General features: G+C 35.2%; 1 pseudogene; it reads left to right on the top strand.

Annotated features, from left to right (window-relative positions):
* The first annotated feature begins 30,867 nt into the window (after positions 1 to 30,867).
* Positions 30,868 to 47,837, top strand: LOC113625155 (AP-5 complex subunit mu-1 pseudogene; annotated as a pseudogene).
* The last annotated feature ends 24,252 nt before the right edge of the window (positions 47,838 to 72,089 follow it).

Raw genomic sequence — 72,089 nt, 5'->3', positions numbered from 1 at the left:
TGAAATTAGAACACTCCCTAGCACCATACACAAAAATAAGCTCAAAATGGGTCAAAGACCTAAATGTAAGGCCAGACACTGTAAAACTCTTAAAGGAAAACATAGGCAGAACACTCTATGACATAAATCACAGCAAGATCCTTTTTGACCCACCTCCTAGAGAAATGGAAATAAAAACAAAAATAAACAAATGGACCTAATGAAACTTAAAACCTTTTGCACATAAAAGGAAAGCATAAACAAGACCAAAAGACAGCCCTCAGAATGGGAGAAAATATTTGCAAACGAAGCAACTGACAAAGGATTAATCTCTGAAGTTTACAAGCAGCTCATGCAGCTCAGTATCAAAAAAACAAAAACCCCAATCCAAAAAAGGCAGAAGACCTAAATAGACATTTCTCCAAAGAAGATATGCAGATTGCCAACAAACACATGAAAGAATGATCAACATCACTAATCATTAGAGAAATGCAAATCATAACTACAAGGAGGTATCAACTCACACCAGTCAGAATGGCCATCATCAAAAAATCTACACACAATAAATGCTGGAGAGGGTGTGGAGAAAAGGGAACCCTCTTGCACTGCTGGTGGAATGTAAACTGATAAAGCCACTTTGTAAAACAATATGGAGTTTCCTTAAAAAACTGAAAATAGAACTACTGTACAACCCAGCAATCCCAGTACTGGGCATATACACTGAGAAAACCACAATTCAAAAGGAGTCATGTACCAAAGTGTTCATTGCAGCTCTATTTACAATAGCCAGAACATGGAAGCAATCTAAGTGTCCATCAGCAGATGAATGGATAAAGAAGATATGGCACATATATACAATTGAATATTACTTAGCCATAAAAAGAAATGAAATTGAGTTGTTTGTAGTGAGGTGGATGGACCTAGAGTCTGTCATACAGAGTGAAGTAAGTCAGAAGGAGAAAAACAAATACCTTATGCTAACTCATATATATGGAATCTAAAAAAAAAAAAAAAAAAAAAATTGTCCTGAAGAACATAAGGGCAAGATGGGAATAAAGACGCAGACCTACTAGAGAATGGACTTGTGGATACAGGGAGGGGGAAGGGTAAGCTGGGACAATGTGAGAGAGTGGCATGGACATATTTACACTACCAAACGTAAAATAGATTGCTAGTGGAAGCAGCCGCATAGCACAGGGAGATCAGCTCGGTGCTTTGTGACCACCTAGAGGGGTGGGATAGGGAGGGTGGGAGGGAGGGAGATGCAAGAGGGAAGAGATATGGGGACATATGTATAACTGATTCACTTTGTTAGAAAGCAGAAACCAACACACCATTGTAAGGCAATTATACTCCAATAAAGATGTTAAAAAATTTTTTAAATAATAAATTAATTTAAAAAAAAGACCAAAGTAATGCAACCACTATGGAGAGGAATTAAATAAATTTGCGTCAAAACCACATACACGTTTACCTTATGAAAATTTATTAGAATAATGCACTGCACTTATGAGAAATGATCGTGAAGCTATATGTCCACTGGTATGAGAAAATATATGCACAAATGTGTTCACATTGGGGTCAGTTGGAAAAGGAAAATATCCGAAATTACATGCATGTCACTCATAAGAGATTGGACTGAATAAACTATGGTACATTCACATAGTGCTGTACAGTGAAGCTTAATCGAAATGAGGAAGAACCTTTACAAACTGACATTAGTATTTTTTGGCATGAATTGTTAAATGAAAAATGGAAGGAATGAAAGAATGTCTATAGGCTACTTTTTGCCTGAGATAGAAAGGGAAATAAGTGTGTGTGTGTGTGTGTGTGTGTGTGTGTGTGTGTGTGTGTGTGGTGATGTTTGTTTATGTTTGCAAAAATAAATTATAGAAAGATAAACTAGAAAGTAAGGAAAAATGTGGCTTCTGGAGGGTAGATGACATATGATAAGGACGAGGGATGCGAGTGTGACATTTCTTGATTTAATTTTTAAAATGGTTTCAATTTTAAACCATGTCAATATTTTGCATATTCAAAATATAAAATATATAAACAAAATAGAAAGAAAAACCAAATCTTAAAATTGACTGCAAATAGAAATTACAACATTTAACTTCATATCAAGTTGAAATCGTGAGAACACATGATTTCACATAACTTTTGAACACTACTCTCCTCAAGGAATGTATTCTACGGGCAAAAAAAATCTTAAAAACAAAAAAACAGAAAAACAGAACTCAAGACTGAGTTATCGGTTTGTTCTTGATAAAAGCGTTGGAGGAATGATTCAAAATTGTTTTTAGTATATTGTAAATTATAGCATATGAGTATATATACTAATATTTTTGGAAACCAGCCTTCATTGCTTAAGAAGGTAAAAGTAATGTGAACTAGAGAAGGTGAGAAAGAATGCGGTGGAGTGTGATGATAATGGAAAATATTAATACAGGTTCATATTTTGTAAAAATATTTTTCTACAACTGTTCACTAAAAAGACTTAGAAATAATGACACTTCAGTATCATAAGCACGTTTAGGTCTTAAATATTGCTTCTGAAACACCATTCCCTAATGAAAGAAACCAGGCTGCTTGTAGAAATGAATGATTCCAGGTTTAGGCAGATAAAGTATAAAGTGAACTTAGAACACTTAATGCCTGAAAACAAGGACACAGGAGCTAGTGTGATGGTACTTCCACAAACTAAATGTGGGACAATTTGAGCAGTAAAATGAATAGTGAATAATAACAGAAACAGATCATAACACATGGAATTGAAAAATTCATAGACCTACATTGACACTAGAAAAAATGATGATGATAATAACCATATTAGAAAACAAGAGAGAGGAAAAGAAGGAGAACTTTCCTTTATAGAAAAATTCTGACTAATAATTGTAGAAGACATGATAGAATGGGAAAATGACCATTTTATTGATATAAGCCCCAAAGTAATGATTAATTCAGGTAAAGGTCATCAAAGGATGCTAAAACATTTTGATGAACCATTTTTGAGGAACTGAATATTTACATACCCTCTTGCAAAAAGGAAAAAAAGACTATCTTTTACAATTTCTATTGACCCTCTCCCCAACCAAGTATCAAATTAAGCATTACCAATTTTGTGAAACTGAATTTACATGCCTCCCGAATTGATGCAATAAAATATTCAAACAACAGCTTTGTAATATTCTTTCCAAAAGCATTTAATCTAAATCTGATAATGACAAAACAAATGGATAAATATAGAATGCAAGATATTCTGCAAGATAAGTGGCATAAACTCCATAAAAAATTATATACCTTGAAATTAAAAAAAAAGAAAAGGTAGAGGGGCTGTCTTAGATTTAAAACAACTAAGAAAGCATACAAATCAAATGCATCAACTTTTACTGGATCTTCGATTTTAAAAGCCCCACTATATCACTCCTTTACCTTTTCTATGGGTTTAAAACTTTCAGGAGAGGGCTCCCCTGGTGGCGCAGTGGTTGAGAGTCCGCCTGCCGATGCAGGGGATGCGGGTTCGTGCCCCGGTCCGGGAGGATCCCACATGCTGCGGAGCGGCTGGGCCCGTGAGCCATGGCCACTGAGCCTGCGTGTCCGGAGCCTGTGCTCCGCAGTGGGAGAAGCCACAACGGTGAGAGGCTCGCGTACCGCAAAAAAAAAAAAAAAAAAAATTCAGGAGAAAAAAATAAAAATGAAAAATAAATAAACTGAACTGAGATTAGGATGACCCTTAAGCACATGGCAGAGGGAAATAAACATGTGTCTGAATGAATGAAGGGATAAACATATGAAGTGCAAAATCACCTCATCTGTATTTTAGTTGCCACCATAACAATAGTGTTTGAGTGTATTCACATTGACAGCACTTTGACACTTCTGGTTCACTGTAATTTTAAAGATGAATTAATGTTTCCAAATTTGTGATGATATTCACTCATCTGACTAGCTGTCTTTAGAGGATGTGTTGTATTTGTGTACATAGAGTCCTTTTCACCTACCAATTCCTCTTTGGGATGCTTGCTCAATCTTGCACCTAAGAAGTTCGAGTTCATTGGAAATCATAGTTTTCAAACTCTGTGACTTAAGAGTGGACACTTTATTGAGGGTAGTAAAATTATTGTATTCACTCTCCCTGGAGTCCATAGTGGCCAGCCAAGAGACAGGCATACAAACTAAACAGATCAGAGTGCTTCTCTAGGAGTTTACGTGCAATCTCAGATCAAGGGAATCTTTTTTTTCCTTCAAACATTGCTAAATTGGAAGGATGCATGCTTCAACTTTCTGGGCTGATGATACCCACCACAAGTCCAAGATCTCCAAGGCATAAAAAATAAGCAGTGAGAAAGAAACAAAGAGGGGAAGGGAGGTCCAGCAACACAGGTAGACAGAGGGAGAGAGAGAGAGAGAGAGAGAGAGAGAGAGAGAGATAACATGGTTCTAATGACATTTTTTACTTTTCAGATGTCTTTAAGGCTAGTTCCACTCCTTGATGGTGCAGTTTTTGGAAAATCCCCTTCTTGGTTAAAGCTAGCTGAGTTAGCTTTTAGTTATAAACAACTGGAAAAAATCCTGATGCACAGTTGAAGACAGTGAATATTGTTCATGTAGTTTCAATATATCACCCCACATGCTAAACATTTATCCAGTAAACTAACATACTCTATTAAAATAAGAAAGTAATAATACTAACTCATTAATTTAGATGTCCTTAAGATTCTTTCTTAATTTTCACTGAAGTTAAGCAACACTATCAATTAATGAAAGTTCCAAATGTAGACGATATGAATCCACATATGAATACATTATTTATAATCTTATGTACTGTATGGTGCATATTTAATTTAGAGGCCAACAGAGTTATATGGATTTATTTGTAGCTGGTCTATTTTTGCCTTTGTTCTTTTGTGCTCTCTTGTGTACCAGAAAAACGAACAATTTGGTCTAAGTGGCTAGATGGTGGTTTAACTGCTATCATATTTACCTTTGCATTTCTTAAGAGGAACAGAGGTGGAGGAATGCCAAGTAAATTAAAAGCTGTATATTGAGTTTATAACAGAGTAATACTGTTTCAAACCCCCTGTACTGATGTACAGTACCATCTACAACTACAATAAGAAAATAGAATATAAACAGAGATTGTCAGAGTTTAAACTCTGTTTCTTTTCTGTATTGATGACTAATCTCTTTTGATCTGTCATTACCAATACATCCTCTGAGGTTGTGGTACATTAGGTACCCTCAAGTGAGTGAATTTAAAGCACTTGAAAACCCCACATTATTAAGTCAGTCAACACTTCTTTAGTGCCTATTGTGAGTCATGTGCTATGTTGGCAACTGGAAAATCAGAATAAAAAAAAGCCTCATACTATACTAGTGGTATAAACTGGTAAGCATAAGTAAATATGGACTGGAGAAGTATAAACAAGCAATATTTCAGATGGAAAATAAGGTCAAAACCAAAACCATTTAAATTCCTCATGGTTCTGCTCTTCTGTGACATTGAATCTTTTTTTTTCTCCTTTTGTTTGAAGAGAGAGAGAAAGTGGTATGAGCACCTGGAAGCAATTTGCAGATAAATTCAATCATTTGGGGATGTATTCTTGCATCGTTTGCCCTTTTATAAAGGACAAAGAAAGACAAAAAAGAAAAAGAAAACATGCAGGGAAGGATCTTTTGAAATACCTAGATGTCAAAATCATTATATGTTTTGGAAATATTAAACCATACAGAAATATCCCCATCTATAATTTGCTCTAACAGTTGCAATTTAGGAAATTGGAAGGAAATATGATCTAAAATTGAATACTAAAGGTAAAATTAAGACTTACTCTTAAGGAACTATTATGGGGTGAAATGTTCTCTCAAAAGTTCTCTAGAAGTCTTAATCCTCAGTACTTCAGAAGGACACGTGGTTACAAGAGGGTTTCCTAGACAGACCTATTTTCCCAAAACAATAGGTGAAACTGCCTTTTAATTGTGGCTTGTCAATATGCTTCAAACAGTCCTTGGAGAGAACAAAAATCCCATAAAGAATTTCTTCTCCAGATGAAAGTTAGGAATACTACTAAAACTAAATAATCAAAACAGTGAACATTTATTGAGCCTTTATTATTTGCTGGGCACCATATTGAGTGCTTAACCTTATTTATGATTTCACTAATTCCCAGAACTATTTTATGAAGTTGGTGCAATGGTTCTTGTTATACATAAAACAAACATAGATATAACACAGATAAAAACAAAGTTAGCAAGGTTAAGCAATTTGCTCCAAGGCACAGAGCTAAATTTGCTACAGCAGGTGTCTTTACCCATGTTCTTCTAACATCTATGAACTCTAGCTTCAGGGATGGGGTTTTGGCAAGAACTGATTAATTCCCCTGCCCTAAAATAGGTATCAGGTATTTTACTAGAGATGAGGAGTAATCCTTTAATTAAGACAAGTACAATAAGATTAAAAGGGAAGATGGTGGTTCACATACTTGGCAAATTTTACCACGCAAGCAGAGCTTTACAGGATTTTGTTTTAAAGTTAAGAATTCTGTGCAATAAAAATCTGTTTTTTCTTTTTTGTTTTGTTTTGTTTTTTGTTTTCTGTCATAGTCCACAGGGCTTATTGTGGGTTTTGGTTCCATTCTCTCTATTTAGGTTGCTGTCACTCATGCTATTGAGACTGTTTCCCAAAAAAGTAATTTAGGACACTGTCTATTTCATAATAAAAGTAGAACTTCAGCTGTTTGTATATAGTCCATACTTTCATTTGTAAGCAGAGGAAAAACAAAAAAGTGTAAGTGGGGGAGCAAAAACAGCCAAGAGTTTTAATGTGGTAAATATAAAATAATATGTAAGAACTATCATATTACTTACATGCCACAGTATTGAATATTGATTGTTAATAGGAAGGAAGTGGGATTAACTGAATGTCAAAAGTTTCAAATTAGTCTTTTAAGAGAACTTCCTCATTCAAGGGTGTAAGCAATTGGAATGGTTTGCCAAAGTTCACAGAATTTCACACTTTCAGTATGGTAAAGCAAACAAACAAAACACCAGCAAACACAAATCTTCAACATGTCCTTATTTTGAATTATTTTCTATTTTATTATAGCTTGCTAGAGAAATTCCATTGAAAAACTCCCAACTAGGATAACTGAAGAAATGGAGAAAATTGAAGTGACCAGACATTCGCCAGGATAGCTGGGGAGCTTATAGTGCAAACATAGGTCAGATGGGAAAAGAGAGCAACCAACAGTCACTCATACTCATGGAGATAAAAGAGAAGGCTGTGAAAGCAGGACTAACTCTCCTTAATTAGAAAAGAAACTTAAGTAAGCACAGGCTTTTATTTTTTTCTAAATGGGAAAGGGGATGCCAAAGATAATTGTTTTGTCATCAAGGCAAGATCAAATTGTTGACCCTCTAATTATATTGGGAAAAATAACAACGGATCTTACTGATGGCCTTCCTAATTCTGGAGCTCAGAAATCAAATTACAATGGGAGATATTATGCTTACAGTCTAATTTGCCCAGAGTTCATTATATTGGAGGCTTACAGAGAGCTTTGTGACTAATTACTTTGCATTGTCTACTTCCTCAACATTACAGCTGATATCATCTAAGTATAATCAAATCAGATCAATGTCAAATCAATGATCTGATAGAACCAAGAGTGAATTTAAAGCATAGCTGAGCCTGAACAAGTTTAAACATGCATACACTTACTTGTGATCTGTAACTTTAAATAAGATTTTGAGTTTTTCTGGAATTACAGCGTTGTGCATAGTATACTCAAGTTTGCAGAAAAATATAGTTCCTTATTCTCTGAAAATGACATATTATCTTCATGCGTACCTCTAGCCACTGTTGGGTAAGAAGAGTAAAAAGGAATCAAAGTTAATTTTTTTGAGAGGGGAGGGTCAAGTCTGGTTTAATTTTATAATTTGAGATATACTTTGAGGAGGTTAGTTTCTTGGAGTGTTTAGGCGATGAGTTTCCCTAGGATAAGAACCCAGTGCTTTAGATTATCTTTGCTCCTGCTACAGTTCCCTTTAGTGTCTGCTGGTATGAAGGGGTTGAATACACACATGCCGTCAAATGAAGAGAGTCTCAAAACTGACTGAAGTGTGTTCTGCTGTTCCCTGGACCAGACTCCTAAAGTGTGACTGGCCCATCCTGGGGCCTCTGCTGGTGTCAGTTTTTCATATTTATCTGCTTGGTCAGGGTGGGTCTTTGGCTGTTTGGCCTCCATCTCAACTCTTACTGCTGCTGTCCCTTGGCTCCAGGTCTGGCAGTGAGGTCCATAGACCCCATCCACATGGTCTACTCTTCAGCCCTTACCTATAAGATCCCCATTACCCCTCTGGAGAGCCCCCTCTTCTGCCAACCTCCTAAGCCAGATGTTGAACTAACTCCCATGCCACTATCCCTCCTAAAAGAAAATGGACACATTCACACTATATAGGAATAAAGGAAGCTACACTCAGGCTCTTTTCCATGTAACAATGTCATGTCATGCCACTGAGTTTACACTAATGGAAAACCCATATCACTAACCCCTTTGGTACATCAATATTGTCTCCCAGGGTTTCATATTGGTTAAAGGGAAAAGCTCCCTGCTTTCAGTGGTCCCTCCATTTAACAGATACATGTCACCCTCTCTGGGATGGCATTCTTATCCCTTGCTCTTTCACTCTATTCTAGGGTGTTAACCTCATGAACTAGTTGTAAGCATAGGTTTCTTATCTATACAATATGACATTATGATCTGGTTCCAGAATTGGTTCATGATATGCTGAGAGAATTTAGAAAATCTTCCATCTCTTTTTCAGTCCTGGATTACAAGCTTTTCTGTTTGTTGCAAGATGATTTGGGGGAATTCTAGTAGCTGAATAGCAATTCTTTATTACTCTTTACATGTCACCCATAACAATTCTGTACATGTCTCACCCAGTCCCTAATGGGGTTATCCGTGGTAGTAGGAGAGTGTCTCAAGATTACTAGGGAGAAGGTCTGTAGACAAAATGAAAAATAGAAAGACATATTAATAATTTCAAAAATATTAATTCTTTGTGTTGTCTAATTTCCATTTTCCCCCTTCCCCTCTCCAAGCAGATCTATTTTCTTCACTTTGCTGCCCTGACTGGGCCCATCAGGAGGCTAACTACACGCTACATCATTTATACTCTCTTGCTCTCCAATGTCCAATTCCTTTAGGCCAATGGATGGTACCAAAGGGAGATTAGAGAGGAAAGGGAGAGAGATGTCTATTTGTTCTCCCTTCACCTGCCTTGTTTCACTATGGCTGGCAAGGTCTCCAATCCCTATGGTCAGGGATCCATTAGGCTAACTCTCTTCCTTGACTCCAGTTACAGCTTTCCTTCCCTCTTTGATACTTCCAGTCTAGAAAGGGAGATGTTTTCCCCCTGTGGCTAGGTCCTTGGTGTCTCACCATCATCTGTTGGCTCCTTTAACTCTGCCTACCCCGTTCTAAATAGTCCCCCCACTAATCACAGTTCAGTTAAACCTTTCTGAATATTCCCATCTTACTGAAACCCTTACTGGTACCTTTAAATCTTTAAATTATCAATTGAAATAGTTCATTTATTATTTTGACAACTATGTATGCTGAGCATCAATCCCTGTGCTGAGAATAAAACCACCAGGTGGGGCTTCCCTGGTGGCGCAGTGGTTGAGAGTCCGCCTGCCGATGCAGGGGACACGGGTTCGTGCCCCGGTCTGGGAGGATCCCACATGCCGCGGAGCGGCTGGGTCCGTGGGCCATGGCTGCTGGACCTGCGCGTCCGGAGCCTGTGCTCCGCAACGGGAGAGGCCACAACAGTGAGAGGCCCGCGTACAACAACAACAAAAAACCAAAAAAAAAAAAAAAAAAAAAAACAGAAAACCACCAGGTGGGAACAAAAGGAAAAGTCCTTGATCTCATGGAGCTTATCACCTAATGAAGGACACAGACAATCAACAGTAAGTTTATTATGATGAAGTGGTAATAATTGCTATAAAGAAGAATAAAGAAGGAATGGGGTGGGTAAGAAGGTGATGGTGAGGGGAGTGAAATTTTTGAAGAGTAGTCAGAGAAACCTTCACTGCTCACTGATAGAGTGATGAATGAAGAGAATAAGGGAATAATACGGGCTGAATTGTGTCCTCCCAACATTCATGGAATCCTAACCTTAATGTGACTGTATTTGGAGATAGGTCCCTTAAGAAAGTAATTAAGGTTAAATGAGACCATAAATGTGGGGTCCTAATACAATAGGAGTGACATCCTTATAAGAAGAGACATCAGGAGTGCACTGAGAAAGGCCATGTGAAGACATAAAGAGAATGTAGCAGTCTACAAGCCAAGGAGAGAATCTTCAAGAGAAGCCAACTGTGTCAATATCTTGATCTTGGACTTCCAGCTGCCAGAATCATAAGAAAATAAATTTCTTTATTGTTGTTTAAACCACCCCATCTATGACATTTTGTTATGACAGCTCTAGAACACGAATACAAGGAACAAGCCACAGGATATATAAAATAAGACCATATCAGGCAAAAGGAATGGCAAGGGTAACAGCCCGGAGGCAGGAAGATCCTTGGCAGATTCAAAGGAAGAGTAAAGGGGTAATGTTCCTATAGCAGAGTAGATAAGGGAGAGGTTATCAGGAGATAAGGTAAGAGAAGTAATGGAGGTCCAGATCTTTAATAGCCAGATTCCGTACACAAGGAAGCTCTGATAGCTGAGATGGGAATAGAGGAGGAAGAATAGGAGGAACGTGATCAATGAGAGAGCAACTGCAATAGCTCAATGAGACACACGTGGCTTGGATAAGGATGTTAAGGGTGGAGATGGTAAGAAGTGGTTAAATTTTAGATTATGTTTGTTTATTTGATTAGATGTGTATTGTGATGGGAAGAAAGTTGTCAGGGATGAATGCCCAAGTCTTTGTCCTGAGCAACCAACACACAACATGTACACTTACTAAGATGACAAGACAACGGGAAGAATCTAGTGTTTGGATGTGGGCATGGTTAGCTTGAATTGTGTATCCAAGTGCAGATGCAAAGTAGACAGTTAGTTGGAAATATGAAGCTGAAATTCAGGGTAGTGCGTGGGGGGAGGTGAAGTAGAAAGTATTTATGTGAAGCACTACCCTGATATACAGTGAATGCAGCAAAGATAAATCAGACCTTGCACCTGTCTTCAAAAAAACATATGATTTTAGTAGAGAATACACATTTAGTAAAGTATTGACGATTCTATGAAAAAGTTGCCACGAGGGGGAAGAGTGTATTATGACCACAGAAATTTTCTTGGAATTGTTTGCATGTCTCATATATTCAGTTCCTGAATTGTTTTAACAAAATACAGTTGATAAAAATGTGCAATATTTGTACTTTTAATACCTATTCATTTGTTTTTCCATTATATACCTTGTCTGCTCATCCATTATTGGTTAAAAAAGAACATTTAAAATATAACATCAACTAAACTGTTCCATGCTGAAATTTTATATCACTTTTTTAAGACTTTTATAATGTCTATATATAGTAATTACACCTACTGCATGACAATAGCCAATTCAACTAAGCTAAGATGATATAATACTCTATACAGAAAATTGTCTACAAAGTATGGGAGGGGTCATAAAGCAGGAAGATTGGTGGTAAGAATGTGATGAACAGAATGTAAGAAATACTTTCAAACTCCTAAATGCTGGCTAAACTAAAACTATATTTACCTTTGAGTTACATAGAAGAACTCTAACTAGGTTTTCAATTAATTACATTTAAGGAGATTCAGATATCTGAGATCTAATTTTACTTCCAGTAGTGATCGTTACCTAAACTTTAGTTTTTTTGCCCCGGTTTTTATCCTACCCATGCCCATCCTCCTTCACCAGACAGGTGTGAAATTTGCAGACCTTAACAACAGTTAATCTACAACTGGTCAGTTTAACCAAGTAAAGTAAAAACTTTTCTAGTTTGAATATTTCTTATCATTTTGAAAATTATATAACTTAAATTTCTAAAATTATGATGCTGCATGTATTTGACAGTAGGTATATTAGTTGCAGCCTACCTAAGAGCAAAGCCTGATACAAGGACAGAGGTACAGGTAAATTATTTGGAAAGCTCTCTGCAAAATCAGGAGAGAAGGGTCAGAAAAACAAAGCCAGGGAAGGAGGATTTAGGATGTGTTTAGGGAACTGGTATGGGCACCAGGGTCTTGATTCTCCCAGTATCTCAGAGAATTTAGGATTGTTCTAAAATTGTCTTCAAGACAGCAAAGGGCTGAGACATCGTTCCAAGGGAATGTGACATGTGTCATCAAAAGCCTACACTAGCTGTCAAAATTCAACCCTTTGTTTCATGATTCTGCTGCAAAAATAAAACTATCCTCTAGAATCACAGGAATACAAAGGATTCACAGTGAACTAGAAAAAAATAAAATCCTCTCTAACATGGGTCTTCCAGCCTCTGGTCTTGCCCAACTAAAATTGAGTTTGAACAATTCCAAAGTTAACTCAGAAGATCATTAACATTCCTAGAGCTTTGCATATTTTCACTGTGCCACCCTAAACATGTCACTGATGACTGTCCTCCTGATCTAACTTCAGCATCTCAGGAATTGCAAGCAGATATTTCAAGACAGGGTTATTGGAGAAGTATGATAGCTAGCTCTCAGATAGGCAGTTGACATTGTCTGCCACGAAATAGGTCTCACCGTATTTGTCTGTTTAATATTTAATTTAAATATACAAATTTAGCAAGGTAGAATTAATAACAAAAAATATACTTGCATTTACAACAGATAAAATTTGATGCCAACACAAGAAGCATTTACTTCTTGACTTGAAGAGTCTACTCATATTTTAAGCCACTATCTTTTCCCTGTGTCATTTTCATGGATATTTTGATAGCTCTAAATCTAAATACAGATAATCCTATATGACAGATCCCAAATAAACTTAAAAGCCTCAATAGTTAAAGCTTCTCTTACCATTATAAATAGATGCATTCTCTGTTCATTATCCCTTCCAAGTCCCATATTAGCTTCCACCAGACATGTATATTTCAAATAAAGCTAAAGTAAAATTCTAGACAGTTATCTGCAGAAAGGATGAGCAAGCTTATTTATGATTCATTTGCCTTTTTAATCTAGGCTCTTCATTGGAAGCCTCTGATACTGACAGTTTGAAGAGATAAATAGGCCAACTATGGTCATTACACAGAGATCTACTCAAGCGCATCAGAATATTCTCGTCTCCTCTTTTAATTTACATAATTTCTAAATGTGCTAAGAATGGAAAGCATTGTTCATCGATGGCAGTTTTTACTACAGAAAAATCAGCAACATAAAACACATTGTGGCTTAACCAACGTTGAGAAAGTGATTGCTATAAGTGTTTTTTCATATCTCCCTTGTCAGAAACTTTTAGTTTGAATGCAGCTGTTTTCATCAAATGTTCTATCACAGGAACATTTACAAGTGGTCCTAGCAGACCACTCTCTGAGGTTCAGATTTTATATCAAAGTTTCAGGGGATGCATGTATCTTTTCAAATTAACGTTTTTGGGGTTTTTTTGGGTATATACCCAGGAGTGGAATTGCTGGGTCACATGGTAGTTTTATTTTTAGTTTTTTGAGGAACCTCCATACTGTTTTCCATAGTGGCTGCATCAATTTACATTCCCACCAACAATGTACAAGTGTTCCCTTTTCTCTATATCCTTGCCAATGTTTGTTACTTGTGTTCTTTTTGATGATAACCGTTCTGACAGGTATGAAATGATATCTCATTGTTATTTTTGATTTGCATTTCCCTGATGGTTAGTGTTGTCGAGCATCTTTTCATGTGACTGTTGACCATCGGCATGTCTTCCTTGGAAAACTGTCTATTCAGTTCCTCTGCCCATTTTTTAATTGGATTGTTTGGTTTTTTGATGGTGAGTTGTATGAGCTATTTACATATGTTGGCTATCAATCCCTTATCAGTCATATAATTTGCAAATATTTTCTCCCATTCACTAGGTTGTTTTTTCTTTTGTTCCATGGTTTCCTTTGTTGTGCAAAAGATTTACATTTGATTAGATCCCATTTATTTACTTTTGTTTTTATTTCCTTGGATTTAGGAGACAGATTCACAAAAATAGATTCATGCACCCTAATGTTCATAGCAGCATTATTTACAGTTTCCAAGATATGAAACAACTTAAATGTCCATCAATATATGAATGGAGAAAGAAGATGTGGTAATATATACACACAATGGAATACTACTCAGCCATAAAGAGAATGAAATTCTACCATTTTGCAGTAACATAAATGGACTTGGAGGGCATTATGCTAAGTGAAAAAAGTCAGACAGAGAAAGACAAATACTGTATGATATGACTTATATGTGGAATCTGAAAAATACAACAAACTAGTGAATATAACAAAAAAGAAGTAAACTCACTGATATAGAGAACAAACTAGTGGTGACCAGTGGGGAGAAGGAGTAGATGGGAAACAGAGGGGTGGGGGAGTGGAAAGTACAAACTATTGGCTGCAAGATAGGCTCAAGGATATATTGTACTACATGGGGAATGTAACCAATATTGAGTAATAACTGTAAATGGAATGTAACACTTAAAATTGAATAAAATTTTTAAAAATAAATAACAATTAATAAAAAAGATTGGAATGGTAGTTCCTAGGGAAGAGGAAATATTTTGGGCTGGTGCAACAACCAGTGGGTGAGTGTTCATTATAGAGATAAAAACCTAACTTGATTATTTCCCAGATAAAAAGTGATCCAAATGACAAATAGGAATAGCAGAGGAAAAACAGCTTGGGAAAGACAATGTTCTTTACTGTGCAGAATCAGGAAACAAGATGCTTTCACCTAAAAGGGATATAAGGTGAGGAGAAAGAAAGAGAGAAAAGAAAGGAGAGAGAGAGAATGGAGAAAAGGAGAGAGAAGGAGAGAGGATGAGATGGAAGTTATAAGGGAATGAAAGAATAAGAGAAAAATGAGGGAGTGAAAAAAAGAGTTAAAAAGGAAGGGAGAAAATGAAGAGATGGGTACAGGCAGGAAGGAGGGGAGGATGCCAGACCTGTGCCTACATTCAGACCCTTAGGGTGCCCCTTGATGCAGGAGATAGGCAACAGCAGCCAAGTTTCCTCCCTTTAATAATATTAATGCATAATAGCTGTATGTTATCAGATGCTACTTAAATATGTCATCAAGAGAAAATGCTAGCCTAACTCAGGTTACATCTAATCTCTTTGGAAAATGTTTTCTCCAAAGTGGCTTAGAAAAAAGGATTGGTCTCAAATAGGGAAAGCTCTCTAGGTTTTATATCTCCTCTTTTAACTATTTAAAAACCAGAGGGGTAATCTTAAATTCTCTCTCCTTAAGGGGTCCCTATTAAGGGCTATGAGGATAGGCTTTAAAGAGACATTAAGTATGGGTATTATCAGAGCTTCTAAAAAACAAGGAAATGACTCCTATACATTTAAATAAGAATGTTTGGTAACAACATTGAATGGTTCAGTGGAATGTGCATAAATGTTCAAGTCTAAATTATCTGGGTTCTTTGTGATATACAGTAGGTCCTTATTAGTTATCTATTTTATATATAGTAGTATGTATATGTCAATCCCAGTCTTCAAAGAACACTACTCAATACTCTGTAACGGCCTATATGGGAAAATAATCTAAAAAATAGTGGATATATGTATACGTATAACTGATTCACTTTGCTGTACACCTGAAACTAACACAACATTGTAAATCAACTGTACTCCAATAAAAATTTAAGAAAAAAAAAAGAAAGACTAAAGATATCTTGAAACAAATTGTCTGGGTTCTTTTTTTGGCTTGCTGTCTGGGGGAACTTGAAGAAACAAGGCTTTTTCACCTCTAATTTCTGCATCAATGAAATAGAGTTAATACCACTAATTTCAGAGATGCTGTGGGGACTTATGATGTAAGCCTATCACATGGCCCAGCCTCCAAGCTTCAGCCTCCGGGAGTGGTTTAGCTCCATCAATGTGCAAGTTGAATATTGCTCTATATTTATCTATTTGAGTTACAAGATATTTATCAAAAACTATCTAAGTTCAAATCACCATGCTAGGTGCTAGAAAGTGGTTTTGCAGACTTCACCTGGATAAATATAAAATCTTTTATGTTATTTTATGCTTTGGAGTGAGAGGTAGGACTTAATAAATGATGCTTTATACCTTAGAAATTTCTCTGCTCGTAGATTTTATTATCTCTTCTGTTCACTAGCCAAATTGTCATGACCTGAATTGTGAGAGAGCTGTAGTTTAATTCACACAGCTCTGTATATATTTAAACACCTGTCTTTTCCCATAAAGTATAAACTATTTTAGGGCTGGGCCTCTGTGTTACAGTTCTTTAAATTTCCTGCAATACCAAGAATATTATGCTACATGTAGAGAAATTTTTGATAAAGTACTAGGGAGTTCTTACTAATTCCATCTGGAATTAGAAAACCAGAGAATTTATTATTATGCACTCTCTTGGACAGTTATATCTGAATTTGGGAACAATCATTAACTAACTCAAAAAAGTCTTATTTATGGCTTTAGTTCCAATTTATTACTCAAGTGCATTTCACTCTGCCTCCTTGTAATATACCAAATCACAAAGAAAGCATGTATTCCAACTTCTTCAAGTCCAATTGCAATTGACAAATGTTTCTTCAGATCATGAAAGAGCTATACACAGAAAAATGAAAATTTCTGGAAATACTGGAAGGCAGATAGTTTCTAGAGGACGTTGTCCTGTCTTACAGAGGAACAAATATTGGAAATGTTAGAAAGTTCAAATATATGCCAGTCGAAACAAAGCTACAGACAATCTATTACATTTATGAATTATAAATATATATTATAGGCTTCAATTTGTTCATGAAAGTTTTATAATGTATATTTAAATTGCATTTAATAAACAAAATTGCAAATTAAAATTCTTTTCTTTTTTATTAAGATATATAAAATTACATTGGATATTTTGTTCACTGTTTTGCTATTTGCAAAAAAAAGAAAAATCTTTTTAATTAAAAATATTAAAGTAAGTTTGTGGTGTTTAAGCTAGTATTGTTTTTTACTGATACATAATTTAATAATTACCTTCATGTAAGAAATTAAAAAACAGAAAATCTTAATTTAATATATTTTAATACTTATTTATATTTTAATCTCTTGTTTCTTAATTTGCATCATAGACACTTTATGTTTCCTCTGATAATTTGCCTGTCATTGTTTTTTAAGTTCAGTGGTGGCATAAGCAAAAATGTATTAAAAACACTGGAAATGGAGTTCAGGAATCTTTGCTTTGAAATCAACTCTGTTGGTGATAAGACCAAATCATGTGACCTTGGGGAATTTCTGTCTACACTGAGCAGTTTCCTCATCTGTTAACATATCAGAAAGAGTGAGAGAGCTCTGTGGGGTCACTTTTACAAAGGCATTATTATTGTTTTTATTATTATTTATTATTATTGACTCTTGTTTCTTGCATTACCAAATGTGTGACTGAGCCTCAGATATAATTTATGATCATTAGTCAATTTAAAACGATTGACAGAATATAACAGTTCAGTAAGATTAATGATTGTAATAGTGTAACTCTAGATATGGGCAGAAGCAACAAGAGGGAAAAATTTCCAAGACCATAGTAGACTAGTAAGACAGGTGGTCCAGAGGTTTCTGGCTACTGTTAACAGGGATTAGTCTGGTGATAGTACACTGAGAGTCTATCAATGAAATCCATGCCTAACCTGGGAATGAGCATTTCTAGCACCATGGGGCAAACTGGTCACAAAACGCCTCCCAAATCTTGGTCGAAATTAAGACCGGAAAGGAAGGGATTGTAAAATAAACAATGTTACCCACCATCCAGTTCTACAAGAATCAAGTCATTAGCCACTGCAGTTGCTGACCTACAATACACCCTGAAAGGAATTCAGGGTGAAGATCAGGAAGAAATACTGTGTTCTCTGGGGAAACTGGCAGAACCCTTCCTAACTAACAGGCATAGTTAGATTTTTTCTGAAGAAATTTTTTATGAACCTGGATTCTTGCATTTCCCGTACTTAGAGAAGCACTAAATTCATTAATTAAAACGTCTGTTCCTTGTGGGTAGCAGCAACCTTCTACTGAGATGTGTGTTTGATTGCAGGTACCCTTTTCTCCAAAATCATATTGATACTGACATTCCTCTCTTACCCTTTGGCAACTGTTCTCAGAGCTCTCTGAGAGACTGTCTCCTGGGTTATAATCCTCAGTTTGGCTCAAATAAAATTTTCTATTTCTTTCTTAGATTAATTAATTAGATTAATTAATTTTTTCTGTTGACAAAAATCTACCAGAAATTGAAGGGATAGAGAAACAGTTCAAAAATGCAATAAAGAAACAATCAGATAAACACACAATATGTGAGAATCTATGAAACAAATTTAATTCTCCAACAAATAAAAATTTAAGTTGAGGGGAGGAGTAGTATTATAGAGAGAATAAAGGGAACTTAAACAGCTTTAATAACCAAACGTAGTGTTTGGACTTTGTTTGGAAATTGATTTGAACCAAGCAAGTGTAAAATAAATTCTATGAGTCAGTTGGGACAATTGAAATATGGGCTTGATGTTACACGGTAGTAAGTAATATTAATTTTTTTAAAGATTGATATTGTCATGTTGGTTAACAAATAAAAGAAAAGTCTACACCAGTATAAAGTCTTTATGAAAAAGTGGAAATATATGAAAATATGAGACAGTATACTGTCTGGGATTGATTGAAAATACTCTAGCATTTAAAAAAAAAGTTGGGAGGGAGGGATACAGGATACAGACTGGCAAAAAGTTTATACTTGTTGTAGCATAATGAAGTATACAATATTTCATGATAGTATTATTTCTGTTTTTATATTTTGATAATTTCATTTACAAAAGGTTATGTTTGCTAAATGGCCCTAGGGAAATCTCACACACGATTTGCTAATAGTATAAATTTAAGATAACCTATGGTGAAAATTGTCATTCTACTAATACTCTACACAAGCTGGATGTCTCAAGCTAATATTAAGCTAAATTATGTAATTTACATATCAGCAACCCTTTGGAATAAGCCATATTATTTATAGAAACTGTCAAAATAAATAAATATACAATCATATTCATAATTTCATTCTTAAAAGTCACGTATATTTAACCTTGGCTTGCCTTGTAATGTGTACCCCAATTATAAATAATCCTTAATTTTATAGATGAAAAATTATAGATATTGATAAAAATATGGACATGACTAATTGATAGAACTTCTCATTGATAATGTATATGCAAATCTATCTAAAAGCTCCTTTTTAGAGCCATGGTATGTACTAATTACTGTGATAAAATCTTTAACAAAGATAATGATTTAACACTGTGCATCCTCCCAAATTTTAAAATTTATTTGACAATGGAATTCATTTTTCTCATGGCATGTGCAACACATATGTGCAAATATGTGCATGTAGTTGATGTGTACTCTTCAGAATTTTTACTCAACCAATAAATATGATTTAAACTAATATATTAGTATTAAGAAATCTTTATTGTGTCACTTAAGTCTCATCAGGTAGACTAGCTTGAATGGCTTTACTTAAAAATCAACTAAAATAGAAGTCACTGTCTTTTCAAGATTTAATATTCAGTCATATCAAATAATTGTTACATTACTAATATATAAATTAAAATAAGAAAACTAGGGACATAAAAATAGAAAAACAAAATATATACTGTCTCATTTTAGATTCATGTTTTATATTTTTATTCACATGATATGAACTGTTTGGTAATTACATTCTGTTCCATTTGATGGGTGAAGAATTTAAAGAAATCTGCTGAGATGTCAGCATATTACATAAGAAAATGAGGAATCATAAAGATGCATAGGCAGAATGGCAATATAGGTAAAGTAGTGAATGAAAATATTTTTAATCATTAAAGGGGTAGGAGTCAAGCAAGCAACAATTGAATAGTTAAAAGAAAAGAGAGATAATTGGAAAGCCTACATAAAGATATATAATAGTAATCTCATGGGCCCTAGTAATAGGATTAACACAGGGAATAATAATAAAAATTAAAAATAAAATAAAATAAAATAATGAAATTTAATTAGTGACATTAATTAGTGATATCACATAAATAGATCCACAGATCCCAATGATACTTCAATCATAATGGAGTTCAGTAGAAGAATCCTATGGAGATTAGATCAATATCCAGACATTCACCAAATTTATCAAGTATCTGGGCCCTGAAATATGCTCACTTTCTTACCTTGGGTAAGACATTTACCCTCTGAAATATGTAATATCTAGGTTTAAGACTAGTATCTATTACCGAGTTGTAGTCAAGATTAAAGGGAATAAAGTATGTTTTATGTATACCCAAAACATATTAACAATGAAAAATGTCATTGGTTATTATGATCATAAATATTATTGTTTATCATCCATGCTTTATATTGAAGACACAGGATTATTGAAGCAGTTCTTTAACACCTAGTAGATACCCAGTGGAGCAAGGGCTATATAAAAGTGAATTATTTTTAGATTAGATTACTGAAAACTTTCAAGCTTGCTTGCACATTCACACATTCTTTAACAAAATTGAGAAACAGCCTATTTTCTCTTCTCTAGTCCCAAAGCAGAATCCTCATGGAAAGTGGGCAGAGTAAATGAATACTTTTTTGAGTTGGGTGTGTTTATGAATAGGAGAGTAATTGATGCTCCTGAGTCGTAACTGGAATAGGCTGGGCCTCTGTTTTCAATTATTTGAATCACCCTCCCCAGGGAAGTCACTAGGCTACACTGGGTGTAAAAGTTTATGGAGCAAAAAAGATGAAGAAGGGATTCATTGTTAATGCATGCCTACTAGAGATAAAGTGGTGTCATTAAAATTGAAGCTTTTTACAGTCATAATTTATCAAGGCTTATCCATGATAAAAACCAACATTTTCACTTGAGTTTATTTCCTACTCATCTAGTTGGAGAGCCCTTGTAAGTGTCCATTTCTGGAGCATCTCTGATGCAGGAAAATGATGTTGAGGACATTGGGCTGTATTAGCATCCATATGAAACTCATTTTAATTTTATTAAAGTAAGCCACTCAGGCAATCTTTCTTTCTTCTTACATTAACATTACACTAAGAATATATCAAAAAGATTAAACAGCATATACATATTTGTAAAAAGAATAGTTAGCTTAAAATATTTCAATTTGCTTCTGTGTGTGTGTGTGTGTCTGTGTGTGTGTGTGCTTGGATCTATGTTACATCAAGGAGATTTGGACCAAAAACATGCAATTTTTAAAATCAGATATTCGATGTGTTTTGTCCCCAGATTGGATCACTGCCCAGTTTTTTTCTTTGCATGACAATATTTCTTATTACTCAGTCTTTCCTAATGCACAGTGCTCACTTTCAAAGGGAAATATTTCTTACAGTTTTATCAGTCATGTCTATGTTTTGTCAATGGATATTAAAACCAAGAGTTGCAAAGTGTAATTCTTGGTCCCCACCTCACAATTCTAACTACATTCAATAGAAATGTCACACTATTCAACTGAGATTTGTTATCATTTAGATGTTGGAAACAGAATTTCAGATTGGTATCGATACTGAGGACCATTCAAAGCATAAAAAAATAAAACTTTATTTTGCCATCTTTATTGTATAGAACTGAAAGTCTCTTGAGAACCCATCTTATTGCTGGTTCCAGAGAGAAAGTTTTACAGTTGTCTCATCTGATTATCAGATACAAGAAAATGAGGGTGCTGCATATTGACTATTCTCTTACTGTGTTAGTTTCCTATACTGTCTACAAATTATAACAGACTTTGCAGCTTAGAACAACATCCATTTATTATCACATAGTTTCTCTAGGTCAGAAATCCAGGCAGGCTCAACAGGGTCCTCTGCTCAGAGTCTCCCCAGGCCAAATGCAAAGGGTTGGATGGGCTAGTCCTTTCCACATTATCTGGAGAAGAATCGTCTTCCACACTCATTTTTGTTGTTGGCAGAATGCAGTTCCCTGCATCAGTTGGACTAAGGTCCCATTTCCTTACCTGCTGTCAGTTGGGGGCAGTGAGGTGGATGTGGGGCTCTCCCCTGCTCCTGAAGGCCAAATACATTTCTTTTAACATTGTTCTTTTTATCTTCAAAGCCAGCAATGGTACATCAATTTCTTTTTGCACTTCAATTCTCCCTGACTTCCTCTTCTATCTCTGAGTTTAAGAACTTGTGTGATTAAATTAGACCTAGTTGAATAATCTCCTTTCTGTCATATAAGTAAAGGGTATTCAACAGATGAGAGATTTTTTAAAACATCATTCAGGTAACCAGAGTCTCTATACACCTACCCTAGACTTGCGAGAATATACATTTTATCAGAATATACAATGGTTAAAATGTGTATGCTCTGCACATAAATGTACATATAAAATGTAGGCTTTGGAATCAACTAAGCCCAGGTTCAAGTTTAAGCTTAATTATTCAATAATTAGGTGATTTTTTGAGTCTCAGTTTTTTTAACCTCTAAAACTCAATTATTACCAATTTTATAGGGCTGTTGAATTGATTACATGAGATAAAGCATGGCAGTTAATACAGTAATTAATATAGAGGGAGCCCTAAAAGAATGATTCCCACATTATGTAGAAATTTTATCATTATAAAGAGTATTTATTCAGCAACTCTCCCTAGCAGAGTCCATCCCATCCTTTGGTTCACTTATTTCTCTCCTAAAATGCCTTCTGTCCTCAAGCATGCACAAAAAGATGCCTAAAATATCTCTTTGCCACGTACTCCTCCAAATTTTTCAAGAATTCCAGTGCAACCCTACACATCTATAAACAGCGTGTATCATTTGTAATAAGCAGTATGCATGTCTTGCCATCTAATTTTAAAATTCACATCCCACATTTTCCTGAATCGAAATTAGGGTGTCTTGATTACACTAAATCTTTAGTGTCAGGTATGTGATATTGAAACTGAGCAGGACCCTGCAGGGCCTTCCCAGGGACAGATCCCTGGTGTCCCCTGTCTGCCTCTTGTTTGTAAAGCTTTTCAGCTTTAGCCTCCTGGGGCTTCCCTGAGTTCCAAAGAGCACATTTAATCAGAGAAGTAAGAAAATGCAGAAACAAAGGAAAACATTCATGCAAGACAAAATGATAATAGTTTAGCCATAACATAAAAAGTCAAGGACTTTTAGTTCCTCCTCAGAGGCTACAGATAATATCCCTAGCCATATCCTTGAGTTGTTTTGCAGATAATAAAATCCCCACCAGGTGGAAAAAGTTAACTGCATGCTGACGACCAGCATGTAGACCCGAGACCTGTTGGAACCAGGAGGTTGATGATGTTGACTCCCAAAATACCACCCAGTTACCTAACCACCAACCAATCAGAAGAATGTCCACAAGTTGATCAGGCACCCTGTGGCCCTCTTCCTCACCTTGCCTTTAAAAAACTTCCCCTGAAAGCCATCAGTGGGTTCAGGTCTTTTGAGCATGAGCTGCTCATTCTCCTTGCTTGGCCCCAGGTTGGATGTCTTGCAATAAATGCTGTACTCTCCTTCACCATGACTTGGTGTCAGTAGACTGGCTTTACTGCAAGCAGGCAAGTGGACCCAAGTTTGGTTTGGTAACAATATCTCACCTATCATTAGGACAGTTGTCTATAAACTCCCATTCATTAGCAATTAAAATCTTGTCCAATAAGGAGTTGAATTGGGGAAATTTTATTTACAAAATAGTTTTTCCTTCCCAAAGGAATGGAAGGAAAACCATCAGCACCTTTCACTCATCCCCTATTCAATTCATTTCTGCATCTGGAACAAAGTAATAGAAGAAAGTGCCATTAATACAAATGCACTGTAAATCTTGATTTTCAAATACTAACTCCTGACCTCACAGGGATCATTTATTCAGCACCAGGGATCTCTCTCCTTCTCCATATATATTCTCTATTCTTCCTGATAACTATTCACTTCATTCCTGAGAACCACAATTACATTTCCTATTGCAGTCGTGATTATACAGAGTATTTTAAGCTGCCAATTTAATCCAAATGTTTATTAAACTCTTTCTGGGGAAAGAAAATTAAATTATTTTAGTAAAACTAGACCTTTATTAGTACACCAGTAAGCATGCAATGTTTATTACAGCTCAGAGATTTCAGCAAATGCCTTTTAACTGAACTTGTTTTGTAGCTGTCCCCTAACAATTTTGTTAAATTCAGTGGTAATTAGCAATTAGGCACCTACATGAACTGGGATGAACATTACTGAATGATAGGTGCGTGAGCTGTGTGGAAATACTGACAATGAGGTAAGGAAATGTGAATAGACTGATGAAAATGATGTTTACTTCCTGTGATCTCATCCATACCCATAGGTTTTAATACCATCCATAAGCCAATAACTCTTAAATTCTTATTCTTGGCAAGCTTTCTATGAGTTTCAAGCTACTTGCAATCTCCTCTTTAATGTCTAATAAGCATCTCAAGTTTTATGTACAAGTAGTAACACAAATACTTTCTTCACTACATACTCACCTCTAGTCTTCCTCATCTCAAAAACATAACAAATAACACATCAACATAATTGTCTGATTGAAAACCTGTGAAAACTGGTAGATTTTTAAAGAACCACAAAACAGCAAGTTATTTTCTTGAAATTATTCTGGCTTTATGGTACATAAATGGATACTACCTAAGCCAGATATCCTGTATAGTATATTACTGTTAATTTTTCTTGCATATCACCCTATTTAAGAAATAATCCTAGAATTTGATTGTTTTGTGCTAATGAACTTGCAATGATTTCAAAATTAATTAGCAAAATTATTTTCTTAATATCTAAAGTACAATTCTCTCTAGGAAAATATTCTATATATTTTTGTTTGATGATAATATGAAACAAATTTCTAAAAAAATACAATTTCACTCTGTGTATTAACAACAAATATAGGATAAAATGTAAAAACATATACCATTTCTAATAGTACAAAAATATTATAAACCTGGGAATAAATTTAACAAATGATGTAAAAGATTTCTACACAGAAACCCATAAAAGTTGTGTTTCATAAAATGCAAGATTTATTAGGCAGAAGATAATATTTTTAATTTGACACTTTCCCCCATAGATTTAGTTCAATTTCAATCAAAATCCAGTAAGAATTTGGGGAAATTTGACGAGGTAAAACTAAAGTTTATTTGGGAATATAAGTGGTCAATAAGAACCAAATACTTATTTTGAAAGGATAAGATGAGAAGACTTCCTTTACTGAATGCCAAGACTAATTATAAAGCTATAATAAATATGGCAATACACATTGGCATAAGAATAAAGAGATAAACACTCAGATACAAACTCACATATAAGTGGACCCTTGAATGTATTACTGCAGAGTGATAGACAAATAATAAAGTTCTCAATAAAAGTTGCTGGAAAATTACCTACATGGGAAAAAAAGTGGAACGTAATCCTACTTCAGATTTTTTGAGAAAAAATTGTGATACGCTTTCAAGAGATGTGTAAAATAATGTTAATGTGAAAAATATGTATTTTAGGAGATTATTTAGTAAAACATGCTTTTGACTACAGGATAGGCAAGACCTTTTTTAAAAATAAGCACAAAGAATATTTTTAAACTTAGTGAGAAAAGATAATAAGCTGGGCTACATTAAAATTAAAAACTTGAATTCATTAAAAGACTCCTGCCAAGAGAATGAAAATGCAAGCCACAGAGTGGGAGAAATTATTTGCAACAAATATAGCTCAAAAGCTACACACACACACACATACACAATGTATATATATATAAAACATACATATATATGTATATATTCCACATATCTATAATATGTAAGTATAAATATCCCACAAATGAATTTAAAATAAAGAAAACTAGTAGGAAAATGAATAAGATTTAAACTAGTATTTTAAAAAATGTGCATTGGTATTTATAGCTCTACAATATGTTTGTAACAACATAAACTGGAAGCAACACAAAAGTTCATTAGTAAGGGAATGAATAAATAGAATATTCACATATAGATATAATACATCAGGATAAAGGAGTGAACTACCACTAGATGCAACAATACAGATAACTCTAAGAAACATATTTAGTGAAAAAAGAAAGTACAAGACCATTTTAAAATTCAAACATAAGCAAAATTAAGCAATTTTTTTAACATGCATAAAGTGGTGTGATGGTAAATTGGCTCTTCAGAAAACAAAAAGTCATGATTTTTAGTTTATACTGATTTTTGTGGTGTAAATACTGCCATCATGGCTGATTTTCTAACTAGCAACATTGCAGATCTGAAAGTGAAATTGGGAAAACGTGCAAATAATAGGCTCTTTGGTGCCAATACTCAGTGGTCCCCGCATATCACTGCATTCACAGGTGATATAGCAATTAAATATTTCTACAAAGCAAAATGCAAACCTTTAAAAAGTGTTCATTTTTTCAAAAAGTTAAAAAAATGATTTTCAGACACATATACAATGAAAACATGAGAAAGATTTTATTCAGTTCATTAATGAAGGAGGGAACTGATCAGATGGTAAACCTGGTTCAAACAAGAATTAGAAGAAAAATGATTATAAGTCCACTGTAAAAGGCATTCTAAAATAGTCTACTTAGTTAGCAACAAAAATGATTAATGACCTACAGGACAGTACATAACTTTTGGAGTTATTTTTCTACTAGACAGAAATTTTTTGCAATTCTATTGGATAAGATCTACAAGTTTAACAGGTAATTTATGAGTATGTGAGCCTTTATTTAATAGCAACATCAACCACAGTTACATTTTTCTAGAGCGTTAAGTCATTTGTTGCAGAAGTTTCAATATAAATTTGAAAGAATATACTGTCCACATTTCTGCTTTATTTCCAAGTTGTAAACAATTGTTCTTAATGACCCTGCCAATTTGATAATATATAGTCTCCAAACATTATTCTTGATCACAAAAATGATAGTCCCTCCTAGAGAAAGGGAAATAAAAACAAAAATAAACAAATGGGACCTAATGAAACTTAAAAGCTTTTGCACAGTAAAGGAAACCATAAACAAGACCAAAAGACAACCCTCAGAATGGGAGAAAATATTCGCAAATGAAGCAACTGACAAAGGATTAATCTCCAAAATTTCCAAGCAGCTCATGCAGCTCAATATCAAAAAAACAAACAACCTAATCCAAAATCAGGCAGAAGACTTAAATAGACATTTCTCCAAAGAAGACATACCGATTGCCAACAAACACATGAAAGGATGCTCGACATCAGTAATCATTAGAGAAATGCAAATCAAAACTACAGTGAGGTATAACCTCACACCAGTCAGAATGGCCATCATCAAAAAATCTACAAACAATAAATTCTGAAGAGGGTGTGGAGAAAAGGGGGAGCCTCTTGCACTGTTGGTGGGAATGTAAATTGATACAGCCACTATGGAGAACAGTATGGAGGTTCCTTAAAGAACTAAAAATAGAACTACCATACGACTCAGCAATCCCACTACTGGGCATATACCTTGAGAAAACCATAATTCAAAAAGTGTCATGTACCAAAATGTTCTTTGCAGCTCTATTTACAATAGCCAGGACATGGAAGCAACCTAAGTGTCCATCAACAGATGAATGGATAAAGAAGATGTGGCACATATATACAATTGAATATTACTCAGTCATAAAAAGAAACAAAATTGAGTTATTTGTAGTGAGGTGGATGGGCCTAGAGTCTGTCATACAGAGTGAAGTAAGTCAGAAAGAGAAAAACAAATACCATATGCTAACACATATACATGGAATCTAAGAAAAAAAAAAGGTCATGAAGAACCTAGGGGAAAGACGGGAATAAAGACACAGACCTACTACAGAATGGACTTGAGGATATGGGGAGGGGGAAGGGTAAGCTGTGACAAAGTGAGAGAGTGGCATGGACATATATACACTACCAAACGTAAAGTAGATAGCTAGTGGGAAGCAGCCGCATAGCACAGGGAGATCAGCTGGGTGCTTTGTGACCACCTAGAGAGGTGGGATAGGGAGGGTGGGAGGGAGGGAGACGCAAGAGGGAAGGGATATGGGAACATATATATATGTATAACTGATTCACTTTGTTATAAAGCAGAAACTAACACACCATTGTAAAGCAATTATACTCCAATAAAGATGTTAAAAAAAAAAAAAAAAAGATAGTCCCAATAGGCTTTGGCTTAATTATTTACATAGGGCTACAAGAAGCGTTAATTAACCATATAAACCTCTTTGAGTATACAGTATTGAGCACATTCTGAAGGAAGAGAATTAACTTCTGTCTCAAAATGTCGTCAAGGAATCTCAAATTGTATAATGTGAAAGCCTTTATTATTATCTCTTTCATCTTGAGGCTAACCAAGAAGAAAAATTCTCTCCACTCTATTTCTCCTATAGTGCTTTTTTTTTTTTTTTTTTGCGGTACGCGGGCCTCTCACTGTTGTGGCCTGTGCCACTGCAGAGCACAGGCTCCGGACGCGCAGGCTCAGCGGCCATGGCTCACGGGCCTAGCCGCTCCGCGGCATGTGGGATCTTCCCGGACCGGGGCACGAACCCGTGTCCCCTGCATCGGCAGGCAGACTCCCAACCACTGTGCCACCAGGGAAGCGCTCCTATAGTGCTTTTTGACTTCAGTGATTTTCTCTCTCCTCTTTTCAACTGAAAGTATCAAACTAGTCTGATTCAACCAAGGGTTCTTCTTACTAATACGAACTTTCAATCTTATATAAGAAGGTTTCTGAGCTAGCAGTTTCTGACTCTCTTTCTTTCTTGAAAGACTAATATCATCAGTGCTCAAACTCTGGACTCAAGAACTCTCTACAACTCCTAAAAATATCTGAAAAACTTAAAGTGTTTTCGGTGGGTTTATCTCTAAACGTTTACTGTATTAGCCATTTTAAATATTTTTTACTAATTTATTTAAAAATAACAATAATAAATCCATAACATATTAATGTCTAAGCACGATTTATTTGTTAAACTGTATTTTCCAAAATAAAATTGTGAGAAGAATGGGATTATTTTATACTTTAATATCTCCTTAATAAAATAGATCTCCTTAATAAAATATATATCAGCATTCAACCTGTCAAGTTTATGTAGAACATCTATCCTCACTAGATATGTAGTTAGAAAAACAAAGAGTATTTTGAATAGCTTTTTTAGATCATTGTAGATATTTTCCTTTGATACTACTTCAAAAACATGATATGTTATTTCTAAAGGTTATTTGCAATGTGGAATTTGATATCATATCAGTAACTTTTTCATACTGTTTAAAATCCATTGATGTATTCTGTCTTTTGAATGGATCATTTCTCTGTCCTTCCTTTTATAAGATCTTCCATTGGTCATTTGGAAAATATTAGTTCACTGGATTATACAGATCTTCCAAATGTAAACACAACTGATCATATGATATCAGAAACTGTATTAGTTAATATCACCAGTGATCTCATCAGAAAAATCTCTTACTACTAGCAAGTTCTTAAGATCATGGTGACAGATACAAGTTTTCCAAAATTATAATTTTTGTTTGAAAGCTCAAAAATTTTTAATAACAAGTGCTGTCAGTTTTTCCTTGACTTAATAGATGTACGTATTCACTTTTAAGAAAATATGTGCTAAATATCCGAATCTGAATGAATAAACATGTCTATTTATCATTCTGTCAAGTAAAAATGGACAATGATGGGGTTACGGAGATAGCAGTAGGTACAGCTAGTAAGAGGATAGTAATATTACTGAGAATATACTGAGTCAATGTCTGAATATGCATGTATTTACATACAAAAGCTGCTACCTTAAAAATTCTAGCAATCATAAAAACATTTTCCATTAGCTGTCTGAAAAATATTCTCATCAAATATCATGCAACATCTAGACAGATCCACTATATTCCCATAAAAAGTGAGAATAAAAAAGCATATAATGTCTTAATATTATTATGAAAATAGTTTTGACCTCATAGACAGCACACTTTTGAGAAATACTGAGCATGATTAAAGTATTAGAAATTTAGTTTATCTCCTGGAAATGTTGGAATATTTAATTTATATACATTTATTTATGAACCAATTAAAATATTCTTATTTTAAGAGGTATTTTAATCTAATTTATTAATACTTTTAAACATAGAAAAAATGTTTCACATTCATACAAGGAGATATCAAGACCCTTTCTATTTACAGATGACAGACCTACAGAAAGCTTAGAGGTTACCCTAGTCAAAGTAAACACAGAAGCATAAAAAAATCACAGTTTCATATCTCAAAGAGCCGTTCTCCTTTCCAGTGGGCAGTAAATCTCACAAATAGACTAAAATGAAATAGTCTAAAAAAACTTGATCCTTTGTCATCTCTTATCCAACAAAGAATAGATCCCATCATCCACCTGACTGAGATCATCAAATGGTCACATAAACCAGGATACAATCTTTGCTGCTTTCATAATGGAATAAATTATCAACTGTGTACAAATCAGCTTGACACATATCTGCAGTGCTCTCTTTGTTATACAGATGAGACGACGTAGTATATCCCAGGATGAGATACAGATTAATAAGTCCCTGGGCATTTTTATGGAAAAGGCATGGACATGACCATGAGTTAGGCAAGATACAAACAAAATAACACACTCAATAAGAAAAAAAAGAAACCAAAAAAATCAAGATTACAAGAAAGAACACAAACTTAGAGAAATAGAGTCAGTGAAAGTAAGGTCCTAGTGTTACCTGAGAATCATTTCAGGGGCTATGAAAAGATTTGCCTGAGTCCATGAAGTGTGCTTTTCAGACAAGACGATTTAATTGTCTCTGGCAGGTGAGTCCTTTGAACTTTTGGTGCGTTCTCCAAAACTGTCAAAATACAATTTATAAACACTTTAAAATGTGACTATATGTCAGACTTAGGCAGCTTACTAATTAATAAGCATGTTCAAATGATATTTTTAGGAACAGAGTATTTATAATCCACTTGGGAAGATAGTACAAAATATGTGTACTAGATCAAACTGGTTAATAGCTTAGGGCAATAAAATTGTAATCTTTAGAGTTCTATTTTCTACCAGAAAGTTATTATTTTCACTAGACAGGTATACAAGTTAACATGTTACTTCTGTAGTCTAAGCCCTTAACAGCAAATAGTCAAATCAAATAAAGTAAACTCTCCTAAAAAATTAAGTGATTATTGGGTGCTTTAAACAATTAGTAAGGTATTTAAAGGTCATGCTCTTCACATTGTCCTTACTCCCCAAATTTAAATAATTTATCATGCTTTATAATTTGCATATATTTGCAATAAATAGTATATTATACATGTTTTGTCTCTAAAATATTATTTACATACCCATTTAAACTGGAATATGGAAAATACCTTTCTAACCTTTTGGGTCCAGGCTAGTGAAAGTTTAAATGACAATGTATCCAGTCTTTGTTTCCTTCACATTTCACAGAACCAATTCAAGTGTAGTTCTCAGCGTGGAGCTAGTTGAAATACTGAGTTCAGACCAACTAACCCTGGGATTCAATAACAAAAGAAAAGATACAACTTAAAAGCCTTTGGCAAAAAACAGAACAATTATCTTGTAACTATTGGGTATCAAATGAGAGAACTTAAAAACAAGAATGATAAAAATGTGCTTATAGCTTTCTATCGTCTTTTTGAAGTCACTTATGGAAGTTCAGAAATCATCAGCCCCATAGTTTTAAGCCCTCATAACCCAAGATGCAATTGTATTAATAATTAAAGCTTCTGACAGCTATAGAAAGTAATATACAACCCTACTTGCTTGACTGAGTGGTAAATGATTTATTATAAATGATGAGTATTCTATTTTTCTTTCCTGATTGGCTTAAGTCCAGGAAATGAAAATGTTAGTTATTGACATGTGAAGAAATGAAATCAGTATGCTGAAGTGATTCCATTCCAGTACTATAAATATAACTAGTGTTGCTTTAATGTGTTCTAAAGCTAAGACAAAAGCCACCTCTGACAGTTCCATTTATTATCTTAACATGGAATATTCTGCAATCGAATTTATAGTGCCCTGCCACTAATAATAACCAATGAGACATTTGACTAGTAGTTCCTCAAATAAAATCTTGAGTATAATCTTCAAACTTAAAGTCTGCAGATTCCTCAAATTCTGCCCTTTCCTCAAGTTCTGTATTTCATCTTATGCTAAGATCGAAGGCAGAAAATTGTCTCTAAATTTCTCTGCAGCTGTGAAATTTTATTCTAGAGACAGAACACCAAGGGAAAACCACCCTTCCTTTCACAGTGTTATCCCTAAATTGGCTTCAATTCAACTTAAATAAAAACATTGTATATATGAAACATTATAGATTACTTGGGGGAAAACTAAAGGAAAATATGTCTGAATACTAAGGGAAAAAAATCTTTCAAAAAAACCCAAAACTTTTAGAAGAGACTACTCACATACTCAGCTCACATACAAACTAGCATGCCTGACCTGAAGTATGTCCTCTTCTATGTTTGAGAAAGAGGACTTGATTGAAATTAAAAAACAAACAAACAAAGAAAAAAACACCTTTCTTTTCTCGGGGTATGGCTTGGCTGTATAACTTCTATCAACCTCTCTGCATCCTTCATTCCATCACCCACATCAGCAGGGTAAACTAGGACACAATTACATTTTCATGGCCAAGAATAGCCAAGGTATTTTTCAAGAAGAACAAAGTGAGCCAGTACAAGATATTGATTTCTATTATAGAATTATAATTTTCAAAAGAGTGTGGTAATTTAACAAGAATACACAAATTGACCAATGGAACACAATAAAGATGCATACGTACATGGTAAACTAATTCATGAACAGGTGACACCACAGTACAATGGAGAAAGGGTAGAATTTTAAATAAAGGGTGCTACTATTTACAATAGCCAGGTCATGGAAGCAACCTAAATGCCCATCGACAGACAAATGGATAAAGAAGATGTGGTACGTATATACAATGGACTATTAGCCAAAAAAAGGAAAAAAATTGGGTCATTTGTAGAGACATGGATGGATCTAGAGACTGTCATACAGAGTGAAATAAGTCAGAAAGAGAAAAACAAATATCATATATTAACACATACATGTGGCACCTAGAAAAATGGTACAGATGAACCAGTTTGCAGGGCAGAAATAGAGACACAGATGTAGAGAATAAATGTATGGACACTAAGGGGGGAAAGTGGCGTGGGGGAGGTGTGTGTGATGAATTGGGAGATTGGGATTGACATATATACACTCATATGTATAAAATAGATAACAAATAAGAACCTGCTTTATAAATAAATAAATAAATAAATTAAATAAAATTCAAAAAAATAAAATGAAGGGTGCTAGGTAAGTTGATTCCATACAGGAAATAAAGGAACTTTGTTCTTCTTATGACAACAAAAATTCAATGCCAGATATGCTGCTGACATTGTTATGGAAGGTAAATTAATACAGACTTTTGAAGAAAACATAGAGAATGCCTCCTGAACTTGGATTAGGCGTAGCCATCTCATGCTCAATTTTTAAAAATACTTTTAAAAAAGGAAATAAAAAATAAATAGCAATGTATGAAGAAGATTAAGGACATTTTTCCATCAATAGATGGGTCATAAGAATGAAGAGGCAATACATAGAATGGAATAAGATATTTGTAGCACATATATTTGATAAATATCTAGTTCTCAAAAAATAGCAAAAGAAAATTTTACAAGTTGATTAAAATCAGTAGAAAAAAGCAAACTTGAAGAGTTACTTTATAAAAAAGGATGTGCATAAATGGCCAAAAAGCAAATGAAAAGTGTCCCACTTCATTTGTTATCAGGGAAATGTAAATTTAAACTACAATAAAATTTCACTGAATACCCAAGGGACATTCTAAAACGTAAAAGGGATCATAGCAACAGGTATCAAGGAATTGGAGTAATAGGGAATCTCATTATACACTGCTGGTGGGTATATAAGTTGTTAGCAAACTCTTTAGAAAATTACTTGGTAGTACAAAACTACACTGAACATAATCTATTACCCACCGACTCCATTTCTGGGCGTGTAACTAACAGAAATGTGCACACCAAAAGACATATATTAGTGTGTTTATAGCAGCACTATTCATAAGTTACCCTAAAATTGAAACAACGCAAATCCCAATCAAGAGTTGAATGAATAAAATACGATATGGTCAAACAATGGAATGCTCTACAGAAATGAGAATGAATGATTTACACCTACTTGCAACAACATGGATGAATCTCAGATATATTATTTTGAGCCAAAGAAGCCAGATACCAAAAGTATATGATTCTATTGATGTACAGTTTAAAACAGGCAAAATGAATCTATAATATTAAAAATCAGAATAGTGATTACCCTGGGGGAGAAATGAATAGATGATTACATGTTAGATTTTTCTAGGATGCTGCTAGGATGTTCTGTTCCTACAAGCCAGTGCTGGTTACAGGTGTAGTTAAATTTATAAATTAATCCCCCCATTTCTGATTTGTGTATTTTTCTGCATATATATTATACTTCCACAAAAATGTCAAAAAAGGAGAAAAAATATCTTTAACGTTTTTTCAAAATCTTTCACCAATGCATTTCCCCAAATTGCAACGCTCAATCTAGGAATAATATCATTTAAAAAAATTTTATTAATTTTATTTTTTGCTGTGTTGGGTCTTTGTTGCTGTGTGCGGGCTTTCTCTAGTTGCGGCGAGCAGGGGCTACTCTTTGTTGCGGTGCGTAGGCTTCTCATTGCGGTGGCTTCTCTTGTTGCAGAGCACAGGCTCTAGGCGCTCAGGCTTCAGTAGTTGTGGCTCGCGGGCTCTAGAATGCAAGCTCAGTAGTTGTGGTGCACGGGCTTAGTTGCTCTGCAGCATGTGGTATCTTCCGGACCAGGGCTAGAACCCATGTCCCCTGCATTGGTAGGCAGATTCTTAACCACTGTGCCACCAGGGAAGCCCTATCATTTTTAATATGGTGTGTTAAAGGGGCAAAGTAATTTCAGCAAAAGAGTTGATTCAGACTAGGCTATGCCACACACACACACACACACACACACACACACACACACACACACACACACACACACACACACACACACACCAGAGACGCACACTCACATATATCTTCTAAGGAAATAAAATTATTCTCAGATTCAATAAGGTCTAAATCCATATTAATAAAGAATGATTGTTTTCCTAAAGCAATAATTGGTAGAAATATGACATGCCAGAAATGAAAAAAACTCCTTTATATTATTATGAGAAGCAATTTCAACCTTATTTATAGCTATATCTGGTTTTTCCAAACTCTATCCAGAGACATAATTGTTCATTAAAAATTGTCCTGTTATTGTGATTTCTCCCCCAAAACACCATTTATTTATCTTCATTCAGACTATACAAGAAACCTGCTAAAGAAGCTAAAGAGTTTTCAGTGTTTTACTAACTCAAGATGGAAATGATTGGGCAGTGTGACACACACTGCTCCCAAGTAAGTGCTGGCATTTATGACTAACTTCCCCGTAGCACCTCTCATCCAATTTAAGAGGAGTTAAATCTCCTATGTTCTCCGAGTCAGGAGAAACCTACAACTGTTGTTGAATATTTTTGGCATGTAAGAATTAAATGTTATCTTAAAGAGAGCATTACAAACTAATGGAAAAATATTTTTTTTAAAATACAGTTTTTAGAAAAGTGGTTGGAAAAAATTAAGTTTGGATCTTTACATCATAGAACAACTAAACTATATGCCGCCCAATAAATTTAGAAGTTATGTGTAAAAATGAACAGTCTTAAAACACCAAAAACAGTACAAACAAAATGTAAAATGATGATGTTCTAAGGGAAAATAATCAGAGGTGAATAAGGTGACATATTAAGTACACATTTTATAGATATTTTAAACCCTGAATAGTCACAGATAACATTAAAAGATTAAAAAATAAACTTGTAAATTTTGTAATAAGTATGATCGAAGTTAATTTTTAATATGCAAAAATGTCATAAATCTAAATTTATTAACATATACAGCAATAAAAATAGAAATAGATGTGAAAGAATGGGTACAATTTTTTAAAGAAGTGTTTTACTTTAATATTGATATAATTACTTAATTTAAAATAACTAAATTCTATTTGCTGCCAAAATTTTTTTAGGACTAGTACTTTGTGAGAGTGGGTATGGTGTGACCAGAAATTATTACTGCTGATGAAAGATAAAATTGTGGTGCAGGTCTGGAAATGATTTTGGAAGTCTATATAGAGAGGACAAAAGTATTTTTCTATCCTTTGGGCCAGAATTAAATTCCTCAAAACTTCATTCATAGGTGTGGCAATTTAGGAGAGAATATGTATTATAGAATTGTTTACAGGGGAAAAAAAGAACTAACCTACAAATTAATAGATGAGATTGTTCAGTAATTTATGTTACTCATATGTTATAGAATGTTATTCATCAAATACTTTATACTTTTGAAGAATATTTAATATAGCCTAATGCTATGCTAAAAGCAAGTATTGAGTTAAAAAATATACAATAATGTATTTGCAGGATAGTAGTTTAATGCCAATTTTATAAATATATATCTATTTCTACCTTCATTATTTTTTATCCATCTATTTATTAATCATCTGAGTAGTGAAAAACTTTTCAGCATAACAAAATATTAAACTTTGGATATTGGAATTATCAATAATTTAATCTCCTTTTTATATTCTTATATTGTCCAACATTTCTCAGGGAACACTTTTAAAATCACAATAAACTGTTGAAAATAAATGGCCTCATTCCTCTTAAGTTTTTTCACCTTTGCTTTTCTTATCTTACTGTAGTTGTACAATGTACATGTACAATGTATATTTGTACAATGTAGCCAGTTGTACAATGTACATGTACAATGCATATTTGTACAATGTAGCCAGCACAGAATAGCACATCATGTATAAAAGGAAATTATTTTGTTATTCATTAATTCACCCACTAGATCATATTGGACTACTCCTCCTTATATTCCACAAATAATCATGTATTTAAACTACTAAAATTTCATCAAAAGTCTTTACTATTTCCAACCTCTCTGCAACTGATAAATCAGTTTCTCAAAGAATATAGTTTTTCTGCTGATTTCTGTTTCCAAGATCTTAAAACTTAACAATTAGAGCTAAATTACATATAACCACACAAATCTGCATCTTCTCAAAAGTAGTTGAGGTAAACAAATTAAATAGTTCTTAGTAATTGAATATAATCTATCAAAATTATGGCAGACAATGAAACTTTTTTACATATTTCCAATCTAGAAATTTATTTTAAGTGGCATCTGATTTCCTTTCCTTTCCTTTCCTTTCTCCAAGTCAAAAATGAAGTCTACTTTACTGTAATATAACCGGTAATCTGAAATAAATGCCATACTTTTTTCATAAGTCAAAACCTGTGTACATTACCTTCATGAACTTCAGACTCATCAACATCAGCATCAGAAAGGAATACAGGATTCCAAATTAGTATTTCAATGTCTCTTTGTTAATGTGAAAATCATTTACTGAAGCCTAGCCAATCAAAACAAAAAGAAATTGGATGTACACCAGGATTGAGGATTTCTGCCAATGTTTCCTTTATGTAAATAGCACCAGAAAAAGAAACAGACAAAAATATCTCCAGAATCTGCTTAGACTTTCAAATCAAGGGTCACCTGGAAATGTTTTCTCACATAGATGATTGCCAAAATTTGTATACTTATTAGAGAACTTTTCAAACAACTAGATTTCTTATTGCCTATGAACTCAGAGGGCCTCTGTGGGGTTTGCAGTGGTACGGAGCTGGACTCACATCTCTGAGTTGCCATATTCCACCTATATGACCCTAAGCCTACAATGTCCTCTCTGTCAAGAATGACCTTCCTCTTCCTTTCTGCTTAGAGAATCATCTCATTTTTCAAAACTCGGAAAAAAAGAAAAGATAGCATACTTCCAGGAACTTTTGGTGTCATTGAAGGCAGAATCTCTCTACATTGAAAATTAGAAATAACTATGAACAAGCAAATGGTAAACTGATCCATACGGGATGAAACTACATAAAGTTGAGTTTGGAGATATTAAGAAAGTTACTATACAAATGAAAAATGAATTTTAATATTTAGTTTTGGCATAAGATAAAATAGCTAGCATTTTATTTTTATATACAAAAATAAAAATAAAGTTATGGCAAAATTAAAATTCCAAAGTAATCAAATACTGCCTTTTACATATGTCTTTTGCAAATGGTAGGCACACAGCAGGAAAAAACAGCACTGAGTGAATGGAAACATGTAATATGATAAAAGAAAAAATGAGAGGATATGAGAAATGATGTAAGAAATTACAATTAATCATGGTTTCACCAGCCTCAGAGAGACGATTTTGAAATGCAGGCTTTCACTTGACAGTAGCCCTTTTCCTCTCTGAGGGGGGGGCCTACAGAAACCCACTGAAGTTTAAGACATCATCTGAGGGTGAGAAGGACCTTTTATTCCTTATTATTATTTTACCTTCACTTCTCACCACCCTCACATATGTACCAGCAGGAGGAGGAGGATACTCTGCGAGGTTTCCAGCAGCCATGTGTACTTTGTGGCAGATATAGAGGGATTATCAAAGGACACTTGCTAAATTCACATAGTATTATGTATTATGAAAACCACAATAGAATAATGATAATTATAATTGATTTAATTTTTTATTTAATTTTGCTAAGATTCCTTTTTGTGGCCACATTTAAAACAAAGATGTGTTCATAGGTGACACATGATAGAAAATGTGCTTTATTTAAAACTGAGCCGGATAAGCACACTGGGTTTGCATTTATCACCTAAAATGGCACCCCAACGTGGTAAGATGTAAACACAGATTTCAATTCACTGGGCTCCTTAAATATGCATAAAATGTGAACTGCTCTGTATAGGTGCACTTCCTTACTGAAAAGAATCACATTTGGTGGTAAACTAGGAAGTCAAAATGCAATGATTAAAAGTTTATATAATTAAGACAGAAAAAAGATGAAGACGATGGGGACAAGGGATATTTCTTATTTATCTCATTCGAAGCAGCAAGCAAAGAATCAGGAAAAATGTGGCACTAAATAAATCCATCATGGCTTTAATCATTTAACAAATATTACATTTCTACTATGGCAGTCTTCTAAATGTGGGGGAGGGAGGGAATGGGATATAAAGGTAAGGGAATCATATTCTAGTGATAAGGATAGTGTTTGTTGAATGAATGACTATACCTACCTGGGTAAATTCAACTAAAGAAGGGGAGAAAGTTCAGATAGGCATAAAGATTTGGAAAGAATCTTTTTATTGTATGCATATTATCTATACTTTAGATTTATAGAACATTTATTTTATCAAAATTTTATATTTACAGATTATTATTTTACCTCACAACAACACTCCAAGAAGGTATTAACATAACCAGTTCATTGATGAGTAAGGCTCAAAGTAGTGAACTGTATTGCTTAAATTCCCATAACTATTAGGGGTCAAGTAGAATCTTGAACCCAGGTTCTGGTGGTTTCTTTGTTTTACTTTATGGAAGAGAGTGCATCTTCTCTACTACAGGCACACCTGAGAGATATTGTGAGTTCAATTCCAGATCACATCAATAAATTAAATCACAATAAAGTGAGTCACACAAATTTTTTTTGGCTTCGCAGTACATAAAAAGTTTGTTTACACTATACTCTAGCCTATTAAGTGTTCAATAGCATTATGTCTAAAAAAACAATGTACATACCCTAATTAAAAAAATAGTTTAGGGCTTCCCTGGTGGCGCAGTGGTTGAGAGTCTGCCTGCCGATGCAGGGGACACGGACTCGTGCCCCGGTCTGGGAGGATCCCACATGCCGCGGAGCGGCTGGGCCCGTGAGCCATGGCCGCTGAGCCTGCGCATCCGGAGCCTGTGCTCCGCAACGGGAGAGGCCACAGCAGTGAGGGGCCCGCATACTGAAAAAAAAAAAAAAAAAAAAAAAAACCTTTATTGCTAAAATATGCTAACCATCCTCTGAGCCTTTAGCGAAGTCCTAATCTTTTGCTGATGGAGGTTCTTGTCTTAACATTGATGGCTGCTGACAGATTAGGTGGTGGTTGCTGAAGCTGGGGTATCTGTGGCAATTTCTTTAAATAAGACAACAATGACGTTTGCCCCATTGATGGACTCTTCCTTTTATGAAAGATTCCTCTGTAGCTCACAGTGCTGTTTGATAACATTTTACACCCAGCTGAATTTCTTTCAAAATCAGAGTCAATCCTCTTAAATCTTGCTGCTGCTTTATCAAATAAGTTAACATCATATTCTAAATCCTTTCTCGTCATTTAAGCAATCTTCAAGCATCTCCACCAGAAGTAGCTACCATCCCAAGAAAACACTTTCTTTCTCATCTATGAGAAGCAATTCCTCATCTGTTCAATTTTTAACATGAAATTGCAGGTATTCAGTCACATCTTCAGGCTCCACTTCTAATTCTAGTTCTTTCCACCACATCTACAGTTACTTTCTCCACTGAAAACTTGAATCCCTTAAAGTCATCCATGAGGATTGCAATCAACCTCTTCCAAACTCCTGCTAATATTGATATTTTAGCCTCTTCCCAGGAATCATAAATATTCATAATGGCATCTGGAATGATGAATCCTTTCCATAAGGTTTTCAATTTACTTTGCCAAGGTCCATCAGAAGAATTGCCATTTATAGGTTATAGCCTTGTGAAATGTATTTCTTAAATAAGACCTGAAAGTCAAAATTACTCCTTGTCCCATGGGCTGCAGAATGGATGTTGTGTTAACAGGCATGACAGCAGCATTAATCTCCTTGTACATATCCATCAAAGATCTTGGGTGACCAGGTGCATTGTCAGTGAGAAGTCATATTTAGAAAGGAATCTTTTCTGAGCAGTAGGTCTGCGCAGTGGGCTTAAATGATGTTGTGAACAGATGTACCATCATCTAGACTTTGTTGTTCCATTTCTAAAGCACAGGCAGAATAGATTTAGCACCATTTTTAAGGGCCCTGGGATTTGGGGGATGGTAAATGAGACCTGGCTTTGGCTTTAAGTCACCAGATGCATTAGCACTTAGACAGGCTGAGAGTCAGCCTGTCTGTCCTTTAAAACTTTGAAGCCAGGCATTGACTTCTCCTCTCTACCTATGAAAGTCCTAGATGGCATCTTCTTCCAACATAAGGTTGTTTCATCTACATTGAAAATCTGTTGTTTAGTATATCCACCTACATTAATTATCTGAGCTAGATCTTCTGGATAACTTGCTGCAGTTCTATGTGAACACTCATGGTTTCACCTTACACTTTTATGTTACAGAGATGGCTTCTTTCCTTAACCCTCATGAACCAACCTCTGCTGGCTTCAAATCTTTTTTCTGCAGCTTCCTTACCTCTCTCAGTCTTAACAGAATTGAAATGAGTTAGCGCCTTGTTTTGGATTAGGCTTTGGCTCTAGGGAATATTGTGTATGATTTGGTGTATCCAAACCACTAATACTTTCTCCATAACTAGAAATAAGTCTGTTTTGTTTTCTTAACATTTGTGTGTTCACTGGAGCAGCACTTATAATTTCCTTCAAGAACTTTTCCTTCACATTCACGACCTGGCTAACTGGTGCAAGAGGCCCAGACTTTGGCCTATGTCAGCTTTCAACATGCCTTCCTGTTAATAGTAACATCAATGATCACGGATCACAGTTCACCATAACAAATATAATGAAAAAGTTTGAAATATTGTGAGAATCACCAAAATATAACACAGAGATTTGAAGTGAGCAAATACTTCTAGAAAATATGGCACTGATAGTCTAGCTTGAAGAAATGTTGCCACAAATCTTCAATTTTTAAACAACGTTCTATCTGTGAAGTGCAATAAAACAAAGCACAATAAGTTGAGGTGTGCTCTTACCTTCATGGAACCTGTCAGGGTTGTATTCCCATTAAGTCTCTTCCTGTGAAAACTAATCCAGTGAAAAGAATATTGTACCTGCATTTGAAAAATCTCAGGCTCTATCTGGTATTGCTGTGGACAAGCAGCTTGCCTGTGGTCATGCGTGCTCATGTACAGTTTCTTCATTTCTGAGGAGACTTCTACAAAGCTTCTATCCCACTACAATCAATGGTCCGTTGTCTAGTGTAGATTTTATTCCAGTTTTTCTTGTTGTCTGTTTATTAGTGCTCCTTGCGGTATTCTGCTTGTCACCCACTTTTCCCAAAGTCTTGAAGAGGAGTTCCTTAGGATCAAGGCCTTGTCTGGAACTCCTGGTCTCACTGTTTCCTCGATAGGACTCAAAATTCTTCCAACTAGTGCCATTGGAGAGGTTACTATAGGGCAAGTCACACTTTATTTACTGTTCTCTATCTTTATTTTCCATGACACTATTATATAAAACATACAGGTATATAAGACTTAATTAAAGCCTTGAGAAAATGAAATGTAATTACAGTGTAGGAGGAGAAAACTTAGATATATGTGCCACATAATAATTTTCTTACAGAATAAGGGTACTTATTCAAGAGGTTAAGCTTTAAGGAGGCAGGCAGGGAAGAAGGTCCCTTTATAGAGAAAGACTATTTTCATCCTAATTTCTTTCATTCAGATTTTTTTCTCTCTTCAAAAATTGATCTAACCTCTGCTATTTTGCTAACCCCCTCTACCTACAAAATTTCATCTGATGCCAAGCTCCATATTCCTCCTTTTTTTAATCAGGAGAGATTAACACACTATGGGTGTGTCAGGACAGCTTCAGTAGGATAATCAGGGCTTTCTATTTGAGAGAAACGTATATTAATTACATTCTGAGAAGTACAGGAAATATCTATTCTTCCCTGACCGGATGACGAGAAATGATATAATTCATCTCTGCATATAGTAAATTTAGATTTAGGACTCTTTGACTTCACCCCCTTATGCAGTATTATTTGTAATCTTAATACCACACGGTCATCACCAACTTGTACTTTCCATGGAAATGTGCTTTTTTAGTTGATCTTAGAGTCCACAGGGCCAATTTTATAACTTTCAAACAGGATGCAAGTCCCTTCTCCTTCTGGTCTTCCTTTGGGAATTTCCAAGACAGATACTTTGTCAAAGTACTTACTTCTCTGCTGTCCTAACACTCCATTAACTGCTTTTCACCTTTATCAACAGTTGTTTTGGTCATTAGCATTTGAATTGCAACAAGTTCATGCCAGTACTCATCATCACCTAAACTCTTGTTCAATTTTTCCTAAAAATCATTGTCTGCACTTCTCCTGATTGTCTGTTGCAAGTTCTCAAGCAGCTCAGTTGGTGGTACTCAGTCTACCCACAGTGCACTTCAAGGCATGTATTGTACTCTTCCAGCATCAAGTATTTACAGAGGGTGACTACCTGACTCCTGTTCTCCAGTGTTCCTTTTTTTTCCCCAGGTAGTATGGCAATTTCTCCCTTATTTTCAGTTGTACCCACAACATAGTGGTATAGGTCCAAATATCAATACATTTGGAACTTCCACACTTAGCTCCTTGGTGGCAGGAAACCCCTATCATATTCATTTGGATTGCTGTTAATAAAGGGATTTTCTTTTTACCTTTGATCATCCCAACCTCTGCTTTGAACTTAAGGGATGGGAAATGAGTCAGATAATGCTCAGGATATCTTTATTTTGTGCCAGGGATCACTATTCTCTTATTATACTGTTGTGAAAATGTAAACCAAAATATATGAATTAATCAAAAAGATGGGTGGGATGGACTGAAGGCCACCAGATGTAAACCAAAGGAAATGTCTTCAGTTTGACTTGTTTTCAATTGATTAAAAGTCTTAAATTGAGTAAGGCTCTAGATTAACTGTGTTTTTTTGTTTTGTTTTGTTTGTTTGTTTATACTGCAGATTCTTTTTTTTTTTTTTTTTTTTTTTTTTGCAGTATGCGGGACTCTCACTGTTGTGGCCTCTCCCGTTGCAGAACACAGACTCTGGACGTGCAGGCTCAGGGGCCATGGCTCACGGGCCCAGCCACTCTGCGGCATAAGGGATCTTCCCAGACCGGGACACGAACCCGCGTCCCCTGCATTGGCAGGCGGATTCTCAACCACTGTGCCACCAGGGAAGCCCTGCAGATTCTTATTAGTCATCAATTTTATACACATCAGTGTATACATATCAATCCCAATTGCCCAATTCAGAACACCACCATCCCCACCCCACCGTGGTTTTCCCCACTTGGTGTCCATACATTAGTTCTCTACATCTCTGTCTCAACTTCTGCCCTGCAAACCGGTTCATATGTACCATTTTTCTAGGTTCCACATATATGCGTTAATATACAATATTTGTTTTTCTCTTTCTGACTTACTTCACTCTGTATGACAGTCTCTAGATCCATCCACGTCTCAACAAATGACTCAATTTCATTCCTTTTTAAGGCTGAGTAATATTCCATTGTATATATGTACCACATCTTCTTTATCCATTCATCTGTTGATGGGCATTTAGGTTGCTTCCATGACCTGGCTATTGTAAATAGTGTTGCAATGAACATTGGAGTGCATGTGTCTTATTGAATTATGGTTTTCTGTGGGTATATGCCCAGTAGTGGGATTGCTAGATCATATGGTAATTCTATTTTTAGTTTTTTAAGGAACCTCCATACTGTTCTCCATAGTGGCTCTATCAATTTACATTCCCACCAACAGTGCAAGAGGGTCCCCTTTTCTCCACACCCTCTCCAGCATTTGTTGTTTGTAGATTTTCTGATGATGCCCATTCTAACCAGTGTGAGGTGATACTTCATTGTAGTTTTGATTTGCATTTCTCTAATAATTAGTGATGTTGAGCAGCTTTTCATGTGCTTCCTGGTCATCTGTATGTCTTCTTTGGAGAAATATCTATTTAGGTCTTCTGCCTATTTTTGCATTGGGTCGTTTGTTTCTTTAATATTGAGCTGCATGAGCTGTTTATATTTTGGAGATTAATCCTTTGTCCATTGATTCATTTGCAAATATTTTCTCCCATTCTGAGGGTTGTCTTTTCATCTTGTTTATACTTTCCTTTGCTGTGCAAAAGCTTTTAAGTTTCATTAGGTCCCATTTGTTTATTGTTGTTATTTCCATTACTCTAGGAGGTGGATCAGGAAAGATCTTGCTGTGATTTATGTCAAAGAGTGTTCTTCCTATGTTTTCCTCTAAGAGTTTTATGATGTCTGGTCTTACATTTAGGTCTCGAATCCATTTTGAGTTTATTTTTGTGTATGGTGTTAGGGAGTGTTCTAATTTTATTCTTTTACATGTAGCTGTCCAGTTTTGCCAGCACCACTTATTGAAGAGACTGTCTTTTCTCCATTGTATATCTTTGCCTCCTTTGTCACAGATTAGTTGACCATAGGTGCGTGGGTTTATCTCTGGGCTTTTTATCTTATTCCATTGATCTATGTTTCTGTTTTTGTGCCAGTACCATATTGTCTTGATTACTATAACTTTGTAGTATAGTCTGAAGTCAGGGAGTCTGACTCCTCCAGCTCCGTTTTTTTCCCTCAAGACTGCTTTGGCTATTCGGGGTCTTTTGTGTCTCCATAAAATTTTAAGATGATTTGTTCTTGTTCTGTAAATAATGCCATTGGTAATTTGATAGGGATTGCATTGAATCTGTAGATTGCTATGGGTAGTATAGTCATTTTCACAATGTTGATTCTTCCAATCCAAGAACATGGTATACCTCTCCATCTGTTGGTATCATCTTTAATTTCTTTCATCAGTGTCTTGTAGTTTTCTGCATACAGGTCTTTTGTCTCCCTAGGTAGGTTTATTCCTAGGTATTTTATTTTTTTAATCTAGAAGAGGTGCCAATTTTTGTTCAGTAAAACAGATAACCACAAGGTTATCTTTTAAAAAAAATCTTTATTTTATATTAGAGTATAGTTGATTTACAATGTTGTATTAGTTTTGGGTGTACGGCAAAGTGATTCAGTTACACATATACATATAGCTATTCTTTTTCAAATTCTTTTCCCATTAAGTTATTACAGAATATTGAGTAGAGTTCCCTGTGATATATAGTAGGTCCTTGTTGATTATCTATTTTCTATATAGCAGTGTGTACACAGTTATATTTTATTGCTCTGTGAGATATTAACAAGTTTTGTATGTAACTAGGCAATCTTATTCTAACATTACTTTCTTAAATTTACTACCAATACTCTAGTTTCTTAAGTGTTGTGTGGACAAGTTTTAACATCTTCCCAGTTTCCTCATTAATTAATGAGTTAAATAAAATCTATGACGAAAGTTGTTTCTTGGGCTTCCCTGGTGGCACAGTGGTTGAGAGTCCGCCTGCCAATGCAGGGGACACGGGTTCATGCCCCGGTCCGGGAAGATTCCACATGCCACGGAGCAGCTGGGCCCGTGAGCCATGGCCGCTGAGCCTGCGCGTCCGGAGCCTGTGCTCCGCAATGGGAGAGGCTACAACAGTGAGAATCCCGTGTACCGCAAAAAATAAATAAATAAATAAATAAATAAATACGTTGTTTTTCAATGAGCCTGAAAGTCATGATTTTACCTTTTAAAAAATTTAACTTTAAACATTCTGCTCCCACCAGTGGATTTCCATTTAGGATATTCTGGTTCATCCTTGTGTGACTTCGCTTGACTCTGCCATTCGGATTTCCAGTAGTACTGATGCAACGGATGATTCTACATTTAATAGGTCTTACAAATTTCCTGTTTTTAAAAAAAGTTTTAATTATGTATTTATTTTTTGCTGCATTGGGTCCTTGTCGCTGCACAAGGGCTTTCTCTAGTTGAGGAGAGTAGGGGCCACTCTTCATTGTGGTGCACGGGTTTCTCATTGTGGTGGCTTCTCTTGTTGCAGAGCACGGGCTCTTGTTCACGGGCTTCAGTAGTTTTGGTGTGTGGGCTCAGTAGTTGTGGCTCCTGGGCTCTAGAGTGCAGGCTCAGTAATTGTGGTGCACAAGCTTAGCTGCTCTGCAGCATGTGGGATCTTCCCAGACCAGTGATTGAACCTGTGACCCCTGCATTGGCAGGTGGATTCTTAACCACTGCGCTACCAGGAAAGTCCACAAATTTCCTTTTAATTCACCTTTTAGAGTCATTCAACTGATGCTATTACACTTCCCAGGCCTCTGACCCACCAATTTTGATTTTTAATCAGATGAAAAAATTCAATTAAAAATAGCTTCTGATTTAAACCTTCATGAAAATATACATAAAAGATAATTTAATTTTGTGAGGCTCATATGCCTTTTTATAATAGAAGTCCAATCACATATTTGGAATACAAAGTTAGTCTCGTCAGCTCAAAGATTTTAAGAGAAAAGTTTACTGATCTGGATTATTGACCCAAAGTTTCCAAATTAATGAAGATTACTCTATGGAACTTTAAGTTTGGAGCCAAGAGCCAGGAGAAGCAGCCATTTGAACAGATTTGTACTGGAGATACAGTGTATTTAAACTTTCATTTTAGAATCTTTGATTACACAGTCACTGGGTGTTATGTATATATATCAGCATTCAGTGCAAGTTTTTATATCAGGAAAACCAAAATAAGTACACAGCAGAAACTAATTTATTCTGATTATCATTACACTTGAAATTCTAAAGCTCCTGCTCCAATAACATATGGATCCTTGTTACTGTAATTTTGTCATGTTTAAGAGAGAAAATTTCATGTAATGGGCTGAATCTCATCCATAATACCATGAATCTCTGATGTCTGAAAGTAGAAAAGTAAATGATGTGATGACATTGAGGCCTGGATAGGTCTCTCAAGAAACTCATCCAGCAGACCACTCCTCTACCTGCAAGAAGCCTTCTCACTTCCCAGTCCTGTATCACCACTACTACCCCAGGGTTCCAGGAGACACAGTTGAGGATGCCTGCCTGAGAGCATTCTAGAAGCTGTATGAAATCCCATATTTTCATAGTTATTTCTCTTTTTTGTTCCCTTTCTGGTAAATATGGTGGATTTACCTTTATAATAGTGATATAAAGCTTCCTCTTTAAATAAAGTTAAATTAAAAATGAATTCTTACAAGAGAACTGTTGAGTAAATTGTAGTTCTATTGGCATATGGCTAGAACAAAGCTTGAAACTCAAATAAGTGCACAAAAGTAATCTTGTGCCTTTGTGAAAATCAAAGATTGATACTTAGGGAATCTAAAATAGGGATAACACTTCCTTGTATTTAAGATTTTTTTTTTCCAGTAAATCTCATGGGGAGGTTAGTAAACAGTATAGTCAATGGAAAATATACTCAGGCTTTTTGGTTAGGCAAACCACAGCTTAAACGCCACCACTGTTTAAGGAGACCTTGGACTCAGGGTCCTCATTTATAAAATAGGAATCTTATCTCATGAGGCTGGTGTATGGATTCAATGACATTGCACACATAAAGTGAATGGTACGTAGATCCTACTCATTCATTACCTTTGACTCCTTCTTGAATAATGATATTTGCTGTTTCTGTTTCTTAATGGCTTATGAACTGGAAGTAGGTCATTTTACATTGCATTATTTTTTTGTAATTTGTCAACAAAATAAGGAAAAGTCAGATATTAAAGCCCCATATTACCATGGCACAGGGAAATAAAAGTCTATGTCAATGGCAAAAAAGAAAATGAAAAAAAGAACAAAAGGAAGAGAAAGAAAGAAAGAAAACTGTATATCATCCACTGAAATGCCAGATGGACACACCTGATGGCAGCAAGTAAGCAGTAATGGCAGAGAAGTGTACCCTGTGACAGATTTAAACCCAGGCATATCTTTTCTTGGTTCCATGAGTGAATCCCAAATGACAATAGTACTAAGATATTTGTGACTTTTTTTTCTTTACTTCCTACTGTTTTTATCATTTTGTTTTTGTTTCTAGTTTGTACACAGACAACAAGTTATTCTACTATGGTAATAATAAAAATCAAATATTTGATTTTATGGTCTAAATATTTGATAATCTCCATCAAAAAGATTATAGAGATCTATTCTATGTTGTTTGAGCTAGGAAGGAATATATGGCTTGTTAGTCTATTTATTTGTTAGTTTTTTAAAATTGCTTTTTAGCCTGTTGATTTATTTGTGACTGTATATCAATTAAGAATTGCATATGCACTGAGAAGGAAAACAGCTCTTTGAAACCTGAAAAGATGATTTTTCATTTTGTGTTTACTTTTGACTCAGGGTTTAGTTTGTAGAATTGAAACATAATTTGTCTATGTGTCTGTAACTGAAGAAAGCTTTAACCTTTCATTTTGAGTGCGAAATATTTTCCTAATTCCAGAGGGTACAAAGTAGATTATAACATTTCTTAAATAGATTATCTTCCAATTGTTTTAGTTATATGTATGCACATATAAAAATTAGAATATTTTTAAATTTCACAGTAAATAAGTAAAATGAATCAATGATCCTTTAAAAGTACTAAGACATATGTTTATTATAGACACTGCTATCATAGAAACATTTAAAGAGTCCAAGATCATATAAGCAATGTGAATTTTTAAAATTATATTACTTAAATAATTTTATGTTTAAAGATAAATGATAACTATATGTTTGTTACTTGTTTCAATATGGCATAAAATATAAACCTTTTCTAAGATTATAAAAATGTTATCTATTTTATAAGATTTATAAGAGCTTTATTTTTTATAAAATTTGGATTTGTTTTCTCATAAAGAGATAAATTAGTCTGAAATTTCTAAACTTCTCATACTGGTTTACTAACATTAAATCTATATAATGTTTAAGCTCATAAAAATGTAAGTGTGAGGGGCTTCCCTGGTGGCACAGTGGTTAAGAATCTGCCTGCCAATGCAGGGGATATGGGTTCCAGCCCTGGTCCAGGAAGATCCCACATGCTGTGGAGCAACTAAGCCCATGCACCACAGCTACTGAGCCTGTGCTCTAGAGCCCGCTAGCCACAACTACTAAGCCCACGTGCCACAACTACTGGAGCCCATGCTCCACCACAGGAGAAGCCACCACAATGAGAAGCCCATGCACCGCAACGAGGAGTAGCCCCTGCTTGCAGCAACTAGAGAAAGCCCACAGGCAAGAACAAAGACCCAACGCAGCCAAAAATAAACAAATTTTGAAAAAAGAGAACAAATGTGAAAATGATTTTTAAAAATGTAAGTGTGGGTTTAATTAAGTTGAATCATAATTCTGACAAGACTTTTTGTAAAAAGTATAAATATGTTTTATAGTACATCATACTGAACAAAATTTATTAGATCTTTAGATAACCAAAATCCTTCAACTAATACTAAAATGAGTTAGTGAATAATCTTTAAATTCTTAGATAATTTCTTAGACTGAATAGTGAACAACTGGTTACATAGCATAATTTTAATTTCATATTATTTACTTCTTATTTGCATGTGGTATGGAGTGGTTTTATCTTTGGTTCATAGTAATGAACCTGTTCTTTCTTGCCACTTTAATAAGGCAGAAAATGGATGTTTGTAGCTATACTTATGTTATATGTATTTATGAGCTGTGATAATTTGCTAAAATTGTGCTTAGATATAATAAAGTTTCAGTACCATCTTCCAGTTTCCTCTTTCAATAGAAGATGGTAATTTTGGTTAAAAATTATAATATTGGTTATTGAGACTATACTAGGAGTAATAATCATTGAGAAAATCACTGTGTATGTAAAATTGAGGCATTTGCTTTCAAAGAAAAAAGGAGAGTAATTTTGTCTTAAAGTACAGGTTTGATCCAAAATAAGAAAAAACACAGAAAAGGAAAAAAAACTTTGCTGTGTACAGCAAGTAGTAGAAGGTATGAGGGAAGTTAATTTTGTTTGCCTTGGTTTATAATACCTGGGCTTGAAAGGCTCTATGAAGAGTTTTAAATTTTGGCAAAGTTAAGTCAGTTTCAATGGACTTACTCACCAGATAATTTTAAGAGGTTTGGGGAGACTCATGAAAATTTTGCTGTCAAACATGCATTGATGCAAAATTAAAATTTGGCTTTTTTCTCTGTCAAATTGAAAACTAAATCTTAGAAACTCTTAATGGATAATAGAATATCATTCTTTATCTTCTACATAAACTTCCCACGTAGCAGAGATGCCATATCTTATCAGAATAATATTCTCTGCTTAGGTTTGACGTTATATGCAACTGGTTAATTTAAAACAAAAAAGGAAAATATTTATTCACTTATGGAAAAAGGAAAGTTTCTTACAAAACTGTTATAATCTTTTATGTTTATTTAAAGCATTTTATCCCTTTAAGTAGATAGCCAAATACTGTTTCTCCACATCAATGGTCCTATCTTGAGTCATCAAATCTGCTCTAATTTTTTGGTTTGCCTCAAATATCAGATCCCAAATTTAGAAAAAAATAAAACAATATATTTAGGGGGTCTTTATAGGTCTTCTAGACAAGTACAAAGATCTGTTGCTTTACCTGATAAAAAAAAGATGATAGTAACAATTAGGGTTGTTTGCTGTGTTCCATATTTCATAATTAGCTTAACATTATTGTAAAATCTGTGTGGGAAGAATCATCAAAACAGCAGAAACCCACAACGTTTTCTTTATTAAAGATTATATAGGTCAAATATTATTATAATCAGTATTTCAGAAATTATGCAGCACTCAAGTAATTTGCCAGAAGACTTGCTATAAACTATAGGTTGGACTTTGTGATACTGATTTAAAAAGGCAGTCAGAATGCCTACTGAAAGGACTTCACCAGACACTCTAAATTATTGTTGCTTCAAGGAACAGATAATTAGAAGTATCTTCCAAGCTGACAACGCTTAGGAAACATTCGTACAATATAGGTGGTCTGAGTCAGTAATTCTAGAACTCTTTTCTATCTGGAAGCAGACCTACTTTATGAAAGCAGACCACTTACTCAAGATGCATAGTTAAAAAAATTACAAATTACATAATGAAATGATGAAGGAAATTCAATTGTGGTGATATTTTGGAAATATTGTTGGTATCATTTTATTGTCCTAATTTTATGTATATATCAGTTTTATAGACTGAATATTTGTTCCCACCCTGCTGCCCCCAATTCATATGTTAAATCCTAATGACCAATGTGATGTATTTGGAGGTGGGCCTTTGGGAGGTGATTTGAGTCATGACTGTGAGCTGTCATGAATGGATTCATGCCCTTATAAAAGAGATTCCAGAGAGCTCCCTTGTCTTTTCCACCATGTGAGGAGACTGCAAGACAGCTGTCTGTGAACCAGGAAGCAGGTTCTCACCAGACACTGAATCTACTGGCACCTTGATCTTGGACTTCTCAGTCTACAGAACTGTGAGAAATAAATTTCTGTTGTTTATAAGCCACGTAGTTTATGGTATTTTGTTATAGCAGCCCAAATGGACTAAGAAAATGAGGAAACCCTTTTAACTCTTAATATAGTAGGTTATGCTTTTCCAAACTGAAATTAGCCATTTTAAATAAAATTTGTTCTCAATAACTCTTCAGAATTGAGAGAGAAATACTTTGCTGAATCACCTTACATTTTCCAAGCAATCGCTTTATTTACATAGGCTCAATGAAAATCCATCCTCCTTTTTACCAAGATATATAATTGGAAAAATAGACTCATAAGTCGTCAAATTGATTGTGTAATCAATATCACACCTGTAGTGTCATATTGGAGAATAAATCTCATTTAATAAGATATGTTTCTTTTCCTAAGAAACACAGATACTCCACCCAATATCAAGTAACAAACACAGAATGTATGCTCTGGCCTAAAACAAACAAAAAATCTCCATGAAATACATGAAACATGGCTTATCAAGATACTGAACATCAGGCAATTTTGATGTAAATTAACATGCAGTAAACCATTACCTATAACTGTCTATTTTTCATCCTTTACTTCATCATTCAGTTTCCAATTTATTTTGAAACTAGCCTGTCTAAGTCTAGATTGGATTTCTAGCAATTCAAGTCAACATTTATTCAGCTTATGCCTCCAGTACTTGTACTAGATAAAGTAGCAGTGGTGTAAATTTGACATTTGATTATGACCCAGTGAAGTATATTCAAACAATTTCAAGTCCAATGGTGGATACATTTATAACAATAATCAACAACAAAAACAAATTAAAACAAAATAAGTATGTGGTTTTAGATGAATAAAAATACCTATGCAAAAAGTATATTCCAGGCAGTGTTCTAAGGTAGATAGAGAGAAATCAAAAAAATATGGATAATTATTTTATACTATAAACTATTTATATAGTTTATAAATAGTATATAGTTTATATATACTATAAACTATATTATATTTTATAAATAGTATAACTATTTTATACTATATAGAGTATAATTTATACCCACAGCAACCTTAGGTCTTACAGATGAAGGAACCTAGGCACAGAAATGATAAAACTGCTACATGGTAGAACCAGGATCTGAATTTAGTTCCAGTATTTCCTGTTGTATTTATCATTTACATTGATACTTTTATGTGTTGTATAAAATTTGGCTGTGCTCAATTTTACTTATTTCTAATTTCTTTTACTGTATTTATTTATTTATTTTGGCCACCAACAGAAGAACGAACAAATACAACATGTTACATTCATAGGATAGAATACCATCCAGCTGTTAAATGATCTAGAGCTAGGCATAGCCTCACAGATGTGTCATAAAAATATAATTGTATAAAAGCAAATTGCAAATGGATATGAAAGTATTACACAGTCTTCAATCATTTAAAAATTCACCAAACAATACTATGTTATGACTGGACAATGACATAGGAAATTAAAGTACTAAATTATGCATGGGAGGACTAACAACCAACCTCAAGATAACAGTTACCTCTGGGGATGGCTGACAGTGAGTGGGTGGGGAAGGAGAGAAACTTTAGAGGTAATATTTTATTTCTTTTTTAAAAAGAGAAACCTAATATGGGGTTCCCTGGTGGCATAGTGGTTGAGAGTCCGCCTGCCGATGCAGGGGACACGGGTTCGTGACCCGGTCCGGGAAGATCCCACATGCCGCGGAGCAGCTGGGCCCGTGAGCCATGGCCGCTGAGCCTGCACGTCCGGAGCCTGTGCTCCGCAACGGGAGAGGCCACAACAGTGAGAGCCCCGCGTACCACACACACAAAAAAAAAAAAAAAAAAGAAAGAAACCTAATATAAAACTATATATATAACCTAAAATATATATATGTAGATATGGCAAAATGTTAATACTGGTTAAATCTGAAAAAAAAAAATTTTGGCTGTGCTCATTTAATGAAGTAGCTGGCACATAAAAGGAACATAATAAGCACCAAAGAATGACAAAAAGCCAAAATAGCCCATTTATTCAAGGAACCAAGAAAAACCTGGCATATCTAAGAAGTCACATATTTTGACATGTATTAGCACGTTTTCTGATGTTTCTGATCAGAAGGGCAAAGTATGAATGAGTCATTGGGGAATGGCCATTTTTCATCCATAGACATTGCTGCTTTGGAGTTGGATTGTAGATGCTGATTATAAGAAAATATAAACTCATGCATGAGAATTGTGTTCTCTCAGACAAGTAAAAGCCTACCGCAGAATATTTTTCTTCTTGCCAAAAACAACTTGCATTAATACCAGCTTCTGTATTTTCAGTAGTGTTTAATGGATAAAGATTAAAGGATTATTTTTTTCACTCTATAATAGGTAAGGCTATATTAGAAATTAAAATTATTGATGAAATCTAAGATTATTATTCAGTGATATGAAAATAATAACAAATAACAACAAAAAGGAGAAGCAAATATTCTAGAGATAAAATAATAATGTACAAGGGTAAGATACTGCCAGTCTTACACTACACAAACAGAAAAACACTGTATGTGGCAATATATTTTTTCTGATTAACCCACCTCCTCATCTCCGTACAATTTTCACTAAAAAGTCTCAAAAAATAAGTAACTATGACTCAGATCCAAGGTAGGATGCATGTCATTAAATACATTTTAACAGAAAAGTGACAAAGTCTTTCATCAGTAATCCCTTTTGAGGCTGTCACAATTATTGACAGAATAAAGGAGTATAATTTAGATCGGTGATGTGGTTATTTTTTAATTGCTCTGTTTTTACTTGGAGAACATTGGAAGCATTGAACTATTATACCCCTTTGTTCTTTGCATTGTTGTCTTAAAAATTAACATTTCTCTCAAGTATGCAAATACTTTGTGTTGCTAAAGAAATCTGAGCTTTGTCATAGTGAGGTTCAAATCACATCGTATTGAATTCTAGCTCGATTTCTAGATCAAAATAGCATGAAGTTAGGAATAACTTATTTCCTGTTAAAGCAGGTTCTAGATAAAACATTGTTCGTTTAGAAATTGGCATTTCTTAAATTGAATCTATAATTTCATGTTAAAAAATAATAAAGTGTTTACAAGGAAGAGAAATTAAACTGAACAACATATTTCCGCAAAAATTAAATAGAACATACTATTTACTTCATTATTCCCTATGACAAAAAAATTGACATTCCAGAAAAAGATTTCTTAAATAACATTCTAGAAATCTAAGACTGATTGATAAATTATGTAATCTAAAAATGAAGGGTACTATCCTTGTTCTGATAACCACCAGGTGACAGGTGAAGTGCTAATCGCTTTATCTAGTTTAATTCTCCTAACTCTTCTAGGAAATAGTTATCAGTACAATGAGAAAATTGAGTTAAACTTAGTATTAAGCTAAGATCACATAACCAAGAAATCAACCCAAGAAGTGCTTGACACATCCATCCATACTTATTGTTCTCAACCTTATTGCTTTCCATGCAATATTCCACAAGGATAGAAAAGATTAATTTCTATTGTAATAATAAAATAACCACAAAATCTCAGTAAATCAAGATTTCAATGAATAAAATGTATCGCCCATGCTTAAAGAAAAAAATATTTAATGACCCTTGTTTAAGAATTGTAAGGCAGCCCTTATTCAAGGGAGGTAGACATCGAGATGGGTGTAGGAGCCACTGCAATGGGGCCTTCCCTGGGGGAAGAGAGATGAGATTCAGCTCTGACTTCAACAAGGATAAGTGGGAATTTATAAGTAAGGAACAGGGTGGGGGTCAGTGAATGGAAAATTACTGAGAAAACATCAGGAGTAAGAGGGAGTCTTGTTAGACTAACTCAACAGAATTCTTGCTGAAGAGAGGCCAAGGTGATGAGATATTGAGGGTGGTCGGACACTGAGGGTGGATGGGGATTTTTGCCAAACTGACTTAGAAGGATTCTTCTCAAGGGCAGAGAGGGAGCCCAATGTCCACCCGGGTCCAGCAGGGGGCTCAAAGGAGCCTGATTAAAATTACATTAAGAAGAGTGTCTTGTCATCACTTACACTGAATGTCTGCCAGTGTTCATAGAGCAATTCTGAGATTCAGAATGATGGAAGGTCTACTCTCTGTGGTCTCACTCTCACTGTTTAGTCCCTTTGGTGGTGAGATCAGACAATGAAAGCTGAGGGACAGGCATTTGATTTCACCAAGCTGCACGGGGATTGCGAAGTATAAGAATATGGAATATTCGGTAACGTTACGTATATTTATATGATAATTTACAGCTGGACAGGACTTTAGTGAAAATTTAATAACACTTTTTTTAAGTTTTCCTACTGGAGCCCTTTCTTTCTTCTACCTTTTAAGAAAGAGCCTAGAAATCAGATCCCTCCGAAATCTCACTCCTGGCTCAATGTGAAGGACTAAGATGTATGTTTCTGTGTCTAAATGTGTGTGTGTATATGTGAATGTGTGTATTTGTATGTATGAGTATGCAAGTTAAACCTTGCCTCAAGGGTGGGAATGAATTGAGTGTGTTCCCCACACCCCAAAGAAGTTCTGTCTGCTAAAGAGTATGTAGAAGTCTTAGCCTAAGAGTTAAGGTACCATCCCGCACTAGCTGATGATGGTTGATATTTTTCCCTGTTGTGTGGACAAGTATAACAGAGCATGCAGATAATAAGGATAAACTGTTTTAGTCAACATCATGTCAATTCCTTCCATCCCACCTTAAATATTGAAGAGTAGAGCATGCAGCAAAGTCTGAAATTTCTTTGCACTCCAAATTAAGCTATCAATATACTCATTCTAGGGGGACTTTTAAATGTTTACATGTAATCTCTGCTTTTTGCTTTTAAATCCATCCTTCCATAGTCTCCTTTTCTGATATATTCAGTTGGTTGAGCAAAAAACACAAAATCACTTTTTTCCAATCATTCTTTGTTATGTTCCAACTTGGTTTCCAAACTCTTTCAAAAATCTCTACCCGCGTATTCATTTATTTATTCATTTCCAAATACTTATTTGAAATGATGGTTATATGCCTGCCACTATCTCAAATGCTAAGAATATTGAAGTGAACAAGACAGACAGTATTCTAGCACACAAGGAACTTACATTCCAGTGGTATAGATATAGATATAGGTAGATAGAAGTAGATGTAGATGTATAGATATAGAAGTAAATATAAATATAGATATAGAAATAGATGTAGATTTAGAGATCTATATTCAAATACATACACATATAGTTTAAAAGTATATAAACATGCAAATGAATAAAACAGTTCATCAAAGAATCTCCTGACTTTCACTACATTTCTCCTTGAGTATTTCTCCTGATTTGCATGCTCTTTTCAGTGCTACAGGAAATTCAAATGACACAGTCACATTTTGAAAGCCTCCATCTTGCTCTAGGGCATCCCACGTTGTCCTTATTTAAGATATTTACTTAAAATACTTTAAATCTCAAATTTTATTAAAATAATAGTCCTATAGGCTCTAGAAGTTTTTCTCATTTATGTAAGTACTTTTTCAAGAAGATTTTATTTTCTTAGTCTCTTAGTATTATTTTATTTGAACTTGTTTCATTTTATCAAGTTTAACAAGATGCACTAAGAATGAGTATAATCTTTCTGTGGGCCCCTAAGAAACACTGGAAATAGAACTGTTACTGAAATTTCACGTGGCTGCCCTCACTGGGAATCCTGAGATCTAGCAGGGAATGACCATTCCAGGTCACAGCTGATTTGCTCTTCACCTAATCATCGGAGGTCCTAAAGAAAACATTGTTATCAGTGTTGCATGCTCTTGTTACAAAGTTAGATTATTTTCTATTCCTTTTCCCCTAAACCCTAATCCAAAAAAAAAAAAAAAAGTGTGTAAGGGTGAGGAGATCCTGCTATATGGAGGAAAACAAGGGGGAAAAGAAGAGAGTAAAAACAAAAGCATACAAACCAACCAACCCCTGGTTTGATTCAGAAACTATTTGATTTTGATAGCCCTAGTCCTAAGCAGTAATGGAAACAGAATATCTTCATACATTAAAAGCATCAGGGGCACCACTGGTGGCGCAGTGGTTGAGAGTCCGCCTGCCGATGCAGGGGACACGGGTTCGTGCCCCGGTCCAGGAAGATCCCACATGCCGCGGAGCGGCTGGGCCCGTGAGCCATGGCCGCTGGGCCTGCGCGTCCGGAGCCTGTGCTTTGCAACGGGAGAGGCCACAACAGTGAGAGGCCCACGTACCGCAAAAAAAAAAAAAAAAAAAAAATCAGAAATTATTACACATTTTTATCTCTAGTGTAAAATTGTATGTACCTAAATGGAAAAAAGAAGATCTTTTTAATCCAAATGATAAAAGTAAACAGGACACCACTGTACACTTCTGAGGCACTGCAGAATGTTAATTTTGCCTCAGTCTTCTAAATTCATTCATGTACTTGTTCTCACTGTTTTCTTTTTGCCCCATTCATGACATAGTCATTCATTCAGTTAGCATGACCTGATTGCTGATGGTAACATTGGCTATTTTTCTTTTCCGGTTATCTATCCCATTTTACTCTGATGACAGCATCTTGATTTTCCTTTGGGAAAAATCACCCCTCCTTTTAATTCCAACACAGTTTTCAGAAGGTCTAGATCCGACCTCCTTCCTTTGGTGGTGTGCATTTGATTTTACTTCCCCAATCAGCATATTTCATTTATCTTGGTCAAGTGTTTAATTCCAAATTGCTCATTGATGAACAATGGACTTTTAATTATATAGACAATACATTTCTTGTTTTTTACTTAAATTTTTGAGCTTTCTGTTAATTACAGCCAAAAGAATTCTGACCAATAAAAGTACCCATTATGTGGCAGGTATCATGCTAATTTTCCTGCATCCTTTTAACATGTAATTTCCAAAGTTATTTATATGTGGGTTTGGAAAATGGCATCCATCCTCCACTTTTCTAAAATAAACTTCAATACCATGCTGTTTGGTATATATTTTAACACAATTTTAAGTTTTTCACTGTTTTTCTTTGACTGTCTTAAAATTGTTTTATAATGTCATCAGTTCTTTAATAAAGTGGTTCAGAAATTTGATTGGCAAAGTTTTTGCAAGCATAAGTATATTTTCTTTGCTTTTTGCTTCCTAACTTTAGTCTTTTTTTACCATTCATTCCCCGACTGCTCACCCAACTTCTAAACTGAGCTGGCCAATGGAAATCTCTTAGGGTTCTGTGTTTGGTTCATACAGTGTTTACATTTAGTCAATTAATTTCAGGAATTTTATTTCAAGCACAAATAAAAGAATCCTCAGTTTTAATAAAAATCAAGCACTACAAAATTATTATCATTATTTCTAACTATCCAATGGAGAAATTTTAGGATCAAAGTTGGGATGAAATGAGAAATAAATAAGATCCTACATGGTCATTTATCTGTTGAATCTGCACTGTTGAAACTGGTTTCAGATTCCACACTGGCCTGAGACAAATCTCATGTAAATCTGTGGTCATAACAGGTGATAAAAATGAGAAAGAGTGCTTCGCATTTGTATTCCTCAAGCAGTCCACTTCCCCAGACATAAACATAAGCATGTGTTTGCACTGTGGAGTTTTCATTTATTTCAGAGGGGATATTATCCTTCCCATAATGACTACTTCCAATTTCTGATTGAATGTATGTCTCCCATATGGCAAGGAGCTTAACACCGTTCTCGTCTTCAACATCTTTAAAGATTCCGTGCCCTTCCTCTCTCCTTATATGCCATACAAACTGTTTCCTTAAATGAGCTTTAGTATTTCCCAACACAGTTAGAATTCAGCAGGATGCTTTTTCAAAGGGCTGAAGGGGAGGGAGTGGAGTGGTTCATACTTCCCCTAAGTATGTTAACTGGAAAGCTCTTCCACTCAGGTGATACACCAAAGCATTTCAACAACTGCTCCTCTGACCCTGACACTTTAAGGGGAAGCTGAGCTCAGTTCCTATTAAGAGAGACACATAAAGCTGCCATTGTCACAAATTCCGCCAATAATGGATAAAGTGGTAATTAAATTAAGATGGCTGCTGGGGAGAGAGGTGGCTTCGTAACAAAATCTAACAGGCCTGAAATTCACTTTCCCACTTCCCATCTCTACCAATTAATGCAGCAGCTCAGGATCGAGTTATTTATATTCAGCCTTCCAAGTCACCTTGTTGTAAGAGTTGTCTCTAATTGCTGAAAAGTTTTCTACAAAGAAAAATAATCATATATACATATATATATATATAAATATATATATATATATATTTTAACAAGCCTATAGCAGGACTTTAAGAGGTCTTAGAAAAAATAACTTCTCATAAAAGAAGAAATGCTTGGAGTGAGTTCTGAAAGGAATACCAATGAGAGGGACTAGCCAAACACTCAACTGCAGATCAATTATCTTCAGTTTTGCTCTATAATTGAATTAGTCTCATACCAAAAGAGCCAGGGATGGCTGCAGAGAAACTGAAAGCTAGGTACCTTTAAAATACTCATTGTTAGAGCCAAGTTTGCTCAAATCATGCACAAGACCAATGCACAAGGCTGCATATTGAAATCACTTGTGAAGCTTTAAAAAATACTGTTATTTTACTCTACATGATTTGCCTGGGGTATTTCATTTGAGAACTGTATGTGTATGTTTGTGAATATATATGTTTATGTGTATATATATATATATACATATGTATATATATTCACATATACATATTTTTTCCCTCTGTGAAGAATCTTCCATTTTCAGCCTGTAGAGTATAAATTTCTCTATCATTATTCTGGATCCTGAGTAGGGGGATAATAAGAGTAGTTAGCACATATGTAGTACTTATTTTTCTGCCCAGCACTAAAATATGTGCTTTACATGTATTCACTCATTTAAACTTTGCATCAATCTAATAACTGTGTACCCATTTTTCAGTTAAAGAAATTGAGGCACAAAGAAGAACACTAACTTAGCCAAGGTCATAGAACATGTTACATGCAAAGCTGGGATTCCAACTCAAGAGGCTACACTCCTAAATGGGATATACCGAGAGATTCATATTTAATTGGGCTTGTAGGCAGACTTTGAATTGGGACTTTTAAAAACTCCACAGGTAATTTTTATATGAAGCAGAGGCTAAAGACCACTGCACTACACAGTTAAATTTCATCATGGTTTCGTCTTTGTAGCAGTTATTTTGTCTGGTCTTTAAACAGACAATTTGTGTAGCCTTAAGGCTGTAGTAGCTTAAAGACGGAGGAACTTTAAATAGGCAAACAGAAATGCTGCATCAATATTCATCTTCCTAAAGCTTCTAGTTCCTGCTCTTTTGAGTAGAGCCTGAAAGTGTCATTCTTATTCCCCCCATCTTAAACATAGATTTAAGACTCGCATACCCTGTACCCTAGAAACCCCCTAACTGATGCGATAGAATCATTATTTCCAGCTAATCTCTAGGATCAGGCATCTGATTTGCTATCTCCTCGACAAACTGAAATTTAAAAATTTAGACAATAAAAGAGAATTTTCTTTATCCAGTATATCATTCTCAGCTATGGAGTCTGCCACCTACAAATATGAGGTGATTAGCAAGTAAATTTGTATCAAGAAAAATAGATAAATGTGGGTTTGTATTAAACATAAGAGCATAAATACAACCAACATAATTTCCTCCTAATTTCTCATGGAAACAAGTGTAAAGTTATTTTTTTTTTCAAAGAAGAAATAGTATATAAGGACAATTAAAGTGGCAAAGAAAACATAAGGAAATGTAAAACAGATGGCTAGTGGTAACAAATTTAGAAGACCAGAGAAAGCAGAAACTTAAGATAGCCAGAGAGAAAGACAGAGAATGGCCTGTTTTGCATTGCATTATCCTAGAAATGTGCAAGAATTTGCTGAATTCCAGACCTCAGTAAATGGGGTTAGAGGGAGCTAAATACAGGGGATAGTTTGAAAATCTATTTAAGAAGCTGTTGGACACTTTGATCTTCACTGACCTGACTCAGACTGGCAATGACCCTTTCCCTGCACTAGAAAAATATTGAAGGTATATCATCTACAAAGAGTCAACAATAAATAGTTTGAACAGGAGGAACACTAGGCAGACAAGAGGGTGATTTCATCAAAAAAGAAAGCAGAGGTGGGGGATTAAATGTATGTCTAGATAGGAAACCAGGTATATCCCATTTAGGAGTGTAGCCTCTTGAGTTGGAATCCCAGCTTTGCATGTAACATGTTCTATGACCTTGGCTAAGTTAGTGTTCTTCTTTGTGCCTCAATTTCTTTAACTGAAAAATGGGTACACAGTTATTAGATTGATGCAAAGTTTAAATGAGTGAATACATGTAAAGCACATATTTTAGTGCTGGGCAGAAAAATAAGTACTACATATGTGCTAACTACTCTTATTATCCCCCTACTCAGGATCCAGAATAATGATAGAGAAATTTATACTCTACAGGCTGAAAATGGAAGATTCTTCACAGAGGGAAAAAATATGTATATGTGAATATATATACATATGTATATATATATATATATACACATAAACATATATATTCACAAACATACACATACAGTTCTCAAATGAAATACCCCAGGCAAATCATGTAGAGTAAAACCCACCAGAGAAATGACCTCACCAACTCATAGAGCTTCCAATCAGTTTTGGAGAGGTGCCTTTCTTATTTTTAGGCAACAGCCAAATACCAATAGCTATTTGAGGAAATTACCTATCAGAACATATAGAAAATAAATTTCCAAAAAGATTTTGGAATAAGTGGAAACAATGTGGGGAGAATAAAATTGCAAAAAGGATCTATAATTAATTTCTGCAAAAAAAAAACAAAAAGAAAGAACACATCGCACATATGAAAGAACAGCCTGCTATGAAAAGGAATATTTAAAGAACAAAACCAGCCCTTGAAATTTAAAAATATAGGAGAAATTAAAACTAAATATAGGGGTAAGGAAATAAAATTGTGGTAATTTTCCATTAAGTATACTAAAAAATAGGTTTAAAATAGGAGAAAATAAAACAATATTAGAAGATAAGTACAAAAGGACCAATATGTGAATAATGAGAGTGCCTGCAAGAAAATCAGAAAAAAATAATAAATAAAATTTAGGAAATTACCAAAAAATTAATTCAAGAAAATTATTTAGACTAAATGAATTGCATTAGTTTTCATATTTAAAATATTTACCATACTTCCTGCATAGTTAATAAAAATAATCTACACAAAGGGATATACTCATGATTTTGAGAGCAATGAGAGAATTGAAAAGACACTAAAATTTTCCAGTGAGAAATATTAATCTAATTGTATGACTGGTAATCATAATACTATTTTGAAAAAGATATCCTATTCTTACTGATATAGGTGCCAAATCTGCTTTGAACTAAATTTCCATATGTATATAAATCTATTTCTGAACTCTGTATTTGAAGCATTATAATAAGACTTGTTATATCATAGAAAAGTTCCCTGATTTTTATACAACTAAATTTATCTTTTTTGTGTGTTTTTGTTATTATTTTTCTTATAAAGAATTTTTGCTATTCCCAGCCCTTTGCGCTTCCATGTGAAGTTGTGCATCGACTTGCCAACTTCCATGAAAAACTCCATTACTAATTATAAGGGAATCAATTTAATGAATTGCTTAATTTTAGGATAATTGACATCTTTAAATATTACAATGTCCTATCCATGAACATGGTATACGTACTTATTTAATTTTTAATATCTTTTGTTTATTTAACACCTTTATTGGAGTATAATTGCTTTACAATGGTGTGTTAGTTTCTGCTTTAGAAAAAATTGAATCAGCTATACATATACATATATCCCCATATCTCCTCCCTCTTGCATCTCTCTCCCACCCTCCCAATCCCACCCCTCTAGGTGGACACAAAGCACTGAGCTGATCTCCCTGTGCTATGTGGCTACTTCCCACTAGCTATCTATTTTACACTTCATAGTGTATATATGTCTATGTGATACTCTCACTTGGTTCTAGCTTACCCTTCCCCATTCCTGTGTCCTCAGGTCCATTCTCTACATCTGTGTCTTTATTCTTGTCCTGCTCCTAGGTTCTTCAGAATATTTTTTTTAATTCCATATATATGTGTTAGCATACGGTATTTATTTTTCTCTTTCTGACTTACTTCACTCTATATGACAGACACTAGGTCCACCCACCTCATTACAAATAACTCAATTTCATTTCTTTTTATGGCTCAGTAATATTCCATTGTATATATGTGCCACATCTTCTTTATCCATTCATCTGTCGATGGACACTTAGGTTGCTTCCATGTCCTGACTATTGTAAATAGAGCTGCAATGAACATTGTGGTACATGACACTTTTTGAATTATGGCTTTCTCAGGGCATATGCCCAATAGTGGGATTGCTGAGTCATGTAGTAGTTCCATGTTTAGTTTTTTAAGAAACCTTCATACTGTTCTCCATAATGGCTGTATCAATTTACATTCCCATGAACAGTGCAGGAGGGTTCCCTTTTCTCCACACCCTGTCCAGCATTTATGGTTTGTAAATATTTTGATGATGGCCATTCTGACTGGTATGAGGTTATACCTCACTGTAGTTTTGATTTGCATTTCTCTAATGATTAGTGATGTCGAGCAACCTTTCATGTGTTTGTTGGCAATCTGTATGTCTTCTTAGAGAAATGTCTATTTAGATCTTCTGCCCAATTTTGGATTGGGTTGTTTGTTTTTTTGATATTGAGCTGCATAAGCTGCTTGTAAATTTTGGAGATTAATACTTTGTCAGTTGCTTCATTTGCAAATATTTTCTCCCATTTTGAGGGATGTCTTTTTGTCTTGTTTATGTGGTTCTTTGCTGTGCAAAAGCTTTTAAGTTTCATTAGGTCATATTCGTTTATTTTTGTTTTTATTTCAAAAATAGGTCAAAAAGGATCTTGCTGTGATTGATGTCATAAAGTGTTCTGCCCATGTTTTCCTCTAAGAGTTTTATAGTGTCTGGCCTTACATTTAGGTCTTTAATCTATTCTGAGTTTATTTTTGTGTATGGTGTTAGGGAGTGTTCTCATTTCATTCTTTTACATGTAGCTGTCCAGTTTTCTCAGCACCACTTATTGAAGAGGTGTTCTTTTCTCCATTGTATATTCTTGCCTCCTTTATCAAAAATAAGGTGACCATAAGTACGTGGGTTTATCTCTGGGCTTTCAATCCTATTCCATTGATTATATTTCTGTTTTTGTGCCAGTACCATACTCTCTTGATAACTGTAGCTTTGTAGTATAGTCTGAAGTCTGGGAGCCTGATTCCTCCAGCTCCGTTTTTCTTTCTCAAGATTGCTTTGGCTATTAGGGGTCTTTTGTGTTTCCATACAAATCGTAAAATTTTTTGTTCTAGTTCTGTGAAAAAAGCCATTGGTAGTTTGATAGGGATTGCACTGAATATGTAGATGGCTTTCGGTAGTATCGTCATTTTCACAATGTTGATTCTTCCAATCCAAGAACATTGTATATCTCTCCATCCATTTGTATCATCTTTAATTTCTTTCATCAGTGTCTTATAGCTTCTGCATACAGGTCTTTAGTCTCCTTTGGTAGATTTATTCCTAGATATTTTATTCTTCTTGTTGCAATGGCAAATGGGAGTGTTTCCTTAATTTCTCTTTCAGATTTTTCATCATTAGTGTATAGGAATGCAAGAGATTATGTGCATTAGTTTTGTATCCTGCTACTTTACCAAATTCATTGATTAGCTCTAGTAGTTTTCTGGTAGCAACTTTAGGATTCTCTCTGTATAGTATCATGTTATCTGCAAACAGTGACAGATTTATTTCTTTTTTTCTGATTTGGATTCCTTTTATTTCTTTTTCTTCTCTGATTGCTGTGGCTACAACTTCCAAAACTATGTTAAATAAGAGTGGTGAGAGTGGACAACCTTGTCTTTTTCCTGACCTTAGTGGAAATGGTTTCAGTTTTTCACCATTGAGGACAGTGTTGGCTGTGGGTTTGTCATAAAAGGCCTTTATCATGTTGAGGAAAGTTCCCTCTATGCCTACTTTATGGAGGGTTTTTATCATAAACGGGTGTTGAAATTTGTTGAAAGCTTTTTCTGCATCTATTGAGATGATCATATGATTTTTCTCCTTCAGTTTGTTAATATGGCTTATCACATTGATTGATTTGCGTATATTGAAGAATCCTTGCATTCCTGGGATAAATCCCACTTGATCATGGTGTATAATCCTTTTAATGTGCTGTTAGATTCTGTTTGCTAGTATTTTGTTGAGGATTTTTGCATCTATATTCATCAGTGATATTGGCTTGTAGTTTTCTTTCTTTGTGACATCTTTGGTTTTGGCATCAGGGTGATGGTGGCCTCTTAGAATGAGTTTGGGAGTGTTCCTCCCTCTGCTGTATTTTGGAAGAGTTTGAGAAGGCTATGTGTTAGCTCTTCTCTAAATGTTTGATACAATTTGCCTGTGAAGCCATCTGGTCCTGGGCTTTTGTTTGTTGGAAGATTTTTACTCACAGTTTCAATTTCAGTGCTTGTGATTGGTCTATTTATATTTTCTATTTCTTCCTGGTTCAGTCTCAGAAGTTTGTGCTTTTCTAAGAATTTGTCCATTTCTTCCAGGTTGTCCATTTTATTGGCATAGAGTTGCTTGTAGTAATCTCTCACAATCCTTTGTATTTCTGCAGTGTCAGTTGTTACTTCTCCTTTTTCATTTTGAATTCTATTGATTTGAGTCTTCTCCCTTTTTCTCTTTATGAGTCTGGTGAAAGGTTTATCAATTTTGTTTATCTTCTCTAAGAACTAGCTTTTAGTTTTATTGATATTTGCTATTGTTTCCTTCATTTCTTTTTCATTTATTTCTGATATGGTCTTATGATTTCTTTCCTTCTGCTAACTTCGGGAATTTTGGGTCTTCTTTCTCTAATTGCCTTAGGTCTAAGGTTAGGTTGTTTATTTGAGATGTTTCTTGTTTCTTGAGGTAGGATTGTGTTGCTATAAGCTTCCTTGTTAGACCTGCTTTTGCTGCATCCCATAGGTTTAGGGTCATCGTGTTTTCATTGTCATTTGTTTCTAGGTATTTTTGACTTCCTCTTTGATTTCTTCAGTGATCTCTTGGTTATTAACTAGTGTATTATTTAGCATCCATGTGTTTGTATTTTTTACAGATTTTTTCCTCTAACTGATATCTAGTCTCATAGCGTCATGGTCTGAAAGGACACTTGACACGATTTCAATTTTCTTAAGTTTACCAAGGCTTGATTTGTGACCCAAGGTATGATCTATCTTGGAGAGTGTTTCATGAGCACTTGAGAAGAGAGTGTATTCTGTTGTTTTTGGATGGAATGTCCTATAAATATCAATCAAGTCCATCTTGTTTAGTGTATCATTTAAAGCTTGTGTTTCCTTATTTACTTTCATTTTCGATGATCTATCTATTGGTGAAAGTGGGATGTTAAAGTCCCCTACTATGATTGTGTTACTGTCGATTTCCCCTTTTATGGCTGATAGCATTTTTCTTATGTATTGAGATGCTCCTATGTTGGGTGCATAAATATTTACAATTGTTATATCTTCTTCTTGGATTGATCCCTTGTTCATTATGTAGTGTCCTTCTTTGTCTCTTGTAAATAGTTGTTTAAAGTCTATTATGTCTGATATGAGAATTTCTACTTCAGCTTTCTTTTGATTTCCATTTGCATAGAATATCTTTTTCCATCCCCTCATTTTCAGCCTGTATGTGTCCCTAAGTCTGAAGTGGGTCTCTCGTAGACAGCATATATATGCATCTTGATTTTGTATCCATTCAACCAGTCTATATCTTTTGGTTGGAGTATTGAATGTATTTACATTTAAGATAGTTATTGATATGTATGCTGCTATTACCATTTTCTTAATTGTTTTGGGTTTGTTATTGTACGTCTTTTCCTTCTCTTGTGTTTCCTGCCTAGAGAAGTTTCTTTAGCATTTGTTGTAAAGTTGGTTTGGTGCAGCTGAACTCTCTTTGCTTTTGCTTGTGTGTAAGTGTTTTTAATTTCTCTGTCAAATCTGAATGAGATTCTTGCCGGTAGAGTAATCTTGGTTGTAGTGTTTTCCCTTTCATCACTTTAAATATGTTCTGCCACTCGCTTCTGGCTTGCAGAGTTTTTGCTGATAGGCCAGCTATTAACCTTATGAGGATTCCCTTGTATGTTATTTATTGTTTTTCCCTTGCTGCTTTTAATATTATTTCTTTGTGTTTAATTTTTGATAGTGTGATTAATATGTGTCTTGGTGTGTTTCTCCTTCGATTTATCCTGTATGGGACTCTGTGCTTCCTGGACTTGATTGACTATTTCCTTTCCCATATAGGTAAGTTTTCAACTAAAATCTCTTCGAATATTTTTTCAGTTCCTTTCTTTTTCTCTTCTTTTCTGGGACCCCCGTAATTCGAATGTTGGTGCATTTAATGTTGTCCCAGAAGTCTCTGAGACTGGCCTCAATTCTTTTCATTCTTTTTTCTTTATTGTGCTCTGTGGTAGTTATTTCTAATATTTTATCTTCCAAGTCACTTATATACGTTCTTCTGCCTCAGTTATTCTGCTATTGATTCCTTCTACAGAATTTTTAATTTCATTTATTGTGTTGTTCATCACTGTTTGTTTGCTGTTTAGTTCTTCTAGGTCCTTGTTAAAGGTCTCTTGTATTTTCTCCTTCTATTTCCAAGATTTTGGATCATCTTTACTATCATTACTCTGAATTCTTTTTCAGGTAGACTGCCTATTTCCTCTTCATTTGTTTGGTCTGGTTGGTTTTTGCCTTGTTCCTTCAACTGCTGTGTGTTTCTCTGTCTTCTCATTTTGCTTAACTTACTGTGTTTGAGGTCTCCTTTTCACAGACTGCAGGTTCATAGTTCCCGTTGTTTTTTGTGTCTGCCTCCAGTGGTTAAGGTTGGTTCAGTGGGTTGTGTAGGGTTCCTGGTGGAGGGGACTGGTGCCTGCCTGTGTACTGGGGGATGAGGCTGGATCTTTTCTTTCTGGTGGGCAGGACCACATCGGGTGGTGTGTTTTGGGGGTGTCTGTGAACTTACTATTTTAGGCAGTCTCTCTGCTAATGGGTGGGGTTGTGTTCCTGTCTTGGTAGTTGTTTGATATGGGGTGTCCAGCACTGGAACCTGCTGGTCGTTGAGTGGAGCCTGGTCTTATCATTGAGATGGAGATCTCTGGGGAGCTTCCACCATTTGATAGTATGTGGGGCTGGGAGGTCTCTGGTGGACCAATGTCCTGACCTCAGCTCTCCCACCTCAGTGGCACAGACCTGACACCTGGCCTGCAGCATCAAGACCCTGTCAGCTCAGAAGAAAAGGGAGAAAAAAAGCAAACAAGAAAAAAATAAATAAATAAAATAAAGTTTTTAAAATAAAATAATTATTAAAAATAGAAAAATTGAAATGTAGTAAAGAAAGAGAGCAAACAAACAAAAAAACAAATCCACCAATGATAACAAGCACCAAAAACTATACTAAAAAAATAAACAAACAAAAAAAAAGGACAGACAGAACCCTAGGATAAATTGTAAAAACAAAGCTAAAGAGACAAAATCACACAAAGAAGCATACACATACACACCCATAAAAAGAGAAAAAGGAAAAAAATATATATATCTATATAAAAAAAAGGAAGTGAGCAACCAATTCAATAAACAAATCTACCAATGATAATAAACTCTAAATACTAATCTAAGATAAACATTAAACCAGAAAGAAAGTAGATGCCGAAAGCAAACCCCATTTCTACAGTTGCTCCCAAAGTCCACCTCCTCAATTTTAGGTTGATTCGTTTTCTATTCAGGTATTCCAGTGATACAGGGTACATCAAGTTGATTGTGGAGATTTAATCTGCTCCACCTGAGGCTGCACAGAGAGATTTCCCTTTCTCTTCTTTGTTCGCACAGCTCTTGGGATTCAGCTTTGGATTTGGCACCGCCTCTGCGTGTGGGTCGCCTGAGTGTGTCTGTTTTTCGCTCAGACAGGATGGGGTTAAAGTAGCAGATGATTAGGCGGCTCTGGCTCACTCAGGCCCTTGGGGAGGAAGGCGTACAGATGTGGGGCGAGCCTGCAGTGGCAGAGGCTGTCGTGACGTTGCACCAGCCTGAGGCACGCCATGCGTTCTCCCGGGGAAGTTTTCCCTGGATCATGGGACCCTGACAGTGGCGGGCTGCACAGGCTCCCTGGGAGGGGAGTTGTGGATAGTGACCTGTGCTTGCACATAGGCTTCTTGGTGGCGGCAGCAGCAGCCTTAGCATCTCAAGCCCATCTCTCATGTCTGTGCTGATAGCCGCGGCTCGCGCCTGTCTCTGGAGCTCGTTTAGGTGGTGCTCTGAATCCCCTCTCCTTGCGCACCCCAAAACAATGGTCTCTTGCCTCTTAGGCAGTTCCAGACTTTTTCCCGGACTCCCTCCCAGCTAGCTGTGGTGCACTAGCCCCCTTCAGGCTGTGTTCACGCAGCCAACCCCGGTCCTCTCCCTGGGTGCTGACCTCCAAAGCCTGAGTCTCAGCTCCCAGCCCCTGCCCACCCTGGTGGGTGAGCAGACAAGACTCTCTGGCTGGTGAGTGCTGGTCGGCAGCGATCCTTTGTGTGGGAATCTCTCCGCTTTGCCCTCCGCACCCCTGTGGCTGCGCTCTCCTCCATGGCTCCAAAGCTTCCCCGACCCCCCGCCATCCCCCATTTCCACCAGTGAAGGGGCTTCCTAATGTGTGGAAACTTTTCCTCCTTCACAGCTCCCTCCCACTGGTGCAGGTCCTGTGCCTATTCTTTTGTCTCTGTTTTTTCTTTTTTCTTTTGCCCTACCCAGGTATGTGGGGAGTTTCTTGTCTTTTGGGAGCTCTGAGGTCTTCTGCCAGCATCAGTAGGTGTTCTGTAGGAGTTGTTCAACATGTAGATGTATTTCTGATGTATTTGTGGGGAGGAAGGTTATATCCACATCTTACTCCTCTGCCATCTTGAAGGTCTCTACTTTTTAATATCTTTTAATACAAGTTTATTATCTCTACACAAAAGCTTTAATGCCTTTTGTTACATTTATTACTAACTATATTACATTTTTGTCACTGGTGTAGCTTTTAAAAAATAATTTGACACAATTCTCAACCTTGTGGAGAGTTTGAAAAAACTGTTCAAGGAAATTTTTTATTTTTTCCTGAATCTACTGAAAGTTGCTGACACAATGTCCCCTATACCCAAATACATTATTGCGTATTTTCTACAAAGACATATTTTATATAGTCATAATACTGTGCAAGCCATCAAATTCAGGAAGTTCACATTGCTGTATTACTACTAAAGGTTCAGGTACTATAAATAAAAATGTAGCAGTAGTTTTACTATAGCTCATCGCTAATAGTGGCATTGTGATGGTTGTGCATTTTTCTAAATGTACTAAAATAATGTGCTCTTTTATGATATAATGTGATATTATATGTTGCCTTTCTCTGTGAGATTCATAAAGAGGGTCGGGATACTTTTTTCTGAAGCCAGTGATGGCTATATGGCCTGTCTTGGAGGAGAGCGGTCACATTTCCCTAAGGTTATTTCTCACCTGCCATTTGACTTCCTCTCAATTTCTATCTACTGTTTGCTCTCTTGTGCCTTCTAGTTGTTATATCGTAGTAGTATATTACATATAGTGTATAAAACAGAACCATAATGTG

This window comes from Aethalodelphis obliquidens, unplaced genomic scaffold, assembly GCF_003676395.1.
Source record: "Aethalodelphis obliquidens isolate GAN/ISIS:26980383/991018 unplaced genomic scaffold, ASM367639v1 scaffold14, whole genome shotgun sequence".
Classification (NCBI taxonomy): Eukaryota; Metazoa; Chordata; class Mammalia; order Artiodactyla; family Delphinidae; genus Aethalodelphis; species Aethalodelphis obliquidens.
Note: the sequence above shows the minus strand (reverse complement) of the source record. Positions and strands in the feature narration are given on the sequence as shown.